We start from the raw sequence: 72,089 nt of genomic DNA, 5'->3' as shown, positions 1-72,089 counted from the left end.
ACCCTAACCAATAGCCCCCCCTCTCTCTTTTCTCTGTATCTACCCCCAAGCAGGGAAAGGGCTTACAAAGTTGCATTAGATTTTTATTTTTCACAAATTTATTTTCACCATCTCAATTGTCACCGCTGGCGCCCCCTTGTGGCCACAGCATGATACTGGTCCTGACTGTGACTGTCAACATAGATGTACTGCAGTTAACTTATGGCTACATTTGTTTTGACAATTTAGTTTTCGCAGATGGCGCCCTCTGCTGGCCACAGCATGGTATTAGGCGCATGTTCTTTTTTCTGTGTTTTTTACCCCGGCATACTACTGGGCTGGCCAGCCACCTCCCTTATGGTGCAAGAGGCCAGATAAGGATTAAGAAGTACTTTTTTGTATTTGAATATAGCAAAATGTACCAGAATACATGTTACCAACACATGATTTACTCCTTAAAGAGTTCATGTATATAACAGTAAATTTACCAGCACTCATAAGTCTTTTTTCCACATTCACAGTCAGGGGGCGTGTTTACCCATAAGGCTCTGCACTGCCTCACTCAGACCAGTGGGGGCTGACTTATCCCCCCTCTCCCTCCCCCCTCCCATTCTTGCTATTTACCCAGAGTGCCTTTCACCCCTTCCTACACAGGGGGAGTGGCTGTCAACTGCAGTACCCTGCACCCTGACTAACACACAGAGCCAATTTAGTGACTAGGACCTGCTTTGGCCATTGTTAAACAAAAAGAAAACAACCTGATAGGAGGAGTTTACCCCAGAGAGGACGTACTTCTTCACTTCTTCATTGGACTGCTGTTGGATTTGGACCTTCATTCCTGGTAATATTTCATTGCTTAAATGTTTTAAATTTGTACATTTTTCCTTTTCTTTTTGCCACTCTCTGTGTTGAGCGGTGTATGGAACCGGAGAGTTGGCTTTTTTCTTGGCCCTGAGTCCATGGGGGATCAAGGAGGCAGAGCATGTCTCTGCTGGCCTTGGTCCTCCATGCTCGGTGGTGGCCGGGAGGGCTCCGCTCTGGCGGGGCTTCTCCTGGTCATTGCTGGGGTGGACTTTGGGGCTGGGAGGAAGCCGACTCTCTGGTCCTGCCTGCTAAACAACAGCTAAGAGATTGTGTGATTTGAAGGTGTGCTACAGGCCATTCTGGGTGATTAACAATGGAATTGTGCTGGTTGCTTTTGGGAGCCCCCCCAAATCAATGCTTTAAATAGCTGAAATGTCTAAAAATAGGCGCTCTAAACTATTTCTAAAAATGTAACTCCTCTAAAAACAAAAGCTTTTAAAAGACAAGTGGCTAGTGTAGTGTAGCACAGGAGGGACACACCCCGCAGCTGGCGTAACTGCGGCGGGACTTCCTTGGGTGAGGGTGTCTTGTGGTAAGCCGTCGAAACACCCTGAGACCTCGAGGCGCACAACTGAAGATGTGTCCCAGTGATTACAGGCTTTGCACATCATCAATCGAAATTCCCCAAGGGTTTTTTCGCTGTTGGGGCATCGCGGGCCGACATACAGGCCCACGTTCCCTTAAATTCAGATAAAAGTGGAAATGTCTGTCCCGGTGTAGTGGGGCTATTCCTCCTGCCTTCCGTTATCATTGAGCTCTTCCTTGCACCCACCACATTCTCTCCTGGGGCTCTGCACATCAGACGCATGCAGCCAGATCCCCCGTTACGGCTGTGTGTGCTCCCGGTGTCTTAGCTGATGGGAGGGATTCAGGTATAACAGGAGTGCCTGGAGGGCTCATGCTAGCTTGGGCGGAGGACTTGCACTAGTTCCCTGCACTGTTCAGAGTATTCCATTTGGGCGGTTCGTGACACGATGACACTTCCAAGCATTGTCCTAACTCACTGAGCGAGCGACACTTTGTCATTAGGGACTAATACTTTTCTACATAATCATAAAATCTCTAATGCTTTACCAGTGAGCACTGACTTTGCATGTCATCACTCGAAATTCCCCCTGGGTTTTTCGCTTTTGGAGCATCGCGGGCCGACATACAGGCCCACGTTCTCTTAAATTCAGACAACAGGTGGAAATGTCTGTCACGATGTCTGAGGGACCATTCCTGCTCCCTTTGGGATGACAGGCAGTGGTCTCCAGCATTGTTCAGAGTATTCCACTTGTGCCGTATCCTGCCATGATGACACCTCTGGCACTGTCTTGCTCACTGTCTTATTTGACAACTCCAATTGTCTGCAATGTGGTTTTTTGCCTTTACTGTTGCTGTGTTGTCTTCCTTTGTTTTGCCAGTCTTTGTAACCTTTTTTTTATATAGCCACACCTGTTGGTTATCCTAAACTTAACCACTCCCCTTCTGCATGCCTAATCCCAACCTTCTCCTCCCTTTTGAGCTTGACACCGACCACGCCTGAGCCAGGATTTTGTATTAGACTAATTTAAATAACTTTCAGCCACTGGCCTTTCTAGTGTGCTTTTGATTTTGACAGGTCACTGTGAATGCAGGGTCGCTCCATGCGTCCCCCCTCTCCACCTACTCTTCCTCTATCTGTTCTCCTCTCCTCTGTCATGGGTCATGCAAGCAAGTGGGCGGTGGGATGGGGACTAACTTGCGCCGGCCAGCGCCTTGCCTCTGTCTCTCTACACCAAACTATGTTGTCGTTGGGCAACATAGGGAGAGACTCTGAGTAATTCATTACTCCACCTAACCCTTAGCCCGTGCCTCGGACCTGCTCCACTCATTCAGCCCAATATGTTGCTGCATGACCTTCATCTCACTCTCTGTACAACTCAATATCTTGATCACACGGCAACTGTAGTGCGATCAGGAGGAGTCTGACCCCAACATGGACTGGTGGTAACTTTATCCAGACCCTGAAGACTCTATGTATACAAAGTATGCTTTGAAGTCACAGTCTGGTGGCTACTGTAATCAGGATCCCAGACTATACTTCTCTTTAACATTACCTCTCGCTCCATTTATTTACAACATAAAGCTAACATTTTTTTGCTATTATCACAGTAATACTTTTTTTACATGTTAACACCCACGGAGCTGAGCCTGATAACATTTATTATACCCCCTCCTCCACCCGGAAATTGTTTTTGCTCGGCTCGTTTACGTCAGCTCACTACCCATGCCACCATCCCTTCCTCTTAATTGCCCCCTGCCAGGGCCCACCTGATGATCACGTCAGCAATAGCTCCCTTCATCAGCACCGTCTACACTACAATGCGCGTTTCAACCCCCGTGCGTTCCTCTTCATCGCACCCTACAATGAAGAACACTACAATGCGCGTTTCAGCCATCATGCGTTCATCTTCAGCGCACCCTAAAATGAAGACAAGATCGGCAGCAGCGTCTACACTACAATGCGCGTTTCTCCCAGCATGCGTTCTCCTTCGTCTTCGCACCCTAAAATCAACCTCTACAATGCGCGTTTTCTCCCAGCATGCGTTCTTCTTCATCGCACCCTAAAATCACCCTCGCCACTCTTCTCCTCGGCGACGCCCTCTACACTACAATGCGCGTTTCTCCCAGCATGCGTTCTCCTTCATCGCACCCTAAAATCTACCTCTACAATGCGCGTTTTCTCCCAGCATGCGTTCTTCTTCATCGCACCCTAAAATCACCCTCTCCACTCTTCTCCTCGGCGACGCCCTCTACACTACAATGAGCGTTTCTCCCAGCATGCGTTCTTCTTCATCGCACCCTAAAATCAACCTCTCCACTCCACTCTTCTCCTCGCCGACGCCTTCTACACTACAATGCGCGTTTCTCCCAGCATGCGTTCTTCTTCATCGCACTCTAAAATCAACCTCTACAATGCGCGTTTTCTCCCAGCATGCGTATCTCAAAATCAACCTCTACAATGCGCGTTTTCTCCCAGCATGCGTTCTTCTTCATCGCTCCTATAATCGCCCTCTCAACTCTTCTCATCACCGGCGCTCCCTACACTACAATGCGCGTTTCAGCCCTCACTGGACATGCGTGCTCTCCTCATGTGTCTGGCAGGGGACAGAACATCCCCACACTAACCTTTCTGCCCCTAGGGGTCATATTTCTGTTTCTTTAACCATTTTTCTGTTCTTTCCTTTTCCCCTTCTTATCTTCTATACTCACCTACCTTGCTGGTTCTTCTACATTTTTTCCTTTTATAACCTCCCCTGTTATGTATTCTAAACTTAACCATCTTCTTTCTTATGCCTAACCCCAACCAGTTTACTTTTCTGACATTTCTAATTTATAACCTGCCCTGTTTCCTAAACCCTAAACTTAACCTCTTTCCTCCCTGTGCCTGACCCTAACCAATAGCCCCCCCTCTCTCTTTTCTCTGTATCTACCCCCAAGCAGGGAAAGGGCTTACAAAGTTGCATTAGATTTTTATTTTTCACAAATTTATTTTCACCATCTCAATTGTCACTGCTGGCGCCCCCTTGTGGCCACAGCATGATACTGGTCCTGACTGTGACTGTCAACATAGATGTACTGCAGTTAACTTATGGCTACATTTGTTTTGACAATTTAGTTTTCACAGATGGCGCCCTCTGCTGGCCACAGCATGGTATTAGGCGCATGTTCTTTTTTCTGTGTTTTTTACCCCGGCATACTACTGGGCTGGCCAGCCACCTCCCTTATGGTGCAAGAGGCCAGATAAGGATTAAGAAGTACTTTTTTGTATTTGAATATAGCAAAATGTACCAGAATACATGTTACCAACACATGATTTACTCCTTAAAGAGTTCATGTATATAACAGTAAATTTACCAGCACTCATAAGTCTTTTTTCCACATTCACAGTCAGGGGGCGTGTTTACCCATAAGGCTCTGCACTGCCTCACTCAGACCAGTGGGGGCTGACTTATCCCCCCTCTCCCTCCCCCCTCCCATTCTTGCTATTTACCCAGAGTGCCTTTCACCCCTTCCTACACAGGGGGAGTGGCTGTCAACTTGCAGTACCCTGCACCCTGACTAACACACAGAGCCAATTTAGTGACTAGGACCTGCTTTGGCCATTGTTAAACAAAAAGAAAACAACCTGATAGGAGGAGTTTACCCCAGAGAGGACGTACTTCTTCACTTCTTCATTGGACTGCTGTTGGATTTGGACCTTCATTCCTGGTAATATTTCATTGCTTAAATGTTTTAAATTTGTACATTTTTCTTTTTCTTTTTGCCACTCTCTGTGTTGAGCGGTGTATGGAACCGGAGAGTTGGCTTTTTTCTTGGCCCTGAGTCCATGGGGGATCAAGGAGGCAGAGCATGTCTCTGCTGGCCTTGGTCCTCCATGCTCGGTGGTGGCCGGGAGGGCTCCGCTCTGGCGGGGCTTCTCCTGGTCATTGCTGGGGTGGACTTTGGGGCTGGGAGGAAGCCGACTCTCTGGTCCTGCCTGCTAAACAACAGCTAAGAGATTGTGTGATTTGAAGGTGTGCTACAGGCCATTCTGGGTGATTAACAATGAAATTGTGCTGGTTGCTTTTGGGAGCCCCCCCAAATCAATGCTTTAAATAGCTGAAATGTCTAAAAATAGGCGCTCTAAACTATTTCTAAAAATGTAACTCCTCTAAAAACAAAAGCTTTTAAAAGACAAGTGGCTAGTGTAGTGTAGCACAGGAGGGACACACCCCGCAGCTGGCGTAACTGCGGCGGGACTTCCTTGGGTGAGGGTGTCTTGTGGTAAGCCGTCGAAACACCCTGAGACCTCGAGGCGCACAACTGAAGATGTGTCCCAGTGATTACAGGCTTTGCACATCATCAATCGAAATTCCCCAAGGGTTTTTTCGCTGTTGGGGCATCGCGGGCCGACATACAGGCCCACGTTCCCTTAAATTCAGATAAAAGTGGAGTACATGATTGCCACTGTGTAGTGGGGCTATTCCTCCTGCCTTCCGTTATCATTGAGCTCTTCCTTGCACCCACCACATTCTCTCCTGGGGCTCTGCACATCAGACGCATGCAGCCAGATCCCCCGTTACGGCTGTGTGTGCTCCCGGTGTCTTAGCTGATGGGAGGGATTCAGGTATAACAGGAGTGCCTGGAGGGCTCATGCTAGCTTGGGCGGAGAACTTGCACTAGTTCCCTGCACTGTTCAGAGTATTCCATTTGGGCGGTTCGTGACACGATGACACTTCCAAGCATTGTCCTAACTCACTGAGCGAGCGACACTTTGTCATTAGGGACTAATACTTTTCTACATAATCATAAAATCTCTAATGCTTTACCAGTGAGCACTGACTTTGCATGTCATCACTCGAAATTCCCCCTGGGTTTTTCGCTTTTGGAGCATCGCGGGCCGACATACAGGCCCACGTTCTCTTAAATTCAGACAACAGGTGGAAATGTCTGTCACGATGTCTGAGGGACCATTCCTGCTCCCTTTGGGATGACAGGCAGTGGTCTCCAGCATTGTTCAGAGTATTCCACTTGTGCCGTATCCTGCCATGATGACACCTCTGGCACTGTCTTGCTCACTGTCTTATTTGACAACTCCAATTGTCTGCAATGTGGTTTTTTGCCTTTACTGTTGCTGTGTTGTCTTCCTTTGTTTTGCCAGTCTTTGTAACCTTTTTTTTATATAGCCACACCTGTTGGTTATCCTAAACTTAACCACTCCCCTTCTGCATGCCTAATCCCAACCTTCTCCTCCCTTTTGAGCTTGACACCGACCACGCCTGAGCCAGGATTTTGTATTAGACTAATTTAAATAACTTTCAGCCACTGGCCTTTCTAGTGTGCTTTTGATTTTGACAGGTTACTGTGAATGCAGGGTCGCTCCATGCGTCCCCCCTCTCCACCTACTCTTCCTCTATCTGTTCTCCTCTCCTCTGTCATGGGTCATGCAAGCAAGTGGGCGGTGGGATGGGGACTAACTTGCGCCGGCCAGCGCCTTGCCTCTGTCTCTCTACACCAAACTATGTTGTCGTTGGGCAACATAGGGAGAGACTCTGAGTAATTCATTACTCCACCTAACCCTTAGCCCGTGCCTCGGACCTGCTCCACTCATTCAGCCCAATATGTTGCTGCATGACCTTCATCTCACTCTCTGTACAACTCAATATCTTGATCACACGGCAACTGTAGTGCGATCAGGAGGAGTCTGACCCCAACATGGACTGGTGGTAACTTTATCCAGACCCTGAAGACTCTATGTATACAAAGTATGCTTTGAAGTCACAGTCTGGTGGCTACTGTAATCAGGATCCCAGACTATACTTCTCTTTAACAGTACTTCTCGCTCCATTTATTTACAATATAAAGCTAACATCTTTTTGCTATTATCACAGTAATACCTTTTTTTACATGTTAACACCCACGGAGCTGAGCCTGCTAACATTTATTATACCCCCTCCTCCACCCGGAAATTGTTTTTGCTCGGCTCGTTTACGTCAGCTCACTACCCATGCCACCATCCCTTCCTCTTAATTGCCCCCTGCCAGGGCCGACCTGATGATCATGTCAGCAATAGCTCCCTTCATCAGCACCGTCTACACTACAATGCGCGTTTCAACCCCCGTGCGTTCCTCTTCATCGCACCCTACAATGAAGAACACTACAATGCGCGTTTCAGCCATCATGCGTTCATCTTCAGCGCACCCTAAAAGGAAGACAAGATCGGCGGCAGTGTCTACACTACAATGCGCGTTTCTCCCAGCATGCGTTGTTCTTCTTCTTCTTCGCACCCTAAAATCAACCTCTACAATGCGCGTTTTCTCCCAGCATGCGTTCTTCTTCATCGCACCCTAAAATCACCCTCGCCACTCTCCTCCTCGGCGACTCCCTCTACACTACAATGCGCGTTTCTCCCAGCATGCGTTCTCCTTCGTCTTCGCACCCTAAAATCAACCTCTACAATGCGCGTTTCTCCCAGCATGCGTTCTCCTTCGTCTTCGCACCCTAAAATCAACCTCTACAATGCGCGTTTTCTCCCAGCATGCGTTCTTCGTCATCGCACCCTAAAATCACCCTCGCCACTCTTCTCCTCGGCGACGCCTTCTACACTACAATGCGCGTTTCTCCCAGCATGCGTTCTTCTTCATCGCACTCTAAAATCAACCTCTACAATGCGCGTTTTCTCCCAGCATGCGTTCTTCTTCATCGCACTCAAAAATCAACCTCTACAATGCGCGTTTTCTCCCAGCATGCGTTCTTCTTCATCGCTCCTATAATCGCCCTCTCAACTCTTCTCATCACCGGCGCTCCCTACACTACAATGCGCGTTTCAGCCCTCACTGGACATGCGTGCTCTCCTCATGTGTCTGGCAGGGGGCAGAACATCCCCACACTAACCTTTCTGCCCCTAGGGGTCATATTTCTGTTTCTTTAACCATTTTTCTGTTTTTTCCTTTTCCCCTTCTTATCTTCTATACTCACCTACCTTGCTGGTTCTTCTACATTTTTTCCTTTTATAACCTCCCCTGTTATGTATTCTAAACTTAACCATCTTCTTTCTTATGCCTAACCCCAACCAGTTTATTTTTCTGACATTTCTAATTTATAACCTGCCCTGTTTCCTAAACCCTAAACTTAACCTCTTTCCTCCCTGTGCCTGACCCTAACCAATAGCCCCCCCTCTCTCTTTTCTCTGTATCTACCCCCAAGCAGGGAAAGGGCTTACAAAGTTGCATTAGATTTTTATTTTTCACAAATTTATTTTCACCATCTCAATTGTCACCGCTGGCGCCCCCTTGTGGCCACAGCATGATACTGGTCCTGACTGTGACTGTCAACATAGATGTACTGCAGTTAACTTATGGCTACATTTGTTTTGACAATTTAGTTTTCGCAGATGGCGCCCTCTGCTGGCCACAGCATGGTATTAGGCGCATGTTCTTTTTTCTGTGTTTTTTACCCCGGCATACTACTGGGCTGGCCAGCCACCTCCCTTATGGTGCAAGAGGCCAGATAAGGATTAAGAAGTACTTTTTTGTATTTGAATATAGCAAAATGTACCAGAATACATGTTACCAACACATGATTTACTCCTTAAAGAGTTCATGTATATAACAGTAAATTTACCAGCACTCATAAGTCTTTTTTCCACATTCACAGTCAGGGGGCGTGTTTACCCATAAGGCTCTGCACTGCCTCACTCAGACCAGTGGGGGCTGACTTATCCCCCCTCTCCCTCCCCCCTCCCATTCTTGCTATTTACCCAGAGTGCCTTTCACCCCTTCCTACACAGGGGGAGTGGCTGTCAATTGCAGTACCCTGCACCCTGACTAACACACAGAGCCAATTTAGTGACTAGGACCTGCTTTGGCCATTGTTAAACAAAAAGAAAACAACCTGATAGGAGGAGTTTACCCCAGAGAGGACGTACTTCTTCACTTCTTCATTGGACTGCTGTTGGATTTGGACCTTCATTCCTGGTAATATTTCATTGCTTAAATGTTTTAAATTTGTACATTTTTCTTTTTCTTTTTGCCACTCTCTGTGTTGAGCGGTGTATGGAACCGGAGAGTTGGCTTTTTTCTTGGCCCTGAGTCCATGGGGGATCAAGGAGGCAGAGCATGTCTCTGCTGGCCTTGGTCCTCCATGCTCGGTGGTGGCCGGGAGGGCTCCGCTCTGGCGGGGCTTCTCCTGGTCATTGCTGGGGTGGACTTTGGGGCTGGGAGGAAGCCGACTCTCTGGTCCTGCCTGCTAAACAACAGCTAAGAGATTGTGTGATTTGAAGGTGTGCTACAGGCCATTCTGGGTGATTAACAATGAAATTGTGCTGGTTGCTTTTGGGAGCCCCCCCAAATCAATGCTTTAAATAGCTGAAATGTCTAAAAATAGGCGCTCTAAACTATTTCTAAAAATGTAACTCCTCTAAAAACAAAAGCTTTTAAAAGACAAGAGGCTAGTGTAGTGTAGCACAGGAGGGACACACCCCGCAGCTGGCGTAACTGCGGCGGGACTTCCTTGGGTGAGGGTGTCTTGTGGTAAGCCGTCGAAACACCCTGAGACCTCGAGGCGCACAACTGAAGATGTGTCCCAGTGAATACAGGCTTTGCACATCATCAATCGAAATTCCCCAAGGGTTTTTTCGCTGTTGGGGCATCGCGGGCCGACACACAGGCCCACGTTCCCTTAAATTCAGACAAGATGGAGTACATGATTGCCACTGTGTAGTGGGGCTATTCCTCCTGCCTTCCGTTATCATTGAGCTCTTCCTTGCACCCACCACATTCTCTCCTGGGGCTCTGCACATCAGACGCATGCAGCCAGATCCCCCGTTACGGCTGTGTGTGCTCCCGGTGTCTTAGCTGATGGGAGGGATTCAGGTATAACAGGAGTGCCTGGAGGGCTCATGCTAGCTTGGGCGGAGAACTTGCACTAGTTCCCTGCACTGTTCAGAGTATTCCATTTGGGCGGTTCGTGACACGATGACACTTCCAAGCATTGTCCTAACTCACTGAGCGAGCGACACTTTGTCATTAGGGACTAATACTTTTCTACATAATCATAAAATCTCTAATGCTTTACCAGTGAGCACTGACTTTGCATGTCATCACTCGAAATTCCCCCTGGGTTTTTCGCTTTTGGAGCATCGCGGGCCGACATACAGGCCCACGTTCTCTTAAATTCAGACAACAGGTGGAAATGTCTGTCACGATGTCTGAGGGACCATTCCTGCTCCCTTTGGGATGACAGGCAGTGGTCTCCAGCATTGTTCAGAGTATTCCACTTGTGCCGTATCCTGCCATGATGACACCTCTGGCACTGTCTTGCTCACTGTCTTATTTGACAACTCCAATTGTCTGCAATGTGGTTTTTTGCCTTTACTGTTGCTGTGTTGTCTTCCTTTGTTTTGCCAGTCTTTGTAACCTTTTTTTTATATAGCCACACCTGTTGGTTATCCTAAACTTAACCACTCCCCTTCTGCATGCCTAATCCCAACCTTCTCCTCCCTTTTGAGCTTGACACCGACCACGCCTGAGCCAGGATTTTGTATTAGACTAATTTAAATAACTTTCAGCCACTGGCCTTTCTAGTGTGCTTTTGATTTTGACAGGTTACTGTGAATGCAGGGTCGCTCCATGCGTCCCCCCTCTCCACCTACTCTTCCTCTATCTGTTCTCCTCTCCTCTGTCATGGGTCATGCAAGCAAGTGGGCGGTGGGATGGGGACTAACTTGCGCCGGCCAGCGCCTTGCCTCTGTCTCTCTACACCAAACTATGTTGTCGTTGGGCAACATAGGGAGAGACTCTGAGTAATTCATTACTCCACCTAACCCTTAGCCCGTGCCTCGGACCTGCTCCACTCATTCAGCCCAATATGTTGCTGCATGACCTTCATCTCACTCTCTGTACAACTCAATATCTTGATCACACGGCAACTGTAGTGCGATCAGGAGGAGTCTGACCCCAACATGGACTGGTGGTAACTTTATCCAGACCCTGAAGACTCTATGTATACAAAGTATGCTTTGAAGTCACAGTCTGGTGGCTACTGTAATCAGGATCCCAGACTATACTTCTCTTTAACAGTACTTCTCGCTCCATTTATTTACAATATAAAGCTAACATCTTTTTGCTATTATCACAGTAATACCTTTTTTTACATGTTAACACCCACGGAGCTGAGCCTGCTAACATTTATTATACCCCCTCCTCCACCCGGAAATTGTTTTTGCTCGGCTCGTTTACGTCAGCTCACTACCCATGCCACCATCCCTTCCTCTTAATTGCCCCCTGCCAGGGCCGACCTGATGATCATGTCAGCAATAGCTCCCTTCATCAGCACCGTCTACACTACAATGCGCGTTTCAACCCCCGTGCGTTCCTCTTCATCGCACCCTACAATGAAGAACACTACAATGCGCGTTTCAGCCATCATGCGTTCATCTTCAGCGCACCCTAAAAGGAAGACAAGATCGGCGGCAGTGTCTACACTACAATGCGCGTTTCTCCCAGCATGCGTTGTTCTTCTTCTTCTTCGCACCCTAAAATCAACCTCTACAATGCGCGTTTTCTCCCAGCATGCGTTCTTCTTCATCGCACCCTAAAATCACCCTCGCCACTCTCCTCCTCGGCGACTCCCTCTACACTACAATGCGCGTTTCTCCCAGCATGCGTTCTCCTTCGTCTTCGCACCCTAAAATCAACCTCTACAATGCGCGTTTCTCCCAGCATGCGTTCTCCTTCGTCTTCGCACCCTAAAATCAACCTCTACAATGCGCGTTTTCTCCCAGCATGCGTTCTTCGTCATCGCACCCTAAAATCACCCTCGCCACTCTTCTCCTCGGCGACGCCTTCTACACTACAATGCGCGTTTCTCCCAGCATGCGTTCTTCTTCATCGCACTCTAAAATCAACCTCTACAATGCGCGTTTTCTCCCAGCATGCGTTCTTCTTCATCGCACTCAAAAATCAACCTCTACAATGCGCGTTTTCTCCCAGCATGCGTTCTTCTTCATCGCTCCTATAATCGCCCTCTCAACTCTTCTCATCACCGGCGCTCCCTACACTACAATGCGCGTTTCAGCCCTCACTGGACATGCGTGCTCTCCTCATGTGTCTGGCAGGGGGCAGAACATCCCCACACTAACCTTTCTGCCCCTAGGGGTCATATTTCTGTTTCTTTAACCATTTTTCTGTTTTTTCCTTTTCCCCTTCTTATCTTCTATACTCACCTACCTTGCTGGTTCTTCTACATTTTTTCCTTTTATAACCTCCCCTGTTATGTATTCTAAACTTAACCATCTTCTTTCTTATGCCTAACCCCAACCAGTTTATTTTTCTGACATTTCTAATTTATAACCTGCCCTGTTTCCTAAACCCTAAACTTAACCTCTTTCCTCCCTGTGCCTGACCCTAACCAATAGCCCCCCCTCTCTCTTTTCTCTGTATCTACCCCCAAGCAGGGAAAGGGCTTACAAAGTTGCATTAGATTTTTATTTTTCACAAATTTATTTTCACCATCTCAATTGTCACCGCTGGCGCCCCCTTGTGGCCACAGCATGATACTGGTCCTGACTGTGACTGTCAACATAGATGTACTGCAGTTAACTTATGGCTACATTTGTTTTGACAATTTAGTTTTCGCAGATGGCGCCCTCTGCTGGCCACAGCATGGTATTAGGCGCATGTTCTTTTTTCTGTGTTTTTTACCCCGGCATACTACTGGGCTGGCCAGCCACCTCCCTTATGGTGCAAGAGGCCAGATAAGGATTAAGAAGTACTTTTTTGTATTTGAATATAGCAAAATGTACCAGAATACATGTTACCAACACATGATTTACTCCTTAAAGAGTTCATGTATATAACAGTAAATTTACCAGCACTCATAAGTCTTTTTTCCACATTCACAGTCAGGGGGCGTGTTTACCCATAAGGCTCTGCACTGCCTCACTCAGACCAGTGGGGGCTGACTTATCCCCCCTCTCCCTCCCCCCTCCCATTCTTGCTATTTACCCAGAGTGCCTTTCACCCCTTCCTACACAGGGGGAGTGGCTGTCAATTGCAGTACCCTGCACCCTGACTAACACACAGAGCCAATTTAGTGACTAGGACCTGCTTTGGCCATTGTTAAACAAAAAGAAAACAACCTGATAGGAGGAGTTTACCCCAGAGAGGACGTACTTCTTCACTTCTTCATTGGACTGCTGTTGGATTTGGACCTTCATTCCTGGTAATATTTCATTGCTTAAATGTTTTAAATTTGTACATTTTTCTTTTTCTTTTTGCCACTCTCTGTGTTGAGCGGTGTATGGAACCGGAGAGTTGGCTTTTTTCTTGGCCCTGAGTCCATGGGGGATCAAGGAGGCAGAGCATGTCTCTGCTGGCCTTGGTCCTCCATGCTCGGTGGTGGCCGGGAGGGCTCCGCTCTGGCGGGGCTTCTCCTGGTCATTGCTGGGGTGGACTTTGGGGCTGGGAGGAAGCCGACTCTCTGGTCCTGCCTGCTAAACAACAGCTAAGAGATTGTGTGATTTGAAGGTGTGCTACAGGCCATTCTGGGTGATTAACAATGAAATTGTGCTGGTTGCTTTTGGGAGCCCCCCCAAATCAATGCTTTAAATAGCTGAAATGTCTAAAAATAGGCGCTCTAAACTATTTCTAAAAATGTAACTCCTCTAAAAACAAAAGCTTTTAAAAGACAAGAGGCTAGTGTAGTGTAGCACAGGAGGGACACACCCCGCAGCTGGCGTAACTGCGGCGGGACTTCCTTGGGTGAGGGTGTCTTGTGGTAAGCCGTCGAAACACCCTGAGACCTCGAGGCGCACAACTGAAGATGTGTCCCAGTGAATACAGGCTTTGCACATCATCAATCGAAATTCCCCAAGGGTTTTTTCGCTGTTGGGGCATCGCGGGCCGACACACAGGCCCACGTTCCCTTAAATTCAGACAAGATGGAGTACATGTCTGTCCACGGTGTAGTGGGGCTATTCCTCCTGCCTTCCGTTATCATTGAGCTCTTCCTTGCACCCACCACATTCTCTCCTGGGGCTCTGCACATCAGACGCATGCAGCCAGATCCCCCGTTACGGCTGTGTGTGCTCCCGGTGTCTTAGCTGATGGGAGGGATTCAGGTATAACAGGAGTGCCTGGAGGGCTCATGCTAGCTTGGGCGGAGGACTTGCACTAGTTCCCTGCACTGTTCAGAGTATTCCATTTGGGCGGTTCGTGACACGATGACACTTCCAAGCATTGTCCTAACTCACTGAGCGAGCGACACTTTGTCATTAGGGACTAATACTTTTCTACATAATCATAAAATCTCTAATGCTTTACCAGTGAGCACTGACTTTGCATGTCATCACTCGAAATTCCCCCTGGGTTTTTCGCTTTTGGAGCATCGCGGGCCGACATACAGGCCCACGTTCTCTTAAATTCAGACAACAGGTGGAAATGTCTGTCACGATGTCTGAGGGACCATTCCTGCTCCCTTTGGGATGACAGGCAGTGGTCTCCAGCATTGTTCAGAGTATTCCACTTGTGCCGTATCCTGCCATGATGACACCTCTGGCACTGTCTTGCTCACTGTCTTATTTGACAACTCCAATTGTCTGCAATGTGGTTTTTTGCCTTTACTGTTGCTGTGTTGTCTTCCTTTGTTTTGCCAGTCTTTGTAACCTTTTTTTTATATAGCCACACCTGTTGGTTATCCTAAACTTAACCACTCCCCTTCTGCATGCCTAATCCCAACCTTCTCCTCCCTTTTGAGCTTGACACCGACCACGCCTGAGCCAGGATTTTGTATTAGACTAATTTAAATAACTTTCAGCCACTGGCCTTTCTAGTGTGCTTTTGATTTTGACAGGTTACTGTGAATGCAGGGTCGCTCCATGCGTCCCCCCTCTCCACCTACTCTTCCTCTATCTGTTCTCCTCTCCTCTGTCATGGGTCATGCAAGCAAGTGGGCGGTGGGATGGGGACTAACTTGCGCCGGCCAGCGCCTTGCCTCTGTCTCTCTACACCAAACTATGTTGTCGTTGGGCAACATAGGGAGAGACTCTGAGTAATTCATTACTCCACCTAACTTTAAAAAGACAACTATATACAAAAATTCATACTTACCTTGAAAAACAATCACAAACAAATCATTCCTATTGACCCTTTAAACTTTAAAATACACCAATAAATAACAATTCATACTCATCATTTAAAATTTAAAAAGCTATACATACTCACCTGCATGGTTGACTAATTCATACGGACAGTAGACTACATACCTCAAAAACAAGTCAAAACAATAAATAATACACCTTAAAAGCACGAGATATAAATAAATAATTCCATTTCCTTAAAAACTGTTACAAAAAACATTTCATATTGGCCCTTTAAACTTTAAAAACCACAATACATTCCTACCGTAGATCATTAGTACCACTTACCTTTAAAAACAATTTAAAACAACAATTAATACATACCCCCTTTAAAATTTAAAAACCAAAATAAATACTTACCTTTTAAACATATTGATTATTTACAATTTACCTTAAACAACAAGTCCTACGTACCTGTGGAGTGGAGACATCCGTACCGGGGAGAGGGGGAGGAGCCAGGAGTATAAAAGGAGTCACTGAAGAGCAGGAGCTCATTCCTGAATCTGACCTGCAAAAGAGAAGAAGCTCTGTGAGAATTCAAACTAGCAGTCATTTTTTTGTGTGCTTGGCCTGAGGAAGACCCACTCAGGGGTCGAAACGTTGCCCAAAAGCACACATTATTTTCTTCCTTAAAAAACAATTCATTATACTTCATATAAACTTTAATTTCATAATAAATAAATACAAACCTAGATAAAAAATACATTATTAAATAAATACACCGTGAAAAAAAGAAAACAACACTTACCCACAAGGGATGGGAAGTCAGCAGGGAGGGTGGACGGTGGTCCGCCATGGCAGGAAAGGCCGGCGGCCTCTCCAGCCCTACCCAAACATCAGCAGGTGGGACCGGGGTGATGAGTGCATCCGAGGGAAGGACCGTGCACCTCCTGTTCCCTTTTGGGAGCAGGCTCAGTCCCGCTCTCCTAACCAGCCAGTGCCTCCCGCGGAGTCGGCTTGCCACCGCGGGTCCCAATCTGATTCACTCTTGAGACAAGCAGCAGCCCCAGAGTTTGGGCGCCTTGTACGTAAAATCCACTCAGTGATCAAAATAGTTCACCATCTACAAAATGTGACACCTAAAGAAGGCAGAGATGAGCCAAAGAGTATCTCAAAGATGGTACAGGTTTTAACCTTCATGATCAACCCAGCCTGTCCGACTGAGGACACAATGGATCGTATTTGTGGGAATGCTAGGAACTGGGGCTACACCACATTGATGATATTAAAGGAGCATTACACACAAAACTTGGAGATGCTCTTGGGAGAATTGCCTGCACTGATGACCCCAAACTGGGGAGAGGCTTTTCAGGTGGCAACAAGGTGGGCCAAAAGAAACTTGCCACGTATAACCCAGGATGTGTTGGATCATGTGGAGGCACTAATCACAAGCATGGACAACATAAATAGGGACTCACACACAGAAAAAGACCCACCAACTCCACAAGACCCAACAAAAACACCAAGACGGACTCCAAAACGGACCCCACGACAGACCCCAAAACAAAGACTAAAACTAACTAAGAGTTCACCAAAAGCAAAGCCTGCTAGCATCCCACGACAGACCAGCGTGACCAAGTCGGTCACCACCATGATGGACCAGACGCCGATTCTGCCAAGGTCCCCCAGTCCTACTCAGGAGAAGAATATGACTCCAGAAGATGTAGCATTTATGGACAGCTGGCTGGCAAAAGAAAGGTCAAGGGTCAAAACACACATTGGTTCTGCCACCTCCAAACAGGAGAGGCTGTTTACACCACAAAACAAAGACAGCCATATTGACAAATCACAAGACGAGATGTCGGACTATTCGGTTCTGTCACCAACACCAAGACAGCCCTACTTTAAACGTATCCCCCTACGTCGCATAAGCAGACGTTATAAATTCTAAGCCTGACCATGACCTGTAACCCAGACCCCAACCACTCTCTCCCCTGGCCTAAACCCAACCACTCTCTCCCCTGGCCTAAACCCAACCTCATAATTTCATAATGTTAATTGATACTTGGTTTAAAAACCCTCTAAAACAATATCCCCAATCCTAAAACCCTAATTAAACAAAACCCTAATGATTGGCATTTATAAATTAACATATATAACATATAATTAAGTTCATTTACCTTAACAATAGTCATTTAAAAAGAATTTCATACTCACCTGCAGATACATTGTAGCCACGTAAGCTAAAATAAGCACAAATAACGGATTCCATCTACGCTTTAAAGTTTAAAAACACCAATAAACAACAATCCATACTCACCCTTTAAAATTTAAAAACCAAATTATACTCACCTGTTTAGCTGAAGTCCAATCTATAGGTACCGTAGTCACTCAAAAACAAGCACAAACAATTCATATTGACCCTTTAAAAACTTTAAAAAGACAACTATATACAAAAATTCATACTTACCTTGAAAAACAATCACAAACAAATCATTCCTATTGACCCTTTAAACTTTAAAATACACCAATAAATAACAATTCATACTCATCATTTAAAATTTAAAAAGCTATACATACTCACCTGCATGGTTGACTAATTCATACGGACAGTAGACTACATACCTCAAAAACAAGTCAAAACAATAAATAATACACCTTAAAAGCACGAGATATAAATAAATAATTCCATTTCCTTAAAAACTGTTACAAAAAACATTTCATATTGGCCCTTTAAACTTTAAAAACCACAATACATTCCTACCGTAGATCATTAGTACCACTTACCTTTAAAAACAATTTAAAACAACAATTAATACATACCCCCTTTAAAATTTAAAAACCAAAATAAATACTTACCTTTTAAACATATTGATTATTTACAATTTACCTTAAACAACAAGTCCTACGTACCTGTGGAGTGGAGACATCCGTACCGGGGAGAGGGGGAGGAGCCAGGAGTATAAAAGGAGTCACTGAAGAGCAGGAGCTCATTCCTGAATCTGACCTGCAAAAGAGAAGAAGCTCTGTGAGAATTCAAACTAGCAGTCATTTTTTTGTGTGCTTGGCCTGAGGAAGACCCACTCAGGGGTCGAAACGTTGCCCAAAAGCACACATTATTTTCTTCCTTAAAAAACAATTCATTATACTTCATATAAACTTTAATTTCATAATAAATAAATACAAACCTAGATAAAAAATACATTATTAAATAAATACACCGTGAAAAAAAGAAAACAACACTTACCCACAAGGGATGGGAAGTCAGCAGGGAGGGTGGACGGTGGTCCGCCATGGCAGGAAAGGCCGGCGGCCTCTCCAGCCCTACCCAAACATCAGCAGGTGGGACCGGGGTGATGAGTGCATCCGAGGGAAGGACCGTGCACCTCCTGTTCCCTTTTGGGAGCAGGCTCAGTCCCGCTCTCCTAACCCTAACCCCCTAACCCTAACCCCCTAACCCTAACCCCCCTAACCCTAACCCTAGCCACCACCACTGGAGCCTGAGAACATTTTTGTTTGGATATCACTAACAGTGAAAAGATGGACTAGTGCTCTTGACGTGTAGACCACAGCAACCACTAACCTGCACACCAGAAGCACTCCATCTCCACCTATCCAGGTCCAGGATCCACACGGCAGACCACAGCAACACCAGCTGCGGCCTAGGATTGCGGCCTGCAGAGCCCTCAGGCTTCGGCCACAGGTAGGCCTCACTAATGTCTGTGTATTTTAATTGCAGGTCCAAGGCGGCCCAGTTCAGCCTCTCAGCGGGGGTTGAAGCCAGTGCAGATACTCACCACAAACCTTTTCTCCTTCACCACCCCCCCAGTCAGCAAACTAGAAAGTTAGCGAAGAGCTATTTCAAGCTAATTCAAGCAATTCACCATAACAACATCATTGATGCAGCCATAGCTAGCCACATGCCACCCAAAGGCATGGCTAAACAGGTAGCGAAACTGACAGCATTTATTAAACCCTCATCACCCACAGAAGCAGTCAGACAGGCCCTAGCTGCCAACACACAAACCTGGATGGCTAATAACCTCAAAATCTTAGAGGGACACTATCTAGACACCACCATGTCTTTGTCTAGTTTAGCGTATGATAGTGTGGCCTTCCCCATAGCAGTGAACTGGGCGAAAAAGCGCTTTAAAGGCAGACTCCATCACACTGCTGTGGGGGAGGCCGAAGCTTTACTCCAGTGCGGCTCGGAAAAATATTATCAATCTGACTCCGAGCCTACCACTCCCTCAGAGTCCCTGGTGGGTGACATCCCTCCGAAAGTGCCCCTAGCAGATAGACAGCAGCCTTTAACTGCAATTGCAGCTCAACATGCGGCTCCTCCTGCTTCCGGGGATGAATCTCACCTCTCCCTCCCAGATGCAGCTCCTACTCAACCTGGTCATCCCTCTTTTTCTCCCCCTTCTCCCCGTGACAGACAGAATCCAAAACGGACAGTCCGTAAACAGACTACTAGTCCGCCGCCACTTTCACCATCATTACTAGAGCGGGCCTTTGTCCAGCCAAACTCAAAACACCAACCAACCCTACCAAATTCGTCCACCTCAGACGGTGGCTACCCTACCTCTACAGCCACTAACATCCGTCTTGCCTCCGCAGGGTGTGCGACTGGTCCGGGGAATGTCTTGAAACCCAAACCGGGGCCATCACTGGGCTCACAGACACTACAGCAGGTGGCTGGGGATAAAATGATGAGACAGAGGTATAATAAGCACAGCAATGCTAACCTCTTGGTAAACAACACCTCCTCTGACCCCACCACTAAAAGCATTTCTGTTGAGCCCAGACGCCAGACCTCCCCGGCCATCTCGCGCACCCGCGGTGAGCTGCGGGAGGCAGAGGTGAGGCTAAAAAAGCCAACACACCAGACCAAATTAACATTCCTTCCTATTAACCACAGATCCAAAAAGCAACAGGAATCCACCCATTGGCACCCCAGGAGCACTAACAATAACCCATTTCCAGAAAGCTCCACTTCACAGGTGATCAGACCGATGTGCCATGGATGGGGGACCAGGACGGACGACAGGAGATGTTGCCACATAGAAAAGCAAAGAACTTAGGGATTTTCAGGCCTCAAAAAGAGCCTGATACATAGAAGTCTGTTTGTGATGATCATTTTGCCCATTCAACTGCAATAAAATCTTTCCTTGACAACAACCTGTGCATATATACTTACCTGTATTACCTGGCATTGTCTCACCACAACACAAAGAAAATAACAAAAAGAAAGACAAGAAGTAACAAAAAATTCCCTAAATGTACTCACCTGCCCCGACCACCAGGGCGGCAGTCAGGGGATACTTACCAGCTTCAACCAGCAGAGATCCTCCTACACTGTTGAGTCATTGATTGTCTATCCTGCCTTCCAAAGGCCTGACAGCCTGGTTTGCAGGCCCTAAAGCAACAAACAAAAACAAAACCATGTACATGTGTTGGACTGAGACAATGCACATCCTGAATTTAACATGTTTTTTTAGACACTCAAGTACACCATTTCATGTATGCAAAGACTGCACCATTCCATTTTGCGCTGAGAAGTGTTGGGTACAGGCAAGAACAGTAGGCATCCCTGTTGCCATTGCCACAGAACCACACAGTGGGAACTAAACATTAAATCTACACACACCTAGCTCTTGGCCAACTGCTAACACACACAGTTGGTCCAGAAGTGGCCCATGTGTAAGCCAGCTCTGGCAAACCAGATCTGGGCCACTGGGGGGCCGTCATTCTTTGCGGTATGTCACCCGAATGCAAGTGCCTCAGTTGGTCCAGAGCTGGCCCATGTGTAAGCCAGCTCTGGCTAACCAGATCTGGGCCACTGGGGGGCCGTCATTCTTTGCAGTATGTCACCCGAATGCAAGTGCCTCAGTTGGTCCAGATCTGGGCCACTGGGGGGGCGTCATTCTTTGCTGTATGTCAGCCAAGTGCAAGTGCCCCATGTGGACCAGAGCTGGGCCAGACGTCAGTCTAAACCATGCTGCATCTGGCCCGGATTAAAAAACAACAGAGGTACAATTATACAAATGACTTTATTTTCACAGCTAATTGCCAAAATACATTTCCAATATTGAATAATCAATGCAAAGTGTTATCAGATAAGTGCAATATGCATCGGAACATTCAGTACTTTTTTCACAATTCAAAAAGCGGCAACATTTTAACACTGAAAAGTTGTATAGTTGGCAGTATATGACTGCAGCCATGCTGCATTCATGGTAAACACACATCCTTCATAATAAAAGCACAGTATCAGAAATTATAGACTTCAAAATAAAACTCTGAGATTTTTCCATTCACATGTACGACCCACTTGGGTCCTGACCCATCACTGGCATAGACTGTTCAAAAACATACAATGCAGCGGAATGTTGCATAATACCTTAACATATACTTACAACATATCTGTCAGCAAACACAACATGTCAAGAGTCTACAGAACATTATTACGAATTTAACATTCACTGCCATATCTTCAGTTTAAAAACCAACACTGAACATTTTAGACAAAACAACTTGGCATAGACTTTCAAACCATGCATAGGAACATCACGTCTCCATGTGTTCCACCAGCAGTAGCACCTTACAAAAGGTGAAGAGAGTTCAGATCAAAAGTCTAAAATGCATTACGCATGAGAGCTTCTCTCACTGTCCATCATTCTCATTTACTCACTTCCTCCGCTGTTCCCATCAGGTGCTTTCTGCAACCATTTTGTAATCCTGGTCTCGATTTCTTGGTCTGTGGCATCAGAAGTCAGACACACACATACAAACACACAAATTAATGAATATCACAATACAGTTCACAAGTGACACATCTGATGACTAGCCCCCCCCCCCCCCGCATTGAATGGAAAAGAAATTCATGAAACTATTTAACAGTTTTTTTTACTTTATTTAAATTTTGTGATGACGAATGCAATTTAAGTTGCTAGAATACACATATAAAGCACTAGGGATGTTCCTGATTAAACGACTGGTCATGTAAATGTTTCAAACATCGCTTGTCGTCACCAGAAATAGTGTAATCTAGTGTAAAAGGTGGCAGCGAGTCCGGCAGTATCTCGACATAGAAAATGAAAATAAGGATGTAGCCTGTGTCAGAGTAAACTGGCATACCGGTATAAGTGCTCGACCGGAGCAATGCATAACCACATTCAGTACCCACATCACACACACATTCACATCAGCCTGCTTGCAGATCTTGCCAAACAAATTTCTACAACATCCCCCCCTCAGAGAAGAAAATAACAGCTGCACCCCCCCAAATAATTATTATTGCTATCATTACTGTTAATATTTTTGCTGTTGCTATACGCTATGTTCAATGCATTGTCAGATATTGGGATGGCATTTAGCTCGGCAGCAGCAGCTTCTCCATCATCACTGAACACAACTGAACTCCGTTTTTATTTAAATGAGGAGCTGTTTGATAGATACCATTGATCCCACTGTTCAACAACCAAATGCTGATATAGTTGGCACTTAGTGGCACACATTAATGAACTGAACTATGTTAATGAAATGTGTCATCTTCTCTGACCGCTGACATGCTGTGTGGCTACCGTTAGCAGTGCTAGCAGCAGCCTGCTCTCCGTGCAGGATAACATCCACATTTGATGATTTTCCAACTTTTACTAAATCATTAATAATAAGATGCTAAAATCATAACATTCCATCCATTTCTACATAGGCACTCTTTAAAAAAAAAGAAAAAAAGAATTAAAATACCACTGAGCCATCAGCTATTCTGGATTGCACAACCTCATCTCAAACAGGCTGGGCTTTGAAACAGTTTTCTTTACCTTGTAGGCCTTGATTAGCTCCTCTGTTTTTCACCAAGATAGAGAATGAGGCCTCTGATCACAGCCTCTCTTCTGGACTCAATGCTGTTGTGCTATAAAAAAAAAAGGAGATCATGCTAAGTACAAACATCAGAATGCTAATATATAACTAACTATTTAACTGCAGTAAGTACATGCCTCATTTACCATGTCACGGGTCTCATCAAGTTTCTTCCCAACAGCTTAGAGGCTCAACAGCCTGGGCGTGTATTGGTCCAACTTCCCCAGTAATGTGAATTGTAGTGGCTTTAGTGTGATCCTCCATAATTCATCCTTGATCTGCAAAAGAGGTCAGAAGTGAGATACAGAAAAAAAGAATAACAGAGACACAGAGCAACAAAAACAGAACAGAGTCATGCATTTTATTCTGACAGCCTCATCAGGCTTACTTTTGCTACATTTCAGACTGGGCTGTCACGACATTTTTTTTTCAGTGAAAGACCAGAATCTCTGCCCCCAAAAATTACTTTTTGTCTGGTCCATAAACTGAAATAATCTAACATGTGTCCACTTTACCCACAACAATTGTTTTTGCATACCTTCACCAGTGTGCTTGACACGATAAATCATCTGATAAGCACACAATGACATAGTAACTGACCACTAAAGAGATCGTCTATGCAGCACGCATCTCACTCTGCCCCCTGTACAGTGGGCTCTCTATTTGAGAACTCGGCGCGGTGTATCACCTGCAGCGTGGCTCGCTCTGCCCTCTGCTGCGTTTCGTGGCTAACAAGCAGACCTAACTTAACAACCTAGATGTAGGCTAAGTTACCTGCTAGTTAGCAGCCACCGCTGCGACCAAAAACCGGCCACACAAACCCAAACACACACGGCCGACTTACAGCTAACACTCCTCGCTAACGGTGTTAGCTAACGGCTAACCCCTCATTAACAGCTAACACCGTTAGCGAGGGGTGGCCCCGTACACCGGGGTGTTAGCCGTTAGCGAGGGGTGTTCGCGGCACCAGGCGCCCCACGCTAACGGCTACTGCCTCGCTAACGGTGTTAGCCATTAACGGTTAGCCGTTAGTGAGGAGTTAGCAGTTACCGAGGGGCGCCGTGTGTCGCGAACACCCCTGGCTAACGGCTAACCCCCCGGTGTTAGCCGATAGAGAGGGATTCTGCACAGTGCCATAGATAGAAATGCATACTAACGTTAGTTTACTCTATCAAACTGGTTCTGCACGCAGCCATAAACCGGCACCCAGCGCTGTCTGATTAACGTAATGTGAAAGAAAAAACACATCCATGCTTACTTTAAATTATAGTCACTTGCAAACGTCAGGTTCAAATTACATTTGAAGCAAGTATTTTAAAACTTGCTAACATTAGTTTCAAGTTACACAGAAGTCTGTTGAAGCCACTATTGTTAATTACAAATTACATCTAGTGCCTCTAGTTATTTTACTTATTTCTACAACAATGTAAAACCTGAAAGATTGTAGTAAGTAACCAACTAACATTAACTAAATTCTTACCTTAACAGTTCAGTCTCCCATTTTTCAAATTTCTCCTTCTGTCTTTGCTCAGGCGTTTGGCGCGAATACCCAGAATGCACCACAGGGGGAGGGGAGGGCAGTCGGAGTAAATACAAAGTGTAGAAGATTTGTTGATCCGCTTACATACAGCTTGTTAGGGAAAACAATCAAAATGACTTGTGTTTTGAACAAATGTAGAATAATTCACAACTTGATATATTCATGTCTAGAGACAAACTTTGTTTTGTATTGTTATTATCACAGGATTAATTATGTTGCAATTATTTATTCTTAGATTGACTTGTTTCAGTGTATAGAAACGCCTGTAGGAACCAATAAGACTTATGTGGGAACCATTAAGACTCCTATAGAAGAGTCCTGTAGGAACCATTAGACTCCCGTAGGAAACGTTAGTAGGGACCGTTGAAGTCCTGTAGATTTGTGTAGGAGATATTAGAACCTTAGAAAATCAAACCAAACCATTAGGACAACATAAGTAGCCATTAGAAACCATTAGAAACCACCAGGAACCATTAGAAACCAATAGAATATGCCTAATGGTTTGTCTGACTTTTTTCAGCAGGGTATATATCTGGGCCACATACAACTAACCACAAATGGCCCACATTTGGCATGCCATTACATAAACGGTGCCATCATTGCCAGACCTGGCCCACATCTGGCTAACATTCTATTTACCAGGTCAGAAATAGGCCAAAAGTGCCGGCTTGATGCCAGATCTGGCCCAGACCTGTCTGTTACAGATCTGGGCCAGATACACCTAACCACAATTGGCCCACATTTGGCATGCCATTACATAAACGGTGCCATCATTGCCAGACCTGGCCCACATCTGGCTAACATACTATTTACCAGGTCAGAAATGGGCCAAAAGTGCCAGCTTGATGCCAGATCTGGCCCAGACCTGTCTGTTACAGATCTGGGCCACAAACAGCTAACCACGATTGGCCCACATTTGGCATGCCATATCATAAACGGTGCCATAACTGCCAGACCTGGCCCACATCTGGCTAACATACTATTTGCCATGCCAGATGTAGGCCAGAGGTGCTGGCTTGATGCCGGATCTGGCCCAGACCCGCTTGCTATGTGGGTGTATGGTGACTTCAGGTGCATCATGTCAAATCCACACTTGAAGACTGAGATGAGCGTATGACGATGGAAGATTTGATCAAACAAATGATGGCGAGTTTTCTGGAATATGTTTTTATTTAAGTCTTTTATTTATCATCATCATCATCATCATCATCAACACCATCATGTAAGTTACACTGATTATTGATTATCAGAAATTGATCACTTCACTCAACAAAATATTGAGAGGATATGATGGAAGAGCCTCATATAACATTTAACTTCATTCTTTCAGACATTCTTTTGTTCTGTAACAAGTAGTTTTCCCAACATGCACTGCACTGCAGGTCATGTCACACTGTACATGTGCAGCTTGATTAGATAACAAGGTGAGTAATGAATATATTTTCATTCACTTAGTTAATGATACATACAGACATACATACATACATACATACATACATACATACTGTAACTGTCCACAGATAATGTTGCCATATACAGACAGTATCACTGTATAATCTATCACAGACCATGTGAGGCACAGAAACAGAAATGTGATGATGGGATGTCAGGGACAAATCAGAGCTGGGGTTAGCATGTCCTCCAACTACAAACAGGAAGTAGAGTACTGTCCATGCTGATTGGTCACATCAGAACTCCTTTCAGAACTCCAATCACATTTTAACAAGTTTTGACTGATTACAAGCTGATGAAATGTCCTCTAAAGCAAAGTCCAGTCCTCGAGGTAGTGAGTGTGTGTGTGGGGGGGTGTGTGTGTGTGTGTGCATGTGTGCGTGTGTGTGTGTGTGCGTGTGTGTTGGCATCATTTCTTTATCTTTTGTCTGTCCAGAAACTTTTGTCTTCTTTCAATTGGAATCTCATCCAGACTGATACCATGATTACTGGCCCTGAGAGAGAGAGACAGGTTAGAGAGACAGAGAGACAGGTTAGACGATCTGGAATACTGAACAGCTGCCAACCCTAAACCCTCTGTGTGTGTGTGTGTGTGTGTGTGTGTGTGTGTGTGTGTGTGTTCTCACCCTCCAGTGAGGTCTGGGGGAACAGGAAGAGGTTTATCGAAACCATCTCTGCCGGTCAGCCAGTATGTGTCCACTGCGCCCTTCACCTGCAACACAAACATCGAATCACAACTAAACATCATTGACTCAGTATAGTTCTGGTTCTGATCAGTTCTGGATGTGTACAACACAACACCATTGTCCATCTATCAATATTTATTGTAATCTAGTGACAGTGTTTTTTCCTCTGCCCACTGTTGCCACTGTTCAGTCTTCCCACTACTGTACTACTATCCTACTGTACTATACTCGTTACACAGGAGCAGATTTAATAGTTGGGTCTCCTCAAACGTTGGTTCAAGTCTACAGTTCATGAACCCTCTCATACCTGCTGTATAACTGAGCCAGACCGGGTCAGGGGACTTCGTCATCATGGTGTGAGCTTATTGATGGTCGCCTGTTGATGTTGCTGGTTTGTATAAAGCTGAGCACTGATTTTGACTTTAGGCTGCAGCTGGAAGCTCTTTAAAGTGATATATAGGTTCTGCTGAAGGTTTCTGCCTGTTAGCAGCAGTTTGTTCTCACCACTGTCACCAAGTTCTGCTCATGATGGAAATAAATGGATTTGTGTGTCACACACAAAACCAGATTATCAAAATATGTATATTTGATAATCTGGTTTTGTGTGAAAAGTCTTTCTGTTTTCATCACAGAAATGAATTAAAGGAAAAGTCTAAAAAAGCCAAACGTGTGAGCAGGTGAGTGTACCTGTGCCTTTCTGGTGTCCATGCGGTATCCCAGTTTGAGACTGGTCAGGACCTTCACTGTACACAGACTGATGTGGATCCTGTAGGCTGAACCACACACATATGATCATTATTGATGATGAGATATTGGCAAAGACAACATTAAACAAAAGCACAGAACATTTCATTCAGATTTCCTGTTGTTTCCTGCAGAATCTGTGGATTAACCGATCAGTTTATTGTTATTAATACAGATTTTGTTGGTATTAATCAATGACATCATTGTTCATCTTTGACATTAGTGTTAATTAATCAATCAATATTTTTCTTGTTTTCTACATACGCAGTCCGCTGGCTTCCATATGTGACGCCGTGGTGACCGTGTCTCCAAACAGACAATACCGGGGCATCGTGAGGCCGACCACGCCCGCTACTACTGCACCTGGAGGTCGGACGGACAGACAGACAGACAGACAGACAGACACAGACAGGTAGAGACACAGACAGGTAGAGACACAGACAGGTAGATGCAGACGGGTAGAGAGACAGACGGGTAGAGACAGACAGACACAGACACGTAGAGACACAGATGGGTAGAGAGACAGACAGGTAGAGAGACAGACAGGTAGACACAGACAGGTAGAGACACAGAAAGGTAGAGACACAGACAGGTAGACACAGACAGGTAGAGACACAGAAAGGTAGAGACACAGACAGGTAGAGAGACAGACGGGTAGAGACACAGACGGGTAGAGAGACGGGTAGAGACAGACAGACAGACACAGAAAGGTAGAGACACAGACAGGTAGAGAGACAGACGGGTAGAGATACAGACGGGTAGAGAGACGGGTAGAGACAGACAGACAGACACAGACAGAGAGACACAGACACGTAGAGAGACAGACGGGTAGAGACACAGAAAGGTAGAGACACAGAAAGGTAGAGACACAGACACGTAGAGAGACAGACGGGTAGAGAGACAGACGGGTAGAGAGACAGACGGGTAGAGACACAGAAAGGTAGAGACACAGCAAGGTAGAGAGACAGAAAGGTAGAGAGACAGACGGGTAGAGACACAGAAAGGTAGAGAGACAGACGGGTAGAGACACAGACACGTAGAGAGACAGACAGGTAGGGAGACAGACGGGTAGAGACACAGACACGTAGAGAGACAGACAGGTAGGGAGACAGACGGGTTTAGTCAGATGCTTTAACAGAAGTTGCAGTTCGGGTTAACTAACCCAACAAACTAACTGATCACTGGTGCAGGTTTGGACCGTCACCAGCTTCCCACTGTTCACTGCTTATCACACTCACACTGACACACTCACATTCACAGCTGGTGTTAAAATGTGACAACAACAGGAGTCTGTTTCAGGCAGTCTGGTCAATGACTGACTGATGTTCAGACAGCGTTTAGCGATCACAGATTACTGATATCTGTCAGATTACATGTAGCAGGTTACCGGCCAGTGACTGCAGGTGACATTTCCATGATGACTAGAATGACTTTCAGACGGGGGTTGTACCTGAATGCAGTCCGATGCGTATCTTCACTTTAATCTCCGGCATGTGTTTGATCTTAAAAGCTGCTATAGAGTGAAGGATGTCCAGTGACATGTTGGCAACTTCAGCCGCGTGTCGAGTCCCATTTCTGTTGGGGACACCTGACGCCACCATATAGGCGTCGCCGATGGTCTCTACCTGCAAACACACACACACATCTTTTAAAATATTTAAACATCAACAGAGAACAAGACAGACAGACAGATAGACAGGTAAGGAGAGACGGACAGACAGGTGAGGAGACTCAGATGGACAGGTGAGGCGTGAGAAAGGTGAGGAGAGACAAGCAGGTGAGGAGACAGACAGGTGAGGAGAGAGACAGAGGCTGCCTGTGATTTCACACAGGTGTCCTGTCAGGCGATTGGTTCTTACCTTGTAGACGTCATGAGTCGCTATGATGGCATCAAACATGGTGTACAGGTCATTGAGCAGGTCGACTACCTGCACACACACACACACACACACACACACACACACACAGTGTTAGCTGGATGGTGTGACAGGTACTTCTTCTGTGTCTCTACCTCTACCTCAGGTGTTTCTTCTTCAGTTTTTACCTCGATGGGTTCACTGAGAGCTGAGATGGTCGTAAATCCGACGATGTCACTGAAGTAAAGAGTGCAGTCTGAATAATGTTCAGGTCGGACCGGCTTCCCTTTCTTCAGAGCCTGAGCCACAGACCTGACACACACACACACACACCATGACATCATCCTGTCAGCATGTTGCCAGTAGCAAAGATAAGTACACACAGAACAAAGTCATATAAGCAGTTTAGCAGAAATAGAGAAAGTGTTTTGTTTTTTGTTAGGTGAAAAACGTTCACAGTTGACTGTGTGTGTCTGCTCTTCATCAGCTAGCCAAGTGTTCACTCGTCATGTCTCTTAGTTGTGCTCTGTAACGGAGCCTCAGTGTGACCGGCGGCTCATTTCTAATGTGTGTATACTTTTCATGGATACAACTTGCAGATGGATTTTGTTTCCTGGTTGTTAAGTTTACTGGCTGGCGTGACGCTACAGGGCTTCCTACCCAAACAGGAGGAACCCTATTGGCTGTAGGTCTGTTCAGTGAGGTGTCATTAAAAACCAGTTTAGGTTTGTAAGTATTTTAGCAATATTCATCATCCAATACACTAAATATAAAGTAATGAATTTAGCTTACCACATCTGGTACATCCTGCAAGTTTTACTAACATAATGTTGTGAACATATCTGAAACATGAAGACTCTCAGAGTCCTGAAGAGTCTTTTCTCTGATCTGTCAGTGAACTAAGATGATAATGATGTCATCAGAAGGTGAAGTGATACTGAATTACATCAACATGTTTTGTCCTAAATGACGGGTTACATTATTGAGGAGCTGAGTGACATCACAGATGTCACACAGGGACGAGTCTTATGGGAAATGTAGTCACGGTCATGTTCTGCTGGTAGCCACCAGGTGTTGCTGCTGCACCAAACTTCATTATTTCACTTTGAAATGAAAGCTGTCTCACTTTGGTAGGAGCTGTCCCACCAGCTTCTCTGTCTTGTTTCTCTCAACCTCCAGCTCATCTGTTCGCTCTCTGATCAGATCCTCCAGGTTCGAACTGTACTGCTCCAACATCCGCAGCATGGAGTCGATGATGTTCGCCCTCTTCCCTCTGTTGATGCCCCGGAACTGCAAACACAGAACACAGGAAATGTTTCACTAAATCAGGTCTGAAGAGTTCAGAAGGTCCCTGAAACTAATGAACAGTCAGTTCATTATAAAGACAAAGACTCTTTGACTGGAGCCAGCAGGGGGCGACGGGCAGCTCGTCTCACCTGTTTGAAGATGTCATCGAAGCTCGGCCGCTTACTCGGATCTTCATTCCAACATTCGTTCATCAAACTGAGACACTCAGCCGGAGCTTCATCTACCGAAACCAGCGGCCTGCAGAGAGGAGGGGGCTCCTTCAGACGCTCCAGTATCTCTGAGAGACAGACAGGCACACAGACAGCTCATCAGACAGACAGACAGGTGGTCTGCAGAGAGGAGGGGGCTCCTTCAGACGCTCCAGAATCTCTGAGAGACAGACTGGCAAACAGACAGCTCATCAGACAGACAGACAGGTGGTCTGCAGAGAGGAGGGGGCTCCTTCAGACGCTCCAGAATCTCTGAGAGACAGACAGGCACACAGACAGCTCATCAGACAGACAGACAGACAGGTGGTATGCAGAGAGGAGGGGGCTCCTTCAGACACTCCAGTATCTCTGAGAGACAGACAGGCACACAGACAGCTCATCAGACAGACAGACAGGTGGTGGTCCTGTCTCACCGTGGGCGGGCATGTCCATCATGGCGTACGGCAGCGTTCTTGAGATCACTTCCTGTATGATGATGGAGAAACTGAAGACGTCTCCAGCAAATGACCCGCCACGAACTGGCTTCCTCAAGAGCTCTGGAGCCGTCCACAGCAGCTCTAGCAGATGGGTAGAGGCAGACAGGTATACAGACAGGTAGAAGGACAGACAGGTTGAGAGAGATACAGTTTCACAGACAGGTGGAGAGAGAGAGAGAGATAGACAGGTAGACATGATTTTGTTGGCGATGTTCATATGTTTTGGTCTGCAGCAGAAACAAATGTTCATATTCTCAGTTTTTGTCTCTTTAAAGTTTTTTACCTTGTGGGTCTTCCGGAAGGTGGAAGTTCTGAGAGTGAAGGATCATGGGAAGTCCGTAGTCGGTGATCTTCAGAACGAAGCGTCCGTCCACTAAACAGTTGGTGGACTTGAGACGGCCGTGACTCAACCCTCGAAGATGAAGATACTTCATCCCCTGAGACACACAAATGATTGTTGTCATCAGACTTTCCTGAATGAACAGTAACATTTTTAAACTACGTGAACAAAACTCCAAACCACTCAGAAATCATCCTTTAACTCAAACTTATATAAATGGTTATATTCAGATTCTCCTGAATGAAATGTAAGATTTTAAAACTACATTGTAGTGGACTGAGCGGACATAATTCACCATTTGGTTAATGTCCTTCTCACTGACAGCAGACTGTTGGGCTAGGTCCCTACCAAGCGTCAGTGAGTAACCATGGCAACAGAGCAGCTTGGTAACTGAGCGCTGGGTAACCATGCCAACAGAGGAGATGATTAAATTAGCAGTTTTCCAGCCGTTGGCAGAGTTTTTTGGGTTCTTGTTGAGTAAACGACTGTAAAGCAGTCAAAGAGAGAAGTTGTTTGCTTCCTATTTTTCCACAACTTCTTCAACATGAACAAACATCAGAACCACTCAGAAATCATCCTTTAACTCAAACTTATATAAATGCTTATATTAAGATTCACCTGAGTGAACAGCAAACTGAAAATGTTCATTAACGTCTGTCAGACCAGAACATCATGCAGTACATCACATTAACACATACAGGTGCATCATGTCCAGCAGCCTGGTCAGATGAATAATTACAGAAGTTACTTATGAAATGATGTTTTACCTTGATGAGGTCCATGAGCAGCGAGGACTTGAACATCCAGTCCAGCCTCATGTTGCTGTCAGCCAGCAGGTCGGCCAGACTTCCTCTGGGACAATGTTCAACCACCAGAGCAAAGATCCCCGAGTCCAAGAAGAGACCCACATACAGGTTCAGGTTCTCGTGTCGCATCTCCCTCAACTGGAGCGGACAGATGAACAATAAAATGTCAACATGAATTAACCACTCTGGAGTAGAGGAGGTGGACATGATAAACCTCCCTCAACTAGACAACAGATGGAAATGGTCAGGATCCTGTCAGGATCCAGTTCGCCTCTGCTCTCTCTGTGGGTCCATGTTTTCATTCCCCCCAGGGCTGGGCGGGGCCTTCTGGTACCTACTGCATCCTCCTCTGTACACCTGCTGCTCATCCACTTGGTTCCCTGGTCTTCACACCTCCTGCAGTTATAAGCTGGTCTCTCCCTCCACTCATCACCAGTTCATTGTTTCATCCCTTGTGGTAACGCTCTTGGCAGCTTGATCTTGTGATTGTGACAAGAGAATATTTTTGACTCCTGCTTGGACTGGCACTTTTGCCTTGACTTACCTGTTTTGTGTTTCCTCGCTCAGCCCTGTTGTCTACAGCAACCTGTTCCACTCCCCTGTGTCCTCGTCGGTCTGCTTTTGTTTCTTTTTGAGCTTTTTTGTGTCTGAATAAAACTTCAGTCTTTTGCACCAGATCTGCAGTGTGGGTTCATTCTCAGTTCTATTCAGCTTTTTGAACTCCTGACAGAAATAATCTTTTACATTATTAATCTGTACTGTAAGAACACATTCTATAATAATTCAAATGTTTACTGTATTTAATTTGTGTCTACTGTCTATACAGTGTTTTCATTGTTTCTACAGTGTTTCTACAGTGTATGGACTGTTCCCCGTACCTGGCCGAAAAGATTCTGGGTGCTCTGTTTCACAGCTGTTACCGTCCTATCAACAGGAATCTTCTTCAGCCAAACCCAGTCGCCCTGGTTACAATACAGCCAATCAGAGCACAGTAAAGGTACAGAGAGACAGATGGGTACAGAGACAGGTAGAGAGAGAGAGAGGTAGAGAGAGACATGAGGCAATAGAGAGACGGGTAAAGAGAGACAGGTAGAGACAGACAGGTAGAGAGACACAGACAGTACAGGTAGAGAGAGAGAGGGGTAGAGAGAGACATGAGGCAATAGAGAGATGGGTACAGAGAGACAGGTAGAGACAGACAGGTAGAGAGACACAGACAGTACAGGTAGAGAGAGAGAGAGGTAGAGAGAGACATGAGGCAATAGAGAGACGGGTACAGAGAGACAGGTAGAGACAGACAGGTAGAGAGACACAGACAGTACAGGTAGAGAGAGAGAGGGGTAGAGAGAGACATGAGGCAATAGAGAGACGGGTACAGAGAGACAGGTAGAGACAGACAGGTAGAGAGACACAGACAGTACAGGTAGAGAGAGAGAGAGGTAGAGAGAGACATGAGGCAATAGAGAGACGGGTAAAGAGAGACAGGTAGAGACAGACAGGTAGAGAGACACAGACAGTACAGGTAGAGAGAGAGAGGTAGAGAGAGACATGAGGCAATAGAGAGATGGGTACAGAGAGACAGGTAGAGAGAGACAGGTAGAGAGACACAGACAGTACAGGTGTACCTCCAGTATTCCGATGTTGGAGCTCTCGGGTGTCGTCAGGATGTAACTTCGAGCAAGTGAACGAAAGGGAGTTTTAATTTCCAGGAGACTCCTCATGATCGACTCGTCGTTCAGTTTCTGTAAGAAATAAAAACATCAACACGAAAAAGTAAAAGAATCAATGACAGCAACAACAAAACAAACAACTTACTACAACTAAATCAAGAACAACAAGTAATGCAAGAACATGGACATCATCAACAGCAGTTCATCATTCAGCCTGACACTAAAACAAAGAATTTGAACTCTTTAACTGCCTTGTGTACTGGATCTGAAATGGTTACACCGGACCTGAACTGGGGTTACTGGGTACTAGATGGTTAGTTGAATTAAACATGAAGCTAAACGCAGTCAGTCAAGTACTGGTACCAGGATAACAAGTTAGTACCAGCACTGGTACCAGGATAAATAGTGAGTAACAGCACTGGTATCAATATAAAGATTAAGTACAAGTACTGGTACCAGTAAAGATAAGTACTAGTAGGCTTGATTGCAGGGCAGAGCTATCCCTGAATAAAAGGAGCAACCAGTACTCAGTCACATTTTGTCTAAGGGGAAATTATCTGTGAAACTGCTGCTGGTAAGTCAGAGACTTATTGTTGATCCAGAGTTGAAACAGTCTGTGAGGTGGGTTAGTTGAAATATTGTCTAGATGCCTTTTGTGTAAATTCTTGTGAAACTGCTGATGCTGAGTTACCATGAGCCAGTTTCGGCCATCTCAGCTGTGCTAAATAGGCTTCATTGCAGGTAGAAGCTAACCCTGCATAAGGTTAATCTAGCACATATGAGTTAATCACTGCAGCATCAGGACAGCTGCAAGAAGACCGTCCAACAAAGACAAAGGGAGATCTTTGTTACCCAACATTCTCCACCGGTACTGAACTGCTGGTATTGTAGGTCTGCAGTCTAGAAGGCAGACACCATTACAGCCTATGCCTCCCTGCAGACTCTCCACTTCCACTACCACCCACAGATCAGTTCTCTCTAAAGGCCCCCACTAGGGATGGGTACCTTTCACATTTGAACCGATATGGTACCGATACTTGGTACCTGCGAATTGGTACTGGTATATATATCGGTACCTGTTTTCGGTACTTTTTTGTGTATATGTGTGGTAATTAAAGTTATTTTGTATATGGAAAAAATTGTCAAAACTTCTGAATTTTGAATATTTGTTGAAGTGTCTATCCATGGTCACATTATGCTTGATTTTGATGATCTAAGTACTAATAATAACAATCATGGCAACAGAAAATTAACAAAGTCTGCAAATCAAGATAAGAAACTACAGCAGCAGTGAACCTGCTTCCTTTTTTTCAGCAGAATAGAGATAAACTCCATGAAAGAACTTTATAACATATGATATTGTATAAAATAACATTTAATTATAGTAAAAAAAAAGAGTAAAGTTGCAGTGGGCTACTACTAAATATGCACCATATATAGTTTTAATAATCATTAGTAGTAGTAGTAGTAGTAGTACTATTTTTCTGCATATTCTTGACTTTGAATGGGAGCATCTGTAATGCTGCAGTTTCTCGTCGGGCATCAAGTATTTCTGATTCTGATTCATATATTATGAAGTCAGTTATTTAAACTTAAATTTAATTAAACAAGCTGACAGTATGGTAGAAAGATGTCACATTCAGGATCTGGTTATAATAGACACAGATTAAATATTTAACTGTCATGTATCATCACAGAAACAGCGTTACATACGTTAGCAGCTGTAAACACTCATAAAAACATTATAAAAATACATATTGTGGTTTGGTGCGGACCTGTAGACTGAACATATAAGAAGTAGTTCATGTTTATAGTCATCAGAGTACGTTACGTTGTTTTTGGTTCCTCTCTGTTTCCTGAATATATCCGTACGTGTGTGAATGTGTAAATGAGAAGCATTAACTTATGGCACTTTGTAGAAGTGAGCTTTATAAAGTTCACTTCACTGACTCGTATTAGTTCACGGGGTTGAGCTGCCTCCTTCAATATAGCGGCGACGTTGACATACGGTCCAGCGCTCGCTACTTTCAAATTAAAAGTCCCCGCTAAGAACCCAGTTCTAAACTCCAATGGGGTACAATGTAAAGCTCTTATTTTGTAGACAAATTTGTTGTCTTTCTGACAGAGAATGCAACGTTCTTTACGTTCAGTCCATGTCCCGTCCATACCGTACTTCCGCTCTAACTGACGTCCATGAAGGTGCGTTCAGGTACCGAAATGTGGTACCGATTGACTTCACGTGAATCGATACTCGGTACTTCGGTCGGTACCAATAAAAGTACCGAATTCGGTACCCATCCCTAGCCCCCACACACCACCCAGACGTCCAACTGCCTCACCCAACCACTCTACGACTGCTCTTGTCTGACCTGTTCAGCAGAAAAGTTGCATTGAAACACAACACTTCGACGTGCTGCCTACTGCACAGTGGCGTGTACGTTCTGAGCTTGCGCAAGATGCAATAAGTGGGTGGCAGCCAAATCTGCCGTCTACCTTCCAAAGATCGACTCCTCTGCCTCCAACCCCGGGAAACTATTCTTCTTGTTCTCTTCTTTCCTCACACCTCTACCTCCTTCCTCCCTCACTGCTGATGACTTCGCAAAAGACTTTACCAAGAATGTAAAAGACATCAACTCCTCATTTACTCCTATGCCCACCCAGAAAGCACATCCCCAAAACAACCTCCTTGATCCAAATCAGTCAGGCTTCAGGACTGGTTGCTCCACTGAGATGGTTCTCCTCACGGTGACTCAGTCACTCGGTGCCGCCAGAGCCTCGTCCAACTCGTCAGCCCTCATTCTCCTCTACTTATCCTCTGCGTTTGACCCAGTCAACTACCAAATTTTCCTCTCTTCTCTGGCTGAACTTGGCATTGCTGACTGGGTTCTAACCTGGTTCACATCATCCCTGACAATTCGCACATTTCAGGTCAAATGGAACGGCTCCTTGTCCAAACCCTGCTCTCTGGAAACTGGTGTCCCTCAAGGCTCAGTAGGACCACTTCTGTTTTCACTATAGACTAAACCACTACGCTCTGCAGTCACATCACATAGATTCTCTGACCACTGTTCTGCTGACGAAATCCAACTGTTCCTCTCTTTTCCCCTCGTCCTCATCCAACACCCACGTTGCGACGCTCATCTCTGAATGTCTGCAGACATCTCTGCTTGGATAACTGAGCACCACCTCAAGCTCAACCTTAGTAAAACTGAACTCCTCTTCATCGCAGGGACAGACTGCCCTTGCATAGACATGTCAGTCACTGTCGAGGATGTCACAGTATCGCCTTCACCGTCTGCGAGGAACCTGGGCGCAATTCTCAACGACACACTGTCCTGCACCCCGAACTTCACTGCTGTAGCCCGATCCTGCAGATTTGCCCTCTACAATAGCCGCAGGGTCTGGATTTTCCTCACAAAGGACACAACACAACTCCTGGTCCAAGCGCTGGTCATTAAATCCTGGACTACTGCAACTCCCTCTTGGCTGGACTCCAGCATCTGCAACTAAACCATTGCAGCGTATCCAGAACGCTGCAGCACACCTTGTTTACAATCTACCCAAATTCTCCCCTGTGACCCCCCTCCGTATATGCACTTGTATGTTCTTACCCTTAGCACTTAAATCATACCACTTATGTACTTAAGGTATCCTTGATAAATAGCAGCTACTATGCCCAGACAAGGGCTCGAAAATTGTTTCCATTTGTTTCATTCTTACTTTATCGACGGTGTGGTTTCATTCTTGTGACAAATGTACTTACTGTAAGTCGCTTTGGACAAAAGCATCTGCTAAGTGACCTGAAAGTAAATGTAAATGTACCAGATTTGGTACCAGTATGAAGCAGAAATACCAGTACTGGTACCAGGATAAATGCTGTAATGAAGTAAATTGTGTCACCTTCCTGCTGACTTGAGTATCGATGAAGACAATGTCGTCCAGACTCAGGATGAGTTTGTTGGTGTTCATGGGTCTCTTATAGTTTCTGCAAATACACACACGCACAGACAGGTCGATTGAATATAAACAGGCAAAAAGGAGCATCAGCAAGTGTGTGTGTGTGTGTGTGTGTGTGTGTGTGTGTGTGTGTTCACCTGATCCAGTAGAAAAAAGCTCCAATCAGAGCGCAGAGCAACAGGAAGATGAAGAATATCGTCACCGTGTCCAACCCTGAAATTAAGAGATTTTAAAGTTAGTCACTTCCTGTTTCTGACACACACTGTCATGGTGGATAGCAGGAGGCTCACCACACAGCTCAGACCTGTAGACTACACTCATACATTACAAGGAACACTGAGCGACAAAGCTCCCACCCTCCCTGCAGGATGCTGAATGCACCATCGCTGCAGGCCTCCTCTGGACTGAATCTACAGTTGACAAAGCTCCCACCCTCCCTGCAGGTCAGTGAACGCACCGCCACTGCAGGCCTCCTCTGGGTTGAACCAACAGAAGCTGGCAGAGGGGGGTTTTCCTCCAGGGAAGATGAAGGAGTGACTCAGCGGCATCAGACCTCCGACCGTCCCATCGCTGTGTGTCGGGGCGAGCGAGTGTGTCGGCACGAGTCGGTCGCCATCGCAGCCCAACACCAAATACCTGGCCTGCAGGCCACGTCCCTCTTTACCACCATACAACACCTGAGAGAAAACAGGAGAGAAGAAGGGTGGAGCTTACATCATCATTCTACCTGTCAGGTGAGCATGTGACTGATTCTGGGCTGTCTGATGTTTTTATTTCTCGTGACTCCAGCAGAAAATAAATAAACGTTATATTGTCTGTTGCAGGTTCGCTTTTGTTTGATGTTAAAATGATTCTAACCTGATTGAAGCCCTGGAAATCAAAGCCTCCATCTGATTGGATGAGCTGATCGCCCGTCACCCAGCGCCCACTACCTGCCTGGCGACGCTCCTCCACCGCCTTAGCAACGTAGTACACCATGTTGAAGATGGTCCCAAAGATCGGAGACACCTGCATACAAAACTCAGGGCTGAAATCAACTGTTTTATTAATTATCAGCTGATTATTATGGGTTAGGGTTAGGGTTACTATGAAGAAAGAAAATATTTACATTCATCCTTCTCATCTGTTAATATTGTGTATATGTTGTGTAGTAGTTACGTTGTTGTTGTTGTGTGTTTACAGGAACAGCAGTCACGGCAGACCGGAGGGCTATTCCAGAAAGGAGGTTCAACAAACTCTGAGCCTCACGCTGAACTCTGAGCTGACTTACCCTGTGAAGTGACACTCTGAGTTTTCAGTTCCAGAACAGCTGATCTGAGTTCGGTAAGTGACTCTGAGTATGTTAACTCTGAGTTGAGCTCGTGCCTGATGACTAGTAAAAAGCCATCATCATCAATGGAGATCCGATACAGTGATTCACCATGGCAACGGGAGAAAACAGGAAGCAGACATTTTCTGGGAAAAAAAGCTGCGGCCGTATTAAAATCACTGAAGGGTTTTAGATGCGGTCGTCTTTTCATTAGCGTTTGAGGAAGTGGTTGAATGTTGTTCAGTATTTTATTTTATTTTATTTTAGGCTGTTTTATTTGATTTTAATCGGCTGAAAATGAAATATACAAACAGTCTCACGATGGCTCCTCACTTTGGTTTTATTTCACATATTAAACAAAGTAAAAGTTTTTTCAGTGGATATTTGAACTTGTAGCAGCTTTCACCACCAACAGATGCTGTTAAACACACATCTGTGTCCTGACATCCTGCCAGTGTTGGGGAGTAACGAATTACATGTAACTACGTTACGTAATTTAATTACAAAATTTACGTAATTGTAATCCGTTACATTACTGGGAGAAAATATGTAATTAAATTACAGTTGCTTTTGGAAATTTCAATGATTACAACTTAAGTTACATTTGAAAAATCGGCGCAAAAGCTCGGATTTATTAAATAGTTTTTCGCCCCCCTGGATTCATGTTTGTTTTTAGTTTTTTTCATATCAACATCCTCCTTCCAAAACTATCACTTGTGATTGGCTCTGTCTGGTCATGTGCCATTCGACTCAACCAACAAACCGTACGGCGGCAGTCAGACTCAGCAGCAACAGTGTCGGCGGCGCACAAGATGTTCCTGGGCTGGAAATACAAAAACACTTCATACAGACAGAAGCCAGGCTTCCCTGTATTACAAAGGTGGCTCTCTTTTAACCCGACTACATCACCATGGTAACTTATGCTTAGCTCATAACCTGGTCCCGACCAGGTTCTGTTCAGAGTTTAATCATAAAATCGGCTATAAAAGCGCCGCTATTTCACTATTTAACTCATTTACAGCTGGCGTCACCTTTACTTTGAAAGTCCAGTGGAGCTGGATCAGAACATTTGTACGGAGGGAGAGATCGCGCTGATCCGCTGCTGTTTACTTTCTCTCTGAGCGTCTCTGCCTACAGATGTTCAGCTGAGGGGATACGCTGCTCAGCTGTTGATCCGACTCGCGTCAGGAGGTCATTTATTAGGCTATAGCCTGTTTACTTTTATATACAGTCAGTCACCACTGAAAGAAGTTGTGCGCTCGCAGCAGGACAGATAATTTAACTTAATGTGGCCATGAATAAATTAATAGTTTCGCCTGTTATGTGTTGCCCAAACGCAGTAAATCTTGAGTAGGTCTACTCTGTTTTCTCACATTTAAAAAGGTCTTTGTACAGAGACAACATGAGATTTGCTTGTAGCTACAGCACCTAAAAAACCCACTGTAACCTATTTTCATACGCACACCAGCCTCGCTTTCAATAAAACACACACTGGCATTTTATAATTGCGATCAGTGAAATATATGAAAACAATATAAAACTGTTTAAAACAACAGTTGTTGCTGCTCTAAAGCTTCATATTTAAAAGCAGCTCAATGTAGAGCTGTCAGAAATTAAAATCAGCCTCCTCTTGTCATATTTGCAGCAACACTGTTGCTTCAGGCTGTGATCAGACTTTTTTGTATCGCTCATACTCTCTCCATTAAAACAACCTGCTCCTCTTGGCTGAAATCAGCCCGCTGTCGCTCCATTTAGTGAGGAAGTGAGCCTCCTTCAGTACAGGCCGAAGGTCAGACTCATAATATATGGTTAAACCTTTGAACTGAAAGGTTTATCACACTATAGGTCTTAAAATGTGAAAATGGTTAGCAGTTGAGAGATTTCATTCAAAATTAAGAAAAGTAATCATAATGTAATCAAATGTAATTAGTTACATTACTTTGAGAAAGTAATTGAAATAGTTACACTACTATTACATTTTCAACAGGGTAACTTGTAATTGTAACCAACTACATTTCCAAAGTAATCTTCCCAACACTGCATCCTGCTGAGTGGTTGAACATGAAGTGGTGCTCACCTCCACCTGCAGCACGTCCGACAGAGGCAGAGGAGCTGGACCTGAGTCAGGTCGCTGGGTGACCAGAGGAGCTGGTCCTGAGTCAGGTCGCTGGGTGAGCAGAGGCTGAGGGCGTCACTCACCCCCAGGACCCAACATCAGAGGCAGACACACACTGACTGTCTACACATTCAACTACAAGTCATTTCATCTCAAACTCACGGACTACGTTGTTGGAAAAAATACAATAGGCTATACTGATGGTTACTTCTGTAGTTATCTGTGGGAGATAAAGAAAGCCAAATGAAATGTGAGTTATTTCTCTGTTTCTGGCTGCTGGAAGGTGATTGATTAACCTGCCAAGTGATTAAAAAAAACAAAAACGAAGAGGATAGTTCAGATGTGAGAGCACGTCAGCGATGACGTGTAGCCTGATATTCGCTGTGCAGCCGGAGAATATAAATGACGGACTGATGAGAAGCGTCTGCTGTTCGGTTCAGTCCTCGTCAGGGAGTGAGAGCTCATCTAAGGCTGCGTTCACACTGCAGTTACAAGTGACCTGAATCCGATTTTTTCGCTCATATGTGACCCATATCTGATTTGCTTTTGACAGTGTGAACAGCACAAGTCACATTGAATCTGACATATTCTAATCAGATTCAGGCCACATTTAAATGTGGTACTGAATCGGATACATATCGGATTTTTTTGAATGCGACCGCAATCTGAACAGCCAGGTCGCATTTAATGCGACTTTGACGTCATTCTGACCCGCGCTGCACTGTTTTGTAAATGAATGACAAATAAAGTTGATTACTTCCTACATCAGAGACTGCCGTCCGCACACAGGCCGCACTCACACAACTCATTGCTTTTTATTGCTAATAGGCCTTTGTCACTATCTTCATTTATTATGAAGTATATTTTCGCTTGCAGCAAACACATTTAATCGTTTGTCTGATCTTTTTACACGCACTATCCGTGGTGCTGGAATCCCCACTTCCAGCCGCACTCGCACAATTCTGAAATAAACTGTGGCCCATGGGTGCGATCTGCCGGGGAATATACCTATGTATTTTTGATTCAATAAACATGAAATTGATTGTGTATCCATCTCTTAAAGCCATAGACGGATGATCATGACCACGGGCCTACACACGCAAACTGTGCGCACGCAAAGGCGCCGAAAGGCAAGGGCGCAAAGGCTGTTACATAATTACATTGAATGTAATAATGTCCGCAAACGTAATAAACCTCAAACACCTACTAATAATACTGACCGTGTGCAAAATCCAACTGCTGACCCTCCGCTCCGCTGTCACACAACGGATCCAATTAATTCAATTCATTTCAAATTCGCTTTATTGGCATGAATGCCACAACAACAATATTGCTCCAAGCACCAAGAACCACAAAAAGTATACCTAGCACAGCAAATAATAATAATAATAATGATAATAATAACAATAATAATAACAATAATAATAATAATAATAATAATAATAATGGTAACTTTGAACATTATCACAATTAAGTTATCAATCTGCGATGTGAAGAAAATGCAAACATTAAAGACTTCTAACCATTTTTCTAAAAGTGTCTGTATTTTAATTGAGAATAGTTTTTATATAAATTACACAAAAGGAAAAGAAAATGTGATTTGTTTGACCTATTTCAGCCATAAGCGGTCATATTGACTGCACATCATTTCGCAGGATTTCAGTCTCTCTTGTCTCTAACTTTGTTAGCGGTCTCCAGCTGTGCGACTGTAACACAACTTTATATGAAGAAGGACTAACACTAATAGCCTAATTGATTGTTATTTCTTCCACTTACAGAACTGTTTACGACTCGAGACAATGTTATCATATAAGACGTTTCAGAATAAATGTCGTGGCTTCAAATGCATCAAATTCCCACATCCAGTTACGCAGGCAGCTGTCCAGGTGCTGAACCAGGTGACAGACAAAGCTGCACTCTGCGTTCTGATGTCTGCTGGGCAGATCTGTCCCCCTTGCTTTCTCATCCACTCTGTTGTGGGAGATCTCCCACAGAGCAAAAGTAATACACATTTTTTCTCTCCCCGCTCGGCTCGAGCCCGGCTGAACTCTGGCTTGAGCCCACTTCACCCAGACGCGAGCCTGCAGCTCCTGCTGACAACAGACCGGGGGAGAAAACAGACATTCCTTTGCTCAGAACATATCAGGCTGTGTCTGAATATGCACGAAGATCGGTGTAACGCATTGGAGCAATTTTCCTACAATTTCGGATATTTAGCATGATAAAGTAATTTCAATTCAACATAGCCATTTGTCCAACTGAAGCATAATGAGCGTTATGTAATTTTAATATGAAGTAGGCTTGTTTTGCGGGTAATCAGCCACATGATCCGTTTGAACCCACAAAGGAAAAAAGGATAAATGCGCAGCCTCCGTTTGCTTTCTGATTGTGTCCATTTGGAGTGTGGCGGGGTCTTTGAAAAAAAGGGAAACCCCGCCATTACGATGAATTTAAGTCTATGTTCGGAACAGCGGGGTTTCGGAAAGGCGGGGTGTAACCCTTACCGGTTGCCGTTGCCATGTTCGCTTCCATAAACAGCTGTGGCATGATGTCATCAATGATCAACTGCGCATGCGGGTCACTTCAGGAGCGTGAGCTGTTCACACTGCAATCCGTAGACAGGCCACATTTAAAGAGGTAATGTGAACAGCCAAACAAAAAATCGGATTTGATCAATAAATCGGAATTGTGCATTAAGACCTGCAGTGTGAACGCAGCCTAAATGAATCTAAATTCTCCTCCTGGTGTAAATCTATGTGAATCATTTCTGCTTCAACATGATGGGACTGAGAAGGGAAGGACAGCCGCTGTCAGACAGCTCCGTCAGACTCAGGGTTTCTTCAGGTGAACCTGCAGTGAGCAGGTTCTGTTCACAGAGTCAGTTACCGCAGTAACAGACCCAGAGTTTAACTTACCTCTCTTTCTGGAACTGAACTCTCAGAGTTTCTCTCATCTCAGGGTTAACAAACTCAGAGTTTTCACAAAACCCTCTTTCTGGAATACCCCCCTGATCTCTGGGTTAATTGGAGCTTGTGTTGTTGTTGTTATGTACTTTTTTGTTGTTGTTTTCATATATTGTTTTTGTTGTTGTTGTCGTCTCATACTGTTGTTTTTTTTGTTGGCATTGCTGTTGTTGTTGTTGTTGTTGTGCGTTTACCTGAGTGGCGGCCACAGCAGACCGGATCTCTCGGTTGATTTGAGCCTGACGAAAAGCTTCATAGAAACTCTGGTCGGACGCCATGGTAACGGTCAGAACAGAGCTGTAGGCGTGACGAAGTTGCGTGCTATTGGCCAGCTGAGGGAATATTGTGTCCTGATTGGACAAAGAGACAATCAGGGAGCAAAACTTTACTCTGAAAGAGTGCTTCCTGTTCCTGAGGATTCTTTTTTTAATTCAGGAAACTGCAAGATCGGATAAAAAAAATGTTTTCTACATAAACTACAGTAACGGAGTTATTGATCAATCTGATTGGTATCAAAGAGATCTGTTACCTGGTACGGCATGGCATACAGCAGGGCGTCATACGGAATAAACACGTAACCGTCGGAAACCATCCCCATGTCCAGAGCAGCCAGTAGGAGGTCTCTCTGATCCTCTCCACCAATCAGAACAGAGCTCATGCACATGATCACAACTGAAACAGACACAATAAAAAACCCTTTCTATTGATTAAAATGAAAATCTGCTGATAAACTGAAACCTTTTTTAAAAAAAAAAGCTCACTGAACGTTCATTGACTCTAATCAATCACACTGATAGTTCAATATGAATTATTGACTGTTGCTCTGTGGCTGCAGCCTCAGGATGGCTTTAATTTTTTTACAAATATATTCATTATTATCATTTATTTCTACAGGCCGTTTCTTTGCTCTGACCTTTGACCTTGTCCGCCTCTCTGATCACTTTGAGCGCCTCCCGTGGTCCACCCTTGTTCCTTGTTTCCATGGTAACCACCGGACCAATTGGCAGCCCCTGAGCTCTGAGCGCCGACGCCAATTCCTCTCCGGTGCCCTCCCATAGGTCGGTTGGAGCTGGTGACCAAACATTAAGGTGGAAAATAATCATCTTCAGTCACGACGATGTCTAAGCAAATTATTTTAATTCATTATTAAAAGGGAATAAATGCCTGTCTTCTTAGACCCTCATTCACTGAATTCATCATGTAATGGTAGACCACTCCCCCTGCTGTGATGTCACTCCCTCTCACCTGAGACGATGGCGACGTGCGCCCAGCGGAAGAACCTGAGCACAGTGAACAGGACTCTGCTGGGCGGCGTGATGGGAGGGAGGTTAAGCCAATCAGCATCCAGACAGCCTGGAGAAGCAAGTCCCACCTCCCAATGCTGAGCCAATAGGGAGGCAGCATGGCAGAGGGCGGGGTTAAAGGGTCCAATGTAGGCGTGGCCATAACCCTCCATGTCCCCGAGTTCTGTCAGGGCTGAAATATAAACAAGAGAAAAAGAAAAGCAACAATAACAAGAAGAAGAAGAAGTGTTTCCCATTTCATTTGCTGTTTGTATTTAATTTGCTGTTTCTCTTTTCTGTTGGTGTTTTTAATCTCTGTAAGGCACTTTGAGCTACTCTTCTGTATGAAAAGCACCATACAAATAAAGATTGACTTGGTTTGATTTGATTCAGAATATTTTAGATTTTTTCTAAAACAAACAAAAAGAAATCCTAAATGCTATATTGTAGTCAACTGGGCTTGTTTGTTGAAGATGTTTCACCTCTCATCCAAGAAGCTGCTTCAGTTCTAACTGGAGGAGCTGCAGGCTTTAAAACTCTGTGTGGGAGGGTCCTCACGGAGTGAGGGAATGTCCTTACAGTGTGTGGGAATGTCCTCACAGTGTGTGGGAGTGTCCTTACAGTGTGTGGGAATGTCCTTACAGTGTATGGGAATGTCCTTACAGTGTGTGGGAATGTCCTTACAGTGTATGGGAATGTCCTTACAGTGTGTGGGAATGTCCTTACAGTGTGTGGGAATGTCCGTATACTGTATGGGAGTGTCCTCAAGGAGTCGTTAAGGACGCTTGTGACACATGTTTCACAGTTGTTGGGGCCCTCTGTCGTTCCAGTTTGACGTAGATGGATTATTTTACTTCTCTTTAAAACCATCTGTCCTCTGTGGACAAGATGTTCACATTGTTGTCCTCAAAGGAATGATGTGTCTCCTTCAGACGTAAGTGGACAGCAGAGTCTTCCCCTGAGCAGTTGGTCCTCCAGTGTTGTGACATTTGTGAATGCAGCGGTTGTTTTTCTCCCCAATGTACACATTTTTGCAGTCTTTGCTGCACTGAACCAAAAAAACTACATATCTCTGTTTATGTCTGGTTGTTTTGTCCTTACAGTGGACAAGTTTCTGCCTCAGTGTATTGGCGGGTTTAAAGTAAAGCAGGATATGATGTTCATAGAAGATACTCCTGCAGATGTTTCTGTAACTCAGAGCTCACACTTGCCCTTAAGGACTCTGTAAGGAAACTCCCACACAGGGTTAAAAAGCCTGCAGATTCAGTGTGATTAAAATCTTCAGTCTTTAACATTTATTAATTTATTTATTTAGTTAATTGTTTGGCTCATAGGTGATTGGGTAACAAACCTTTGGAGGCGGAGCAGTCCTCCTCTAGCAATTTTACGTCATAACGGTATCCTCTGCTCAGACTGCTGTCACGCCGTAACCGTGACAATGCCAGGTTGGCTGCTGCAGTCGGCATTGCCCGGGAGAACATGGGGTCACATGACCACGGACCAATCACAGCCAGCTTAAAAGTCGCTGTCCAGACCCCCGTAATGCACAGCAACCACAGACAGGTCCCCAGCAACCACGTAGGAAGCTGCATCCTGGCAACCTGCAGGAAACAGGAAGTTAAAAATGTCTGACAGCAGCATCATCCGTCAGACAGGACCCTGAACGTAGCACCATTCAAATCTCAGGTTTAATAAATGTTTTTCTTGAATGAATGAAAATGAAAACATAGAACATGTTTTCATCACCCACATATATTCTCAGATATTTAAGTGTTAAAATACAGAACGATTTATGATGAAATTAAAGACACAAATGTTGTGATCACATTTTAAGTTTAAAGATCTCCACAGCTTCTGATTCTCTCAGACAGATTCAAAGTCTGAAAAACAGAGATTCTTTAATCAGTGAGGAAGTTTCAGATGTTATTGATCACTGAGGTTCACACGTTACTGTAGAGAAATTACATCAGAATAAAGACTCAGGAATATGATGAAGACATGCGTTTGACTGTTACAACCAGCAACATGAGGAGGGACACGACACTGGATGTGAGTGACAGAACAGTTATTAACATCATGAACACAGAAAACAGACTCAACCCTCAGAGCAGCCACAGCTTCACTGCTGACTCATCAGAAACTACTGTGAGATGAGACGTAACATCACAGAGCACAGCAGTACTTCCTCCTCACTGTCTGCTCATCGCCTCAGGAACACTTTATATTAACTTCTCCAACACGATCCACTGCTGAAGCTGCTCCTTACTCTCAACTCTTTCCCATGTGCACCGCTCAGAACAAGAGGATTTCTTTCTCAAACAAATGTGTTTCTGAAGGTCAAACTCTGAAGCTCACTCAAAGCTCTGACTGTGAGGATGAAACAGACGACTTGACTGTCTATGAGTTTTCTCAGAGGCCCGCAGCCTGACAATGTGTTGTGATTGAGATCCTGAGCCACCAAACATCCTGGAAAGTGACAAAGTTACGTATTTCACTCTAGATTACATATTTACGTAATCGCCATCTGTAAACTGGATGCTGTCTGACTCTGTCACTTGGGGGGAAGGAGGATGTTTTCTGGGGGAAAGTTCACTGTAGTCTCAGTCAGGAGGACTGACAGTCGCAGTGATTTTTCTTCAACACAAACACTTGTAGAGTCAGAAGGATAGACGGTGGGGGGGCAGACAGGAGGACATCATGTAAGTTGCCAAAGACACTTACAGTTACTACGTTACTGTTGCAAAATTTCACCCCTCGCCGCCTCAGAGACATTCACACAGAGGTGGAGAATTGGCGCAGGATCCTGGCATCCAAACGGCAGCGTGACTGGGGCTACTGATTGATCCCCACTGACTTCTGCAACCTCTGACTTCTAAATCTGAGCATGTTAATGCTGACTGACACCATTAGCTAATGCTAAAGAGCACTAAGAACACTAAGTATAGCAACGATGCTAACGCTCTTAACACAAGCTGAGAGGGAGAGAGAGAGGACATGGCATCATCTCCCTGAGGACAAACGTCCACCTGAACACTGCTCTCACCTGCATAGAGCCCCACAATCCATTGCAGGCCCCATTTTACACAAAGGGATGCATTCTCTGCAAATGCGCAAAGGATGCGCATCTCTGCCGTGAGGTGCGCATAGAGCATCAAGTCAGCCTGAGGCAGGGGAGAAAAAAGAGAGACCAGTAATCTGACACAGCACGTGTTGCTGTAATGATTGACAGCACGCAGCATCTGACCAATCAGCGGCCAGATGAGCCCATGAAAGATGCCCTGAAGAAGCTTGAGGTGACATTCTTCAACACTGTTGTTGACTGTGCTCTCAGATCACTGCAAGACAGATCTGACACATTTACAGAGGTGAGGGAGAAATTTGGCGTGCTTCTTGATTTCAGACAGCCTCAAGGGATGTCCAAAGATACCCTGCAGCAACACTGCACCAAGGTGGAGAAGACATTGACTGCAGGAGAGGGAGAGTCTGATATTGATGGCCCAGGAAATCATGAGCCTCCCAAAACTGCCAACACAAACAACTGCTCTGGAGATGTTGTCATTTCTCCATGAAAATCATTTGCAGGAACTATATCCAAATCTATGGATTGCCCTCCGCATTGCAGTAACTCTCCCTGTTACAGTTGCCTCTGCTGAGCGAAGCTTTTCAGAACTGAAGCTCATCAAAACATACCTCCGCTCATCAATGGAGCAAGAAGGCTTGAGTAGCCTCGCTATCATAAGCATCAACTCAGAAGTGGCACAGCAGCTATCAAATGATGACCTCAGTGATGACTTTACATCCAGAAAATGCAGACGTGTTCATTTGATCTGTTCCTACTAATAAAGGTTATAAACCTAAATGGCATTCCATGATACAGCCATTTTGTAATGGGGGGGGGACCACAAAATAAGTTTGGCCAGGGGCGGCCCTGAGTGTAGATGAGACGGACTGATAAACATCATGTGTGAGATTCATGACACGGTTCAGGCAGGATCAATCATTGTTATTACTGACACCATTTCTGGGTCACCAATTAAATTTGAACCAATTTGTGGTTTGAAACTGAACTCATTTGAAGTAAAGCTCAGATTTCTCTCAGCTGTGTGTCTTCTGTTGCATCAGCTGTTCTCTCATCAGAGGCTCGTCACAGTGCGGTCAGTGTTCAGTTGTTATAAATACGACCTTTCCTTGAGTTTCCAGCAGAACACATGAGAAAGTCAAAGAGGATATTTCACAGCATCACACCATGTCTCCACTAAAGGCACTAAAGGTCTGTTATCAAGAGTCCAATCAGCAGTCGTCTGTCAGAACAATCTGTGCTGTGGAGTCTCAGAGGACACGCAGCAGTTTCTGAACCACTTCTCAGGAGAAAACAACAACAACCACCTGAGGTGGGCTCAGAAACACCAGAATCTCACAGTGAGGATGAAGATAGTCCGTTTACTGATGAGTCCCAGAGATGGATCAGTGTCAGTAACAGAATGGTGCATGTAAGAAGACGGACAGGAGACAGAATGATATCTCAGAGTCAAACATGGGGGAGGAACATGTTTTCAGACTCCACCCTGACGGAGGAGAAGCATCACTCCATCCCTCAGAGACTTGAACCCCCCTCTGGTTTGATCTTTGTGGAGAAGCACTATGTGAACATTGTCACATCATGCTGGATAACATGTGTCAGCAGGTTTTACACTCACTTGTGGAGTCCATGCAGCTGGAGGTCATGAAAGGGGCAAACTGGACATTCTAACATTCAGGGACATTTTTGACTCAAACTGTTGTATGACTGTGATGAAATATGATTATTACATTAGAGAGAGAGTTGAGATGAGAGCATAGAAATTACCCCAAAGATTCAGTGACTGCAGATCAACAACATTCTGATTTTGAAACTCTCCACATTTATTTATGACACTTCTGAAGGTAAAATCAGAGACATGGAGGTTCAGCTTTAATCCAATCACATTAACACACACACACACACACACACACCTGTAAGCTTTCAATTGGATTTGTCAGAACTAACCTGCAGCTCTGTGATTGGCTGATGTAAAACCAGGTCTTCTGTCACTTTGAGTCTTGTCTACATCGGTTTTTCTTAAATAAAACATTATTTGAAGTAAGAACTATATTAAAAAACAAACTTTAATAAGAGTGGAGGAGCAACAGAGTCGAGTCTGACAGGCAAATAATAAATATTAGATATTATCCATTAATTAGACTGAGATGAGCAGGTTTCACAGAAATAGTGCTGCTGGTTCACAGTACTGACACAGTATAACCACAGTACACATCACGGTACAATATACTGTATGACCACAGTATAACATACAGTAGTTATACCAGTGTTTATCCCATATGAATTCTGCGGCCGCATGCCACTACAGAAAAAAAAAAAAATACATAATTTTTGTAGGTTAATATCACAGGTGAATTTAAGTTGCACACAGTGAAAACACCACACCCTAAGTCAGGGGTTCTCAACCTTTTGCAAGCTGGGCCCCCCCAAAGCTGGTTCATTGCAGTTGGGGCCCCCCTCCAGAGCTGCAGAGCTGTATTTTTTTTCCTCCGGTGATGGAGGAGGGAGGGGCGAGACAACCGCATAAGTGATGATGATTGGTTCTCTAACGTTGAGTGAGAGTTCGTAAGCCAATCAGAGGCAGTGTTCAGTTTACACACAAGCCACACACGCACAGAGCAGCCTCACACACACAAACCAGCAGAGGGGAACTGCAGCGATGGCGAGTCCGGAGGGAAAGTTAATGTTTTCAAAGTGGAAGTACAGACACTACTTTAATCTCCTTTGTCCACGTCCGTTGTGAGCAACTCTGATCTCATGAATCATCTCTCAGCAGCACACGCTTCTACAAAACTAACACTGTACACCTGTAAAACCAAAACTCTGTTGTTGACGCTGTTGATGATGATAGCAGGCCAGGTGTGGCTAACGTGAGCTCCGCTAACAGCTTCACATAAACTTGTGACACAGACTGAAGTGAATGCAATGATAGGCAGGTATGTTGTTGAGAACTTGCTCCCGTTATCAGCAGCTGACTCAGACTCCTTCAGAGCACTCACTGGCAAAATATCGGGGAGAGCAGGAGCCGGGCCGCCATGCAGAGAGACATTTTATAAATACATATGTAGATGTCGACAGTTACGCAATAGTTACTTTTCCTGGTAACTAATTACTTTTATAGGGGAGTAATTCCATTACTAACTCAGTTACTTTTTGGGAGAAGTAACTAGTAACTATAACTAATTACTTTTTAAAAGTCACATGCCCAACACTGCTTAACAGATCAGGCAGCAATGTGGGACCAGGCGTTTAATTCCTTCCTCACAAAAATCCGGGATGAAAACGTCACAAACTTCTGCAGCTTCTCGGTGAATTCTCTGGCATCCTTCTGGGCAATATTTGTCTTCTGCAGGTGAAGCTGTTGCGGCGGAGGAAACGATTCATCCAACCAGCACTCGCTGCAAACTCCTCATCTCTGCTGTCACTCACGGTGGCGGACATTTGTTTCTCCATCACCCTGATCATTTTGCGGGACACTCTCTCGTGTTGTACACGTTTGCTGATAACTCATCCCCGCATGTTTATCTCAGGCTCCTCGCTAGACTTCTTCCTCCCTCCAGCAGGCAGCCTGGTCCTGCTGCTGTCCTCCTCGGACAGACGCTCATGCTCAGTTTGATTTTTTGACCAATCTCTCACTCTCTTCTGGTCGACAGAGAAACGTCTAGCGGCTGCTTCTCTCCGAGTTTTCCTCTGCGTATCTTACGACAGAAGGGTTGAATTTCAAGTCGTACTTTTTACCGGTTGAGAACCACTGCCCTAAGTTATGTTGAAATCGATTATTATTGTCATTACTGCTATTTGTATGATTTCTACAAGTCACCGTTTAAGTTGAGTGACTGAAATCCTCGTCATCCTATTCAAAGACTGCAACAGGCGACTCATCGCAGCCAGATGTGATGCAGACAACAACATGTGTATAGTTAGGAAGCCTAACTTCGCTATATATCCCTTAGATCAATTAACCTGGGGGCCGCACGAGGCAGCGTCTTGGTGAGCCTGGGTCACATCAGGTATTCCACAAAGCTTTGTTGAAAAAAAATCCAATCTTCTCAAACGTCATTATTAACAGTTCTTTAAATTGAGTGGGTTATTCTGTACAAGATTTGTTCAAAGGACGATAAAAAGGACGATAAAAAGGACGATAAAAATACAAAATGATGTGCATTCTCTCATTGAAATAAATACACTGCCTATTGAGTTTATGTATTGATATTTATTGTTATTTATGATTATTTTAGTTTTATTCATTGTTATTTTGCAATTATCATAGTGTTTACATTTGATAACATGAAATATTGAAATACGTGAAACAAATTATATCACATAGAAATATCTCTGTAATGTTTATTGTGTGAGACATTCACTATGGAGTAAAATGTTTTGATCAACAAATCTTTTTCCCTACATGATTCAGTACATTCCATTCACCCCAAAGATTTTTCCAATGATTTGTTCGTGAACATCCCATCAGTGCAGAGCAAGCGCAGAGAGCATGAAGCCGGGACAGTGGGACACCATCATTTATTTATTATATACAGACCATGGGATGCAGCCATGGAGGTGTTATTTACTGGCTCTTATTTTCTATAATAACTCCATGGATGCAGCAGGTGCTGCTAAGTTAGCGGCGTTGTACATCCTAGCCAACACCGATGTTCCGTTGACCATATCACCGAGGCGGGTAGACCCCTGAAGAGGCTCCAGCCTCACCTCGACCAGCGGCCCGACGTGGCCCCGTTGGAGGTCCACTCTCCTTAGTGACATTGTCAACGGAACATCGGTGTTGGTCTTTAATCTGATCGTTAAACTGCAGATTCGTCATGATAACAAATGATCTGCATGGATAGTAGTGATCGTGTTGCTGTCAACTTTCAAACAAATCAGCCCATTTCAACAGATGGAAGAACAAAATACAATCCACATGACACCGAATCCAATGCCGGAAACACTGACTTTGTCCAACTCGAAGTCAAACATGCTCATTTTAAACACAATAAGAAGTAGTAATTCTATTACGGCTATGCGGTGTCACATGGGCGCCGCCATAGTTGTTGTGAGATGTTTCTCTGCTTGCATCAAGCCCAGCCGATGGCCCGCCCCCGGGAGCCATATACCCCACTGTGATTGGTAGGTTTGTTCAGCTCCAGCCCAGCTGTTCAGCCCCAACAAAGGGACCTTCGACACACAACGCAGCAAAGTGCCATTCACATAAAACTTGCAGGCCGCACTAACATCAGGGTTGCCAACTCTCCAAATTCACGCGGGAGACTCGTGATTTTTAACCCTATCTCCCTCGATGCTCCTTGTCAGTAATTTCTCCCGTTAATCTCCCGATTTTACAGTGAGGGAAACAAGTAAGATTTTGGGGGATATTTGTTGCAGCAGCTGGCAACCCTGGCCTGCCTGCGCGTATGAGCAGGGGTGTGATTCCTCCCGATGAATCCAGAAATCCAGCTTTTCCAACCTAATCCTAACCCTCTGGTAAAACATGCACATCCATTTATAGGGGGGAGGGCTTGCGCAAGGCACAGGTCAGGTATTAGCAAATATGATGACTGTCGGCCACCGCTGTCAACATTTTTTGTGCCTCTGATTCATGTCTTCATGTAACTCAGCAAGTAGTCCATTCATTTGTCACAATGGAACTTCATTCAAAGCAGAGCTCCAACAAAGAGCCTGCAATCGTCACAGAAGGTTATCTGATGATTTTGATGATGACATGATTTCTGTAGGTTTAATGAAATTAGATTTTTTTCTCAGTAGCTTCCATGTCATGTGACCCACTGACTTCTGAAAGTAATGGTAAAAAAGTTCTCTAATGCTCAAGAGGTTAACTTTAAGGTTAATTTTCAAGCAGCAATGTCAACTTCTACACTATTTTGTCTCATGTCTTAGATTCTGATTCTGAAAATGAATTTTTTTTCAAAAATCCCATCAGTAGACACCATTTAAAGGGTCACTTTTAAAAAAAAAAGTGTACTGCTGTCGCGCATGCTGCCGTCAAGGCTTGTTCATGCAGCTAACTACTACTGAGACACAGGCTACTGAGCTAACTCAATCTCACACAACATATTTCCATGTAAATAACACAAACTGCAATAGTGATCAAATTATCCATAACTACAAGCAGATACCACTTATATTTCCACAAGAACGCACACATCATTAGGGAAACACACAGGCTTTCACACGGTCTGCTCACTGGCTGTCTGCTGCATTTCAGTGTGACTGAGCATGTCCTGACTTGTTCACTAGGGGTGGGCGGATCGATCCAAATATCGATAGTATCAATACCAAGGTGAGTATTGGTATCTGATCGATACTAGCGCGATGAGATCAATATTTTTGTTGTACTTTCTCTTCTATAAGTTCAGCAAATCACTTGTATTTCTTCACAGAATTTGTGTGATGGCAGCGTCTCTCTCAGTCCTTATGCACAGTACTTCTCTCCACCTCTCTCACTCCGCTCCCTCAGGTTCACTCTGAAGTATGAATATGGCAGAATATAATAACCCTTTTGTGTATCTGTTAAAGGAACATTAGTATTCCTATTTAGGTTATATGCAGCACTTCCTGTTTAGAACCAAATCTTCAGGAAGTGGTTATTTAATAACTTGAGTATTCTTTGGCCTATCAAAATTCTTTTGATACTTTTAGTCAGGAGGGTCCACAGATGCTGTGTAGCAAGTTTCGTACAAATCGATGAAATCGCCTGGGAGGAGTTTGAAAAAGTAGGTTTTCGACATTTCGCAAAGTAGCGAAAAGAAAGCGGTAGGCGGAAATTAAAAACAATAGGGACATCGCAGGTTCTCTGCTCGGGCCCTAATTGAGCTGAAAATTAACACAAATTATGAACTTTGTTTCTGCACAGTTCAAGGCACATTTGTTCAATGATCTGGTCTCAGCAGATGCCTTGAATCTGTTGATTGTTATCTCATTTGTAGGAAGGAGACTCATTTTGCAAGTCTCAATCTGTCAGGTTTTTTTCCTAAAAATCTCACCAGTAGTAACCATTTAAAAGGTTACTTTTCTAAAGTTTCTTACGGGGGAGCATGCCCCCGGACCCTCCTAGTGTTGCTAGGTTACCAACTCTATCTCGGGGAAACACTGTGTTATACAGCACAAAATACTGTAAAACAACTGTAAAACATACTATACAGTACCGTGATGTATAGCTACATACGTAATACTGGTATGTAATAGGGTTAGGTACGGCACAAAAAGAAACTCTTCATCAAAACTATCCAAACCATAACCCACACACACACCACACACACACACACACACACACACACACACACACACACACACAAACACACACACAGTGTGTACCTTTGTGTCAGAGGTTCATTCGTCCAACCAGCCTTCGATTTCAGTCGATTAAAGAAAAAAATCCTCCAAACCAACTGATGAACCAACGATGCAGAAAGTGCTGATGTCAGGTCGAACGAGAGAGAGTGACACACACACACACACACACACACACACACACACACTGACAGCAGCTTTAGTCAATCTTGTTAGAGTTCAGGAGGAAGTTTGGCTTCAGTTTAGAGTCTGTAATGAGAGGATGACTGTGTGTGTGTGTGTGTGTGTGTGTGAGAGAGAGAGACCTTCTTACCTGCTGAATCACACTGAGGTAATTTCATCAAACTAAAGGTTGCTTTCTGACTGATGACATCATCAGGTTCCCTCTGATATCACAGGTGGAGACAGTCTACCTGTAAAACTGGAGGACAGGTAGACAGGTGGACAGGTGAATGTGAAAACTGACACTAAATTGTTCCTGTTCTGCTATTCCACTGTATTACAGTGTGTCAGTGTCTCAGCACTCTGCGGTTGTGCAGTGACGGGGGGCTGATCTGTTAACCCTGATCTGGATTAGGTCTGGATCCTCAGAGATCACAGCTCCCAGCTGGTCTGCAGCCAAGAATAGAGGCAGGATTAGACCTGCACTAACCTGCCTGGAACAGCCTGGAATGTCCTGGAACAGCCTGGTTTTGGACAGTTGTGTGTAGTCCTACAGGAGGTGGTGTCGCCAACTGGGTCAAAGAACTGCACTGACTGAAATGTAATGAGTCACAGTGAGAAGTGCCTGGCTCAACGGCACTGTGACATGCAAAAAACAGACGACACGTTTCAATACTCCAATACTCTATATGCGCAAGTACATATATATATATATATATATATACATATATATATATATATATATATATATATATACATATACATATATACACATGTGTATCTGTAAGTATCTGTGTATGTATGTAAGTTTGTATCTCTATGTGTACAAGTGTCTCTCTGTAAGGGTATAAAAGTGTCTGTATATGTATGTACAAGTATCTGTATAGTATATTATGTATGTATGCTGATATTTCCTGATTGTTTTTCTTGGACTTTTATGCGACACGTTTTGAATCCACGCTGGTTGAAGTATGTTTGAAGTAAATTGTACACAAGCAGCTTCTCCCTCCACTTTAAAGTCTGTTGACTCAGAGCACTGAGCTTCATCACAGCTCACACACCCCACATCCTATAACTAAAGGAGTGACGGAGGAGCAGCACTGTTAGTGTATGAAGCTGGACTATAGAACTCCTCTGCTGTCAGAGGCAGAATAACTCTCAGTACTTGTAGTCCTGATCACACTAAGTGAAGCAGGTGCTGCAGACAAACACGGGGAGACACCTCCTCTGTTTCACTGCAACATGTTGCAGGTTGAACTGATGTAACTATGATCACACTAAATGTTTGTCTTGTCTGTGGATTTATTGTGTTTATGAAGAATCTGTCAGATTCACTTTGGACTCTTCTCTGATCTGGATTAAAACATGTGGTGTTGAAGCTGTTAAACATTCATCATTCAGTCACCAGGGGGCGCCATCACTTTGGATCAGTTGCAGCTGAACTAGTGACACTCCAGTTTAAAAATTTTTACAATATGTGTTGTTTATCTAACTTGTTTTCACACTTTGATTTTCCAGAATATCATAAAAAATCCACTTCAACATTTTTATTTCATCACTTGTTTATTTTATGAGACAGAAATGAGAAAAAACTAAACATTTTATTTCATTTACACAAAATAAACAAAAACATCCGGAAATATAAAATGCAGACAACCAGAAGACCAGCAGCCACACACTGGTCAGACTGGTTTAACTGGTCAGAGTGGTGAACTGGTCAGACTGGTGGAACTGGTCAGACTGCTGGAACTGGTCAGACTGCTGGAACTGGTCAGACTGGTGGAACTGGTCAGACTGCTGGAACTGGTCAGACTGCTGGAACTGGTCAGACTGCTGGAATTGGTCAGACTGGTGGAACTGGTCAGACTGGTGGAACTGGTCAGACTGCTGGAACTGGTCAGACTGGTGGAACTGGTCAGACTGGTGGAACTGGTCAGACTGGTGAACTGGTCAGACTGCTGGAACTGGTCAGACTGGTGGAACTGGTCAGACTGGTGAACTGGTCAGACTGCTGGAACTGGTCAGACTGGTGGAACTGGTCAGACTGCTGGAATTGGTCAGACTGCTGGAACTGGTCAGACTGGTGAACTGGTCAGACTGGTGGAACTGAGTATTTGTTTGTTTGGGTTAAATAAAAAGATTTTAAATGTCCTCCTCCAGCTGCTGATCAATAATCAATCCCTGATCAGTGTCTGAAATAAGAAAACAGTCAAACAACTTCAGTTCAGTCACTTTATTGATCCAGTCAACACACACACGCAGCTCTGCTGGCCAGTGACAGAGTGTGAGGACGCTGATCCTGATTGGACAGGAGGACAGTCAGCTGACACGTTCGTCCTCAGAGAGAAATCTTTGTGTTTCTGAAGCTCGAGTTGTCCCTGGAACACAAAACAACAACATCAGAGACCTGAAACCTGGTTCTGCATTGTTCTAACAGGGTTCTCACCAGGACCGGTTCTTATACCTGAGGATGTTGTTGGGTTAAGTTTAGGCTGACTCTTCAAGATGGTGTTTTACAGTCTTTCTACAGTAGTAGTAGTACCTGAGGCTGTCGTTGTGGGTCTTGTACTCCATGATGGTGTCTTACAGTAGTACTACAGTAACAGTAGTAGTAGTAATATTAGTACCTGAGGCTGTCGTTGTGGGTCTTGTACTCCATGATGGTGTTGGTTGGAAGGTTCAGAACTCGTCTTAAAGTGTCTCTGATCCTCGACGTCGTCATTTGGTCATTGGACGTTCTGTTCCAGATCGACAAGATGTCCTCCTGATGGACAGACAGGTAGACAACAATGATCCGGCTACAATGATCTGCTGCTAGTAGCAGTAGTAGTTGTAGTACTGCAGTCAGTTGTACCTGGAAGCGAATGGAGACGACGGCTCCACAGATCTCCTCTCCCACCATGAACTGCTCTCCCAACATGGCCAGGATGATGTTCTCCCAGAAGCGACTGGCGAGACCTTTACGAAGACGAATGATCCACTTCCCCCCACTGCGGTTTGACTCGTCCTGCACCGAGACAGGACAGACAGGTGAGAGAGAGACAGGACAGACAGGTAAGAGAGAGACAGGTGTGAGTCTCAGGCTGGCTACACTGGCTGCGTGTTACATGAGGCTACAGCGTCGCTTCAACTACAGAATCAAGAGTTTTTCCTAAGAAGAGGGAAATCACTTCATCACATGAATTGATAACGATCAAAGACATACTGAGCAGACAGGAGCTGCAGCAACACTGTCACTGTTAGAGCCACAGAGAAAATCTGGTTCATTCTAACATTTCAGAACAATTTAAGTCGTAATATGTTATAGTCTTTTCTTTTGATTACAGCATTTAATAATATTCTTTCTCATTTCATTTTGATATTATTTGTTTATCTACCAGATCAAGAAACATATATATTAGGGATGTCCCAATCCGTTCACGATATGTATGTGTGTGTGTATATATATACAGGGTTCGCACACATTTTTCAAGGTCAAATTCAAGCACTTTTCAAGCACTTTTAAGGGTCATTTTCACATTTTTCCAGCACCTTATTGCTGGGGTAAAATACATATCGACAGGAATATATACACTCATTTTTGTACATTGTATTATGCTGCGAACATCTAAAATCATGTTTCATAATAGCAAGAAGTTTAGAAATTAAAGGAGAACACAAAGTTTTATCCAAAAAAAGGGAAGCCACTTGGCGTTCTTCAGGAACACTCGCACCGAGACAATGAGAGACTGAGAGCACCCTGTAATTTTCTTTTTTGACAGATCTTTATGTTTCAGAATGCAGTGTTGGGAGTGACGCGTTACAAAAGTAATGCAATTACTGTAATACATTACTTTTTGCTGTAACACAGTAATGTAAGGCATTACAAGAACAAAAAAAGGTAATATTTTACTCAGTACAAATCTCAGTAACGCGTGTTATAATGCATATAATGAGAACTTTTGATCGAGGAGAAGATGACTGGAAGGATGTGAAGAACATTATAGTTAAGTGCATTTTGTGTGCAAAACCAAAAGATCTCTCTACCTCGCAAAATAGCACAAGTCATTTAACGAAACATCTAGAGCGGTGTCACACTAACATTAAGCTAGTGACCAAAAGAAAGCAAACTGAGGATGAGGGCGGAGAAAAAAACATTCTCCTGTACTGTGATGCTTAAACTTCAAGAAGCGAGGAGACTGTGGCAGAGTATGTTGTCAAAGACATGCTGCCACTTTCAACAGTGGATTCTCCGTCTTTTAGAAAAATTGTGAGCAAGATCCCCGTCCAGGCGAGCAATGACAAGGTAAGCTATTATTGCCTCAACAGGTTAGTGCTGCTGGGCTACTGACTGTAATATAAATATAGTGACATAATGTCAGTCTGTGTTACATCAGTTTGTATCCAGATAAAACATACAAAAACTTCTGTTAAACACGATAAACATTAGCTAAAGGGCCTTACCATGTAGGCTCCCCCCTGTTTTTGAAAGGTCTGCCCAAACTGAATTTGAGTGTTAACATCAAACATTTTGAGATGTACGACCACTTTCTGCCCCACGAACAGATTTAGGCTACACTGGAAATCAACGTGTGTGTTTCAAAACATTTCAATACAATGTAGATGCATTCTAAGAATATGTACTGTCCCAATTAGAATACAGTAATATCACAATGTAATAAAGTTACTGAAATGACAGTAACAAGTAATAAATAATGCATTACATGTTTGGAGTAACTTGCCCAACACTGTCAAAATGTGTCTCCTATCTGTAAGAAGTCTTGGCTTGCCATCTAATTTACTTTATTAGAAGTAAGGAATGAGAAGTGGAGACAAGTGAACATTCCCTTTTCACACTTCAAGCTCTGACTGACGTCAGTGCCTGGTGTGACGTCACAGAGGCAAACTGAACAGTCAGTTTCTGACTCTGGCTCTTCAGCTCTGGTGTTAACCAGTGTGAGTGACTCCTCTGTTGACAGGCTGTCAGCAGCAGGAGAGATGCTCTGTGCTGCACAGAGCGATGTTCGCTTATTCATCAAAGTTTATTAATATTGAACGTGTCATCAGTCCAAACTGCATCAAATTCCACCTTCTCCTCAGCCATCCTTCTATTGCTACCAGGCTGCATGTGTGACGATACACACACACAGGCCACAGACTGCACACACAGACAGTCAGGCGCTAACTTAACGAGGTCACGTAACGTGATTAATGGTCCGCTAATTATTCCTTAGCTTGTTATGGTTTAGCTAACGTTAGCGGTTAGCATAAACAAAGTGTTAACGTGCAGCGTTGGCCTAAGTTACTCAAAAAGTCTTCACTTACATGTCATGTGACTTTAGAGCGCAGACTCTCCCACTGCACACATCTGCACATCTTTTTCGCAGACTTTGCATGACGCCACTCTTTGATTCGGTCCTCGCCGTAATCACTTATAATTTTCAAGCCAATGCTCGTTAACACAGCAGCCTCCCGGCACTTTGTCATCTCCTGCTGTCGCTCTTCTAAGAGGGGCGGGGCTACACACAGACTGGCAGGTAGCAGAGAGGAGCAGAGAGGCTCAGGGAGCCCAGGAGAACACATCTCCACATACGGCTCTCTTACCGATTTCTCCTTGTAATAAGCAAACTATCCAGTCCATCTCAATTTTGTGAAAGACAGAGTTATAATGTCAAGCACTTTCAAGCACTTAAACTAAAATCCAAGCACTTTTTAGGCCTTGAAAATACAACATTGAAATTCAAGCACTTTCACGGATTTCAAGCACCCATACGAACCCTGTATATATATATATATATATATATATATATATATATATATATATATATAAATATAAATAAAATACTGCTTCTTTTACATTCACATTTAGGGCATTTGGCAGATGCTTTTGTCCAAAGCAACTCACAATAGGTATAGTCATCACAAGAAAGAAACCACAACAAATTAAAAAGAAAAGTAAAAAAAAAGAAAGAAGAAAGAAAAACTGTTCCACAGTACATGTTGTTACCTCCCACATGGGTTTGATTCCCTCCTTGAACAGGTGGAAGTCACTGTGTCCGCTCAGATCACCTGGTCTGACCAGGTGACTGTAAAACCTCCAAAACTGCTCCACCTGGACACACACACACACACACACACACACACACACACACACACACACACACACACACACACAAAAGCAAAAAACTTTCATTTCTAAAAACTAAACAAACATTTCACATGAAAGAAAACAGCAAATTATTGACTGATTGTGCGTGTGTGTGTGTGTGTGTGTACCGAGGCCACGGTGCCGATCTGTCTGATGTTTTGTTCGTAACTCTGAGAACTCGCCGGACGACTCGGAGTTCTTCTGCTGTACCAGAAGGTGTAGTTATACTGGAGAGGGTGTTCACCTGCACCTGGACACACTGTCTGCAGACAGACAGAGAGACAGGTGGGAGACAGACAGGTGTAGTTATACTGGAGAGGGTGTTCACCTGCACCTGGACACACTGTCTGCAGACAGACAGACAGACAGACAGGTGAGAGACAGACAGGTGTAGTTATACTGGAGAGGGTGTTCACCTGCACCTGGACACACTGTCTGCAGACAGACAGAGAGACAGGTGGGAGACAGACAGGTGTAGTTATACTGGAGAGGGTGTTCACCTGCACCTGGACACACTGTCTGCAGACAGACAGACAGACAGACAGGTGAGAGACAGACAGGTGTAGTTATACTGGAGAGGGTGTTCACCTGCACCTGGACACACTGTCTGCAGACAGACAGAGAGACAGGTGGGAGACAGACAGGTGTAGTTATACTGGAGAGGGTGTTCACCTGCACCTGGACACACTGTCTGCAGACAGACAGACAGACAGACAGGTGAGTGACAGACAGGTGTAGTTATACTGGAGAGGGTGTTCACCTGCACCTGGACACACAGTCTGCAGACAGACAGACAGACAGACAGACAGGTGAGAGACAGACAGGTGTAGTTATACTGGAGAGGGTGTTCACCTGCACCTGGACACACTGTCTGCAGACAGACAGACAGGTGAGAGACAGACAGGTGAGAGACAGACAGGTGTAGTTATACTGGAGAGGGTGTTCACCTGCACCTGGACACACTGTCTGCAGACAGACAGACAGACAGACAGGTGAGAGACAGACATGCAGACAGACAGATTGTCTCACCTTCCGTCGGTTATTGTTGTTGTTGTTGTTGGTCCTGTCACTGTTGTCATGGTGACAGTCTGACTCTTCCTGGTCCTCTTCATCTTTTGGACTGAAATACAAACAGGAAGTGAGTCTGCTGTCCTGCAGGTGATGCTACAGTCCAACAAAGAGCAGCTGAGTCCGACTGAGCCTGACAGAGTAAAAGTAATACTGTGTTTATCCTCTCACAGTACTTTAATATAAATATCTGTGTTAGATGTAGTAATACTGTGTTTATCCTCTCACAGTACTTTAATATAAATATCTGTGTTAGATGTAGTAATACTGTGTTTATCCTCTCACAGTACTTTAATATAAATATCTGTGTTAGATGTAGTAATACTGTGTTTATCCTCTCACAGTACTTTAATATAAATATCTGTGTTAGATGTAGTAATACTGTGTTTATCCTCTCACAGTACTTTAATATAAATATCTGTGTTAGATGTAGTAATACTGTGTTTATCCTCTCACAGTACTTTAATATAAATATCGTGTTAGATGTAGTAATACTGTGTTTATCCTCTCACAGTACTTTAATATAAATATCTGTGTTAGATGTAGTAATACTGTGTTTATCCTCTCACAGTACTTTAATATAAATATCTGTGTTAGATGTAGTAATACTGTGTTTATCCTCTCACAGTACTTTAATATAAATATCTGTGTTAGATGTAGTAATACTGTGTTTATCCTCTCACAGTACTTTAATATAAATATCTGATGTTAGATGTAGTAATACTGTGTTTATCCTCTCACAGTACTTTAATATAAATATCTGTTAGATGTAGTAATACTGTGTTTATCCTCTCACAGTACTTTAATATAAATATCTGATGTTAGATGTAGTAATACTGTGTTTATCCTCTCACAGTACTTTAATATAAATATCTGTGTTAGATGTAGTAATACTGTGTTTATCCTCTCACAGTACTTTAATATAAATATCTGATGTTAGATGTAGTAATACTGTGTTTATCCTCTCACAGTACTTTAATATAAATATCTGTGTTAGATGTAGTAATACTGTGTTTATCCTCTCACAGTACTTTAATATAAATATCTGTGTTAGATGTAGTAATACTCTGTGTTTATCCTCTCACAGTACTTTAAATATAATATCTGTGTTAGATGTAGTAATACTGTGTTTATCCTCTCACAGTACTTTATATAAATATCTGTGTTTAGATGTAGTAATACGTGTTTATCCTCTCACAGTACTTTAATATAAATATCTGTGTTAGATGTAGTAATACTGTGTTTATCCTCTCACAGTACTTTAATATAAAATATCTGATGTTAGATGTAGTAATACTGTGTTTATCCTCTCACAGTACTTTAATATAAATATCTGTGTTAGATGTAGTAAAGAACTGTGTTTATCCTCTCACAGTACTTTAATATAAATATCTGGTTAGATGTAGTAAATACTGTGTTTATCCTCTCACAGTACTTTAATATAAATATCTGATGTTAGATGTAGTAATACTGTGTTTATCCTCTCACAGTACTTTAATATAAATATCTGATGTTAGATGTAGTAATACTGTGTTTATCCTCTCACAGTACTTTAATATAAATATCTGTGTTAGAGTGTAGTAATACTGTGTTTATCCTCTCACAGTACTTTAATATAAATATCTGTTTAGATGTAGTAATACTGTGTTTATCCTCTCACAGTACTTTAATATAAATATCTGATGTTAGATGTAGTAATACTGTGTTTATCCTCTCACAGTACTTTAATATACATATCTGTGTTAGATGTAGTAATACTGTGGTTTTATCCTCTCACAGTACTTTAATATAAATATCTGCATGTTAGTAGTGTAGTAATACTGGTTTATCCTCTCACAGTGCTTACTCTACATATTGATGTTAGATGTAGTAATTACTGTTGTTTATCCTATCAAATGTGTTAGATGTAGTAATACTGTGTTTATCCTCTCACAGTACTTTAATATAAATATCTGATGTTAGATGTAGTAATACTGTGTTTATCCTCTCACAGTACTTTAATATAAATATCTGATGTTAGATGTAGTAATACTGTGTTTATCCTCTCACAGTACTTTAATATAAATATCTGTGTTAGATGTAGTAATACTGTGTTTATCCTCTCACAGTACTTTAATATAAATATCTGTGTTAGATGTAGTAATACTGTGTTTATCCTCTCACAGTACTTTAATATAAATATCTGTGTTAGATGTAGTAATACTGTGTTTATCCTCTCACAGTACTTTAATATAAATATCTGATGTTAGATGTAGTAATACTGTGTTTATCCTCTCACAGTACTTTAATATAAATATCTGTGTTAGATGTAGTAATACTGTGTTTATCCTCTCATAATACTGCAGTACTTTCATATAAATATATGTGTTATTGAGAGTTTTATTGATTAATGATAAAGTGAATGAAGAGCAGTAATGTGATGCTAGCTGTTAGCTGTTAGCTTCGGTGTTCCGGGTCGTATTCCGGTTCTGTTCCGGGTGTAAAGTGGGTCTTACCGCTCCAGCTGGTTCATCTCGCCTCCGTGTCTCTCTCTCTCTTCTCTTACTTTCTCTTTATATCTTTGTTTTTGTATTATTTTCTTCTTCTGTTACTCCTCGTGCAGCTCTGCACTGAGCAAACGGCTGTCACTGGGCATGCGCACGAGCATCTTACGGGAGGAGAGAAAGGACATGTTGAACTGAGCGCGCTTTGAGTAACGATTACAATATTTTACTCGATTATTTATTCTTCATCCTACTGGTTTCTACTCCTTCTCACTCTGACAGATTCAGCTGTTTTTATTTAACACATTTAAACATTTTCAATAAGTTAAAACATTTAGTTCTTTTCTTTTCAACGTTTTTTCTCTTCGTTCTGCTGTGTGTCTTGTTTTTAAACAAAGTTAATGTAAAAATAGTGTAGAGACAAACTAAATTCATATTAATTCATATATAAGAAAAAGTTGCAGTTATAATGACCGGATATTAAATAAAACTAAATAATTTAATGAATGCAGGTTTTAAAATTTAGAGAAAATGTGGGCATAGAATACTGCCATAAGACTCGTGCCAAACATCCGCGCGCGCATTTTTTTTACCCGAGTGCTTTTCCAAGCACTGGCGAGCTATGTTTTTTATCCTGCATCTCTGCCGCCTGGAGCAATATTGTGGCCTGCTAGGAGAAAAACAGCTCGAGCGTGCGCAGAGTCCGCTCGCAATATTTCCCCCTGCTCGCGCGCGCAGACTGCTCGCTCCCGCAACTCTCCTCTCCTCGCTCAGAAAACTTTTTAGTGGGCGGTTCTTGTCAGTAAGGGGCAGGCCTTGGGGGCATGCCAATCACCATTGTATCCCCAAATAATTGGTTGAGCGTATTCGCCAATCGGACAGCAGGGTACGGCAACACCACTAGGACAAACGGGACAAACCACACAGCCCTGAATGCCTGAATGATAAGTATTGCGATTTGGAGTCTTGACTTGAATGTTTGCAAAATGTCACACAGTGAACGTCAGTATGTTTGTCTGAGTGCTGTCTTTTCTTTCCTCCATCGTTGACATTAATCTGATCATTTTTTGTAACCTGGACCCTGTTGCACACAGACATTTTTTATTTTGGTAAAACTGTATTGTTTATATTCTTGATCTAGGCTACTTCTTTCTCCCTGAAAATTATAAAGTAATATTAAAACAAATAATATTCAGTATTTGAGTGTATGCTGCTGACCAAATTGCAATTGTCTTGGCATTAAAGAGGATGGGAGAAGTGAGGGCAAATAAACTACTTGTTCATGCATTAAAACAGGACCAGGCACTGAGATTTCATTTGTTGATGTCATTTGATTTAGCATTTCCAACCAAAAGTTGTGTTGGCTTCACAATATCTTTTGAGCTTTTCCCATGTGAGAGTCTTTGAACATTCTACATGTCAGCTGTCTGTGTGAATGGACAGTATATGATTGATAATATCTACTGTCAAACAGCTACAGAGAGAAAGCTGGCAGCGACTGTATGAACAAGTACAGAGACTGAGAAGAACGGCTGACTGTTTTACTTACTTCAAGTGTCACTGTCTTTTTTAACACTATTTGTCTTATCTCTGCTTAATGAAGAAAATTAGACTTATAGTGTTTAACCACTGTTAACCGTTATGTCACAAGCAACTCTCTGCCTTCGACTCTCTGCAGGCCTCCATATCTGCTCTGCTCACAGTTTTTCAGACAGAGCAGCTGATTTCAAAAACTCCAAGGACAGAAAGGGAAAAACTTAATGTAACTACATTAATATCAAAGCCTCTAAAATGATGAATTTACAGCTAATATAATTGACTTAGAACAACAGAAGGAGGATAAATACAATGGTTCAGTTTAACCAGGATAAAGATCCACATTATCTAGCTGTATGTTCAAATACACCATGCTTATGAATAAAAATAATCTCATTTAAAAAATAGATATAGTTTAAGGGACAGTATATGTATAACAACTTGTGTTTGTGTTTCTGTTGTATGTCTTAACTCTGATAATAGTCCTGATGATGTAATTGTGCGTCATAGTGATGTCATCAGGGTTTTTAAATGGAGAGTCTGAACTACAAGCTATGATGCATAGTTAAGAGGAAGCTGACACGTACCAGACAAGAAGGATCAAATGTTTTAAGAGCCCAACTCTTACTGGTAGCTAATGTTGGAAAATAATTTTTTGTTGTTTTGACACACAAAGGTAATTGAGCATCTAACAGTGAAAGTGTCATTGAGAGAGTAGCAGGCAGGTGGAGTTCTAAGTTCTTCATACCCTATTTTTTCAAACAAACACAGTAATTATTTACTTGTTCCAGCAGTGCTACTCCTTGACATAAGTCAGAACGGTTATTATGGAATAATTTTGGTTCAATTTTTGGGTCAACCACATTGCCTTGACCTGGGCACCTACCCCCGCAACATTCAAGTCAAGACACCAAATCACAATGCTTGTCATTCAAGCATTCAGGGTTGTGTGGTTTGTCCTGTTTGTCCTAGTGGTGTTGCCGTACCCTAATGTCCGATTGGCGAATACGCTCAACCAATCATTCAGGGATACCATGGTGCCCATTAAAAAAAAAGGGGCAAAATGCCACTTACGTTCCTGGATACTTCAGACAGAAGTACAACACACAGATTTCATCCGCATCATTTGGCTGCTGGGACATTTGGCTGCTGGGACAGTTGCGGGACATTAAAGGATTTCTGATTCTGATGTCGGGGTTTATCATCACACCTGCAGGCCGTCAACAATCTGTGACTGCACTGATTTATAATTAAACCATGTTTATGAATGTTATTATTGTTTCTGTTTTATCTCTTGACATATTAATAGTAAACACTCTGTCTATATCAAATACTGATGTGACGTCACATGGGGTGTAGTTACATGTGAGACCTGCAGGTGGAGCTGATGTATGTTTAATGGACTCAGCTGCTGTGTCTCAATTCAGGGGCAGCATCCTTCGGAGTGCGCATTTGAACTGCAATCACGTCACAACACCGCGCGAAGGCTGTCCAAATTCAAATGCTCCCCACATATGCCTCCGTCTTTTGCCTCTTCCTGGAAGACACACCGCTACTATCCTTCGCGGCTACAAATTGGCCAAGACTCATTGCGCGCCCAAAGAGAAGAAATAAATGAATAAATAGTGGAGACCTCAAGTGGTGCAGATCTCGCATTTAAATGCAAGTATTGGGTTTATACTCGTTTTTTACTCATTTGATCATCAAACACCAGATATGTTAAACTTCAAGGGACCTTAAAACCTCAAAATGTCAGTTAAAATACATTGGTAATGCTCAACTTGATGTCTTTGGAAGTAAAGCCTTAAAAGCTTCACTTTCAAATGTTACACATTCAGAGGTTGACTTGTATCTTATATCTTATTGTGACTGTGGAGATGTTAGAAACTATTTTTACTTGATGTACATAAACGGACTGAGATGAACAGATTTAGATCAGGCTGTGATCCCTGCTTTATTTCCAGACTAGAACTCTTTTGTCTGTTGACACAAAATATCTTTTACATCTCATTGTGTTTTAGGGAGCAAACAGAGAGCTTCATCACTGTCCGAGGTCAGAACAACACTAGCTCACAGGGCGAAACATTCCGCCGCGGCTGGATGGAAGAAAGGCAGTAATAAATAATTAATAACAATAATTAATAATTAATAATAAATAGTCAATGTGTCTCTGCGGTATCTGGACTGCAACACATTCTGGCTTTTAATTCATCCATCCATCCATCCATCCATTTTCATCCGCTTATCCGGGGCCGGGTCGCGGGGGCAGCTGCCTGAGCAGGGATACCCAGACTTCCCTCTCCCCGGATACTGCCTCCAGCTCTTCCGGGAGGACCCCAAGGCGTTCCCAGGCTAGCTGGGCGACATAGTCCCACCAGCGTGTCCTGGGTCTTCCTCGGGGTCTCCTCCCGGAGGGACATGCCAGGACCACCTCCCGAGGGAGGCGTCCCGGGGGCATCCGAAACAGATGCCCGAGCCACCTCAGCTGGCTCCTCTCGATGTGGAGGAGCAGCGGCTCTACTCTGAGCTCCTCCCGGGTGACAGAGCTCTTCACCCTATCTCTAAGGGAGCGCCCTGCCACCCTGCGGAGGAAACTCATTTCGGCCGCTTGTATCCGGGATCTTATTCTTTCGGTCATGACCCAAAGTTCATGGCCATAGGTGAGGGTCGGAACGTAGATTGACTGGTAAATCGAGAGCTTCGCCTTTCGGCTCAGCTCTCTCTTCACCACGACGGACCGATATAAAGACCGCATTTCTGCGGCCGCTGCACCGATCCGTCTGTCAATCTCACGCTCCATCCCTCCCTCACTCGTGAACAAGACCCCAAGATACTTAAACTCCTCCACTTGAGGCAGGAACTCTCCTCCCACCTGGAGGGATCAGGCCACCTTTTTCCGGTCGAGAACCATGGCCTCGGATTTGGAGGTGCTGATTCTCATCCCAGCCGCTTCGCACTCGGCTGCAAACCGCCCAGGACATGGTGGAGGTCCCGGCTCGAAGGAGCCAACAAGACCACATCATCCGCGAAAAGCAGAGATGAGATCCATTGGCTCCCGAACCAGATCCCCTCCGGCCCGTGGCTGCGCCTAGAAATTCTGTCCATAAAAGTAATGAACAGAACCGGTGACAAAGGGCAGCCCTGCCGGAGTCCAACATGTACTGGGAACAGGTCTGACTTACTGCCGGCAATGCGAACCAAGCTCCTGCTCCGGCAGTACAGGGACCGTGCGGCCCTTAACAGAGGGCCCCCGACCCCGTACTCCCGGAGCACCCCCCACAGTATGCCACGAGGGACATGGTCGAATGCCTTCTCCAAGTCCACAAAACACATGTGGACTGGTTGGGCAAACTCCCATGAACCCTCGAGCACCCTGCGGAGGGTATAGAGCTGGTCCAGTGTTCCACGGCCAGGACGAAAACCGCATTGTTCCTCCTGGATCCGAGGTTCGACTATCGGCCGAATTCTCCTCTCCAGTACCCTGGAATAGACTTTCCCGGGGAGGCTGAGGAGTGTGATCCCCCGATAGTTGGAACACACCCTCCGGTCCCCCTTTTTAAATAGGGGGACCACCACCCCGGTCTGCCAGTCCAGAGGCACTGTCCCCATCTGCCCCGCGATGCTACAGAGACGTGTCAGCCGCTTTTAATTCAAGTCAGTTTAAATTTAACCTGTTCCTGCTTGTGTAAGTTAAGGAATGTAGACAATACGGGGCTCATAGCTCAATGGGACCTTGGAGGCAGCATTCAGCTGTGTGTGGGTCAAAGGTTAGCAGGAGACAAGGCCACTATAGGGACTAAAACAGAGCCTGACTCCTATGTCAGGTGGAGGAAGATGTCTAAACGTGTACATCTCCAGAAAAGGATAGAATATCATTTAGATAATTTTGGAGTACAAGACCCAAGGAGGGACAGTAACAGATTAGCCATTTATGGGAGATGAGCAGGGAGATAGACCACCTCCTTTTCATGTCAATTGGATAGATGGACCCTCAACCCACCACAGTGACCAATTAGGAGTAGGCAGGTACAGCCCAAGAGACTTTAAGAAGGCCCCTACGAGTAGAGATGGGGGGTGGCACTTGGAAAACCTCCTAAGAGCAAAGGCTGAGGTTTTGAGGGAGCAGAGGACAAGTATTTTGGCATTGTTTTGTCCACAGATTTGATAACATCAGAACGCGGCCGCTTCTGATCAGGACTCAAGGCGCTAGATTCTGTTTCAATAAAGATTGCTTCTTCATTCCACCCACCTTGCCTCCGCAGACTCCTTTTATGATCAAACTACACGCCGACACCTTAAAGAAGAGAAGCCCAGAAAC

At 44.1% G+C, this 72,089-nt stretch overlaps 2 protein-coding genes and 1 long non-coding RNA gene across 6 annotated transcripts; all 3 read right to left on the bottom strand.

The window, feature by feature from the left end:
- Positions 1-21,429: 21,429 nt before the first annotated feature.
- On the bottom strand, positions 21,430-24,196 carry LOC115577568 (uncharacterized). Of its 2 annotated transcripts, none has more exons than XR_003983205.1 (4): positions 24,068-24,196; positions 23,440-23,571; positions 23,254-23,345; positions 21,430-22,187 (listed from the first exon to the last, which is right to left on the bottom strand). It is a non-coding gene; the product is annotated as an uncharacterized LOC115577568 (long non-coding RNA). The 2 variants fall into 2 exon arrangements; XR_003983204.1 differs by lacking the exon at positions 24,068-24,196 and adding an exon at positions 23,832-23,998.
- Positions 24,197-26,029: 1,833 nt separating this feature from the next.
- LOC115577563 (retinal guanylyl cyclase 1-like) lies at positions 26,030-56,901 on the bottom strand. Of its 3 annotated transcripts, XM_030410445.1 has the most exons (25): positions 56,709-56,901; positions 56,420-56,519; positions 47,360-47,609; positions 45,971-46,201; positions 45,639-45,794; positions 45,255-45,397; positions 44,920-45,075; positions 39,196-39,345; positions 38,795-39,014; positions 38,475-38,550; positions 38,281-38,365; positions 34,336-34,452; positions 33,589-33,672; positions 32,672-32,848; positions 31,848-32,001; positions 31,502-31,645; positions 31,008-31,156; positions 30,698-30,861; positions 29,760-29,883; positions 29,575-29,643; positions 29,166-29,340; positions 27,980-28,078; positions 27,659-27,744; positions 26,912-26,997; positions 26,030-26,779 (listed from the first exon to the last, which is right to left on the bottom strand). In XM_030410445.1, the coding sequence occupies exons 3-25, from the start codon at positions 47,598-47,600 to the stop codon at positions 26,695-26,697; spliced, it is 3,171 nt and encodes a 1,056-aa protein (XP_030266305.1). In that variant the 5' UTR covers positions 47,601-47,609; positions 56,420-56,519; positions 56,709-56,901; the 3' UTR covers positions 26,030-26,694. The 3 variants fall into 3 exon arrangements, with proteins under 3 accessions (XP_030266305.1, XP_030266306.1, XP_030266304.1); XM_030410446.1 differs by lacking the exon at positions 56,420-56,519; XM_030410444.1 differs by lacking the exon at positions 56,709-56,901 and having other exon boundaries at positions 56,420-56,585.
- Positions 56,902-58,775: 1,874 nt separating this feature from the next.
- Positions 58,776-66,549, bottom strand: eif4e2rs1 (eukaryotic translation initiation factor 4E family member 2 related sequence 1). The gene is made up of 7 exons (XM_030410466.1): positions 66,248-66,549; positions 63,714-63,804; positions 62,813-62,947; positions 62,544-62,648; positions 59,412-59,564; positions 59,185-59,321; positions 58,776-58,935 (listed from the first exon to the last, which is right to left on the bottom strand). Exons 1-7 carry the CDS (start codon positions 66,262-66,264, stop codon positions 58,896-58,898), a joined length of 678 nt encoding a protein of 225 aa, XP_030266326.1. The 5' UTR covers positions 66,265-66,549; the 3' UTR covers positions 58,776-58,895.
- Positions 66,550-72,089: the final 5,540 nt, after the last annotated feature.

The sequence above is a fragment of the Sparus aurata genome, unplaced genomic scaffold, assembly GCF_900880675.1.
Source record: "Sparus aurata unplaced genomic scaffold, fSpaAur1.1, whole genome shotgun sequence".
NCBI classification, from domain to species: domain Eukaryota; kingdom Metazoa; phylum Chordata; class Actinopteri; order Spariformes; family Sparidae; genus Sparus; species Sparus aurata.
This window is presented reverse-complemented; position numbering and strand designations above follow the sequence as displayed.

Excerpts from the sequence above, each read along its gene's own strand:
- LOC115577563 (XM_030410445.1), bottom strand. The coding sequence starts at position 47,600 with ATGCAGCTTCCTACGTGGTTGCTGGGGACCTGTCTGTGGTTGCTGTGC. Across the intron at positions 45,076-45,254 it reads TGTATGCCATGCCGTACCAG|GACACAATATTCCCTCAGCT; the intron begins GTAACAGATCTC and ends TTGTCCAATCAG. Across the intron at positions 27,745-27,979 it reads TATGGAAGCCAGCGGACTGC|CCTACAGGATCCACATCAGT; the intron begins GTATGTAGAAAA and ends TGTGTGGTTCAG.
- eif4e2rs1 (XM_030410466.1), bottom strand. Across the intron at positions 62,948-63,713 it reads ACAACAATAACCGACGGAAG|ACAGTGTGTCCAGGTGCAGG; the intron begins GTGAGACAATCT and ends GTCTGTCTGCAG. Across the intron at positions 62,649-62,812 it reads AGATCGGCACCGTGGCCTCG|GTGGAGCAGTTTTGGAGGTT; the intron begins GTACACACACAC and ends GTGTGTGTCCAG.